Source organism: Melanaphis sacchari, unplaced genomic scaffold (genome assembly GCF_002803265.2).
Source record: "Melanaphis sacchari strain LSU unplaced genomic scaffold, SCAv2.0 Contig21_pilon_pilon, whole genome shotgun sequence".
Taxonomy (NCBI): Eukaryota; Metazoa; Arthropoda; class Insecta; order Hemiptera; family Aphididae; genus Melanaphis; species Melanaphis sacchari.
Window position 1 is genome coordinate 1,748,862 of NW_020271096.1, and position 56,098 is coordinate 1,804,959.

At 27.0% G+C, this 56,098-nt stretch overlaps 4 protein-coding genes across 4 annotated transcripts; 3 read left to right on the forward strand and 1 right to left on the reverse strand.

Moving 5' to 3' along the window:
• Positions 1–4,637: 4,637 nt before the first annotated feature.
• LOC112594001 (MORN repeat-containing protein 5) lies at positions 4,638–16,507 on the forward strand. The gene is made up of 5 exons (XM_025338589.1): positions 4,638–4,800; positions 5,999–6,185; positions 10,573–10,737; positions 11,420–11,659; positions 16,390–16,507. The coding sequence occupies exons 1-5, from the start codon at positions 4,638–4,640 to the stop codon at positions 16,505–16,507; spliced, it is 873 nt and encodes a 290-aa protein (XP_025194374.1).
• Positions 16,508–18,628: 2,121 nt separating this feature from the next.
• Positions 18,629–23,753, forward strand: LOC112594041 (bifunctional endo-1,4-beta-xylanase XylA). Its single transcript, XM_025338643.1, has 3 exons — positions 18,629–18,735; positions 22,271–22,993; positions 23,575–23,753. The coding sequence occupies exons 1-3, from the start codon at positions 18,702–18,704 to the stop codon at positions 23,637–23,639; spliced, it is 822 nt and encodes a 273-aa protein (XP_025194428.1). The 5' UTR covers positions 18,629–18,701; the 3' UTR covers positions 23,640–23,753.
• A 1,443-nt stretch (positions 23,754–25,196) lies between these two features.
• On the forward strand, positions 25,197–37,419 carry LOC112594019. The gene is made up of 3 exons (XM_025338609.1): positions 25,197–25,334; positions 28,190–28,420; positions 37,068–37,419. The coding sequence occupies exons 1-3, from the start codon at positions 25,304–25,306 to the stop codon at positions 37,124–37,126; spliced, it is 321 nt and encodes a 106-aa protein (XP_025194394.1). The 5' UTR covers positions 25,197–25,303; the 3' UTR covers positions 37,127–37,419.
• A 12,905-nt stretch (positions 37,420–50,324) lies between these two features.
• Positions 50,325–51,110, reverse strand: LOC112594036 (translocon-associated protein subunit delta). The gene is made up of 2 exons (XM_025338632.1): positions 50,720–51,110; positions 50,325–50,629 (listed from the first exon to the last, which is right to left on the reverse strand). The coding sequence occupies exons 1-2, from the start codon at positions 50,951–50,953 to the stop codon at positions 50,369–50,371; spliced, it is 495 nt and encodes a 164-aa protein (XP_025194417.1). The 5' UTR covers positions 50,954–51,110; the 3' UTR covers positions 50,325–50,368.
• Between the last annotated feature and the right edge of the window lie 4,988 nt (positions 51,111–56,098).

Consider the following 56,098-nt stretch of genomic DNA (forward strand, 5'->3'; position numbering starts at 1 on the left):
AATCACAATGTACCTCGATAGATATGTATTTTTAATTTTTATAAATGTCTTTATTCGTATAAACATTTTCGACTGATGTTTTTTTATTCTTAGAAATATTTTACGCATTAAATTTTAAAACATTTATTTTCATTTAAAAAACAGCAATAATGCAGAATGGAATGTTATACTTAAAACGCGATGAAAATATGTATAGTGCCAGACATTAAATATATTTTTTCCAGTGTAATACTACATAAATATATAACTATATATAGTCGTTGGTATACCAGTCAAAAGCATTTATCATCTCAACACGTGACGTTATGCGTTTACATATTACCTATCTACATTATATCCGTACACGCATCAGTTAATTATTTAGAGTTATTATAATAATACATTCCAGAAGCTCATCAAGTTCGTTTTTAATGCTATTGACTGTATCAAATCCAAAATTATGGATTACACCAATACGTGATACATACCTTCAAGTATCCTGTGAATGATCAATAAGGTGAATTTTCCCACCAGGAACAACCAAAAAATAAAAAGTATTATTAATATGATATAATGATTGTTTTCTATTTAGTCGAAAAAATTAAGTAGGACAGTTTATATTAACGCATATGTAATTCATGTCATATTTATATATCATTGAATGACTATATATTGCTGAGTAAAAAAACGGTAATTTATTTGTTTTTGATTCGATAATAAAAAACAAAATTTGATTCTTATTAATACACTTAGGCTGAAATTCAATATTTTACAAAATAATAAAAAGAAAATATCTAATATTTTGAATTACAAATGTAAAATACCCTTAAATTTTTTAGCATATGCTAATAGACTTCTCAAGCAAGTGTAAAATGAGATCCCGGTATGAATAGTAAATTCATATTTTGGTTATTTTCGGTAATTTCTGAGTCTCCCTATGGACTTTTTGAAACCGATCAATTAGCTAAAATAAAACACCTTATTGGTTTGAAATCCATAAGGAAATGTCGAACAATACTCTAAAGCTTAAATAATATCTAAAGTTGTCAGGAATCGGTTAGACTTTTGTAGGAGACATTCAAATGTTCTGTTAGGATTTTAAGAATAATTAACATTTTTTTTTTTTAAGTAAATTTTATTTTATGTTACTACTTACTACTATACATAATACAAGGGTCCATAACTCAACATTTTTATATTGTACATAATACCGAATTTTCAATAATTATAAGTTGCTAATATTAATTAAACATATATTTTATTATTATTTTAAATATTTAACCGTCAAAAATCTATTTTGAAGATTTAAAACGATTTCCAAATAAAGTTAAATTTATTCGATGATCAACTGATATTAATTCATAAGGTGGATTAGTATTACACATGAATTATATTAACCTAACCTAATGTACTTATGTACTTATCTACTTAATGCTAACCAATTAATATTACATAGTAATCGTTTCAGTTATTTGCAGTTAAATCATTTTTACGTAGATGAAATAAGAATTATTGTATATTTAGGTAATTTAAGAGAATAAGCGATCCGAGTAAAATTTCATAATCTCAGATTTCACATCAAAAATATTACGAACAATAAAGTTTACAACCGTTGTATCAAATTGTTTTTTTTTATTATTATTATTATGTTAAGAGTAATTTATTTCAGTTCAAACCTGAATCGGATTAAAAACCACTACAAAAAAGTTGTACCTATACCTACCTATTCATTATTACAATGGTTTTACTTTTAATATGTTATTTTATAACAGTATAATTTATTATTTCTAGAACTGTTTCTTCTTTTGTTTTATTTTTATTTTACACGTAATATTGTATGTGTACCTTAGGTTTTATACTTCATACATTTATTTTTTGATAAAAAACATAAAAATATAGTATAAAAATGTATAATAGAAATATATAGAATATTATCGGAAATATTTAATATTCAAAGAAAAATCCAAAATGTGTTATACTATACCGTTTTGAATAAGTTATATCAATATAACTCTTGAGACTCGGTAAGAGTTTTTAGCCATTTCTATCCATATAGTTCTCTATAGAGTAGCTTACACATGAATTTTGTTTCACCTCACAAAAATCTAATATTGTCTTCAGGGATGTACCCAAGGGAAGTTTTCCGGTATGGACCTCTCTTCCTATTAATGACAGATTCTTAAGGTCCAAACCACTGATTTTATAATGTGTTTTATATCGTTTATTTACATTATAAAATATCAAACATAGTGTGGCAGTACATCCCTCGGTCACCGCTACAATGTTTCCTCCTTATTAGTCTCCCTTTCTCGATTAGTATCATCTACCAAATTATAATTAATTAATCGCAAGTTTTCGCTTGTACGCACAGTGATATAATATATAACATATACATATGTTATAATATGTCTATGCTCATACGCTGCTTAAGAGTTATGATGATAACGATTACAACAATAGTAGCACAGATGATATTTTTTCTATACCTCCATAGTCCATGACTCTATAGAGTATAATATAGTACTATTTACGTGGTATTTTTCGAAGTATTACCTCCAAATGAGTATATAAATAAATAATAATTATATTGATGTGTAATGTCTTCTTGTGCTAATTGCTATATTTGTTTATAAGTATTTATGTAATTGTTATTGTTTAACATATTAATTTAAAATAATAAATAAATTATCAGAGTTATCTGGAAAAGCAAAATTAGAAAATTTCTTTTTTAAAAAATATACAGATATTTAAGAAAGTAAACATTAATATTTTTGTGTAACGTATTTGAAAAAAATTTTGGACCTTTAGTAATGAAATATGAACCTATCGAAAATTATGGTAGTTTTAGAGCTGTATTAATATGAAAACTTTGCATGACTTATACAAAATGTTCTGATCTTTAAATAATAATAAAACGTTGTAAACATAATGTACAGTATATTAATCTAAAAATACAAAATAACATTTTTTATGACACATAATAATTTAATACTTGATAAAATAACTAAAAAATTGAATTCCTCTAAAGGTTTTTGTGTTCTTACCGCTTAGCTGCTAACGTAGCTGGAGTGGAACATTTTTAAATTTGTATATTTATTATAATGAAATAAAAAAAGACTACCTAAATTCACAATATTTGAGAGGGCAAAATTACTATGAGGCAGCTACTATTAGTAGAACATTTAATGATATTCAAAGAAAAAAAAAATAGTACAAGACAGCAGACAGCAGTATAAAATATTTATTGCAGTGATCATGTGTTAAATTAAGTAATATATAGTTTTTGTAAAATATCTTATATCAGATATTCGATGGGTGTTATTAAAAGTGTATATAATTTTATGAATACTTCTAAAAGACAATATTTGCTACAAATTGAAGTAAGAAATAAATTAATATAAAATTCAAAGAAAGAAAAATTAATAAAATTATGTGCGACGCAGTGAGTAGAAAAACATGAATCCATTAAAATATATTTTATTGATTTACAAGAAGCTATAGTGAACTTAATAAAGATAATGGTAGGGTGGGTTGATAAAGAAGCTTCCTTAAAAGTAACACAACTACTTCTTTTATTAAGTGATACAACATTTAATATAAGTTTGATGGTTATTGATGAAATTTTCAAATATTCTTCTATATTATGTAAAGCATTACAAAGAAACAATATTGATTTAATCAAAGCAATGCATTTAACTGAATATTTAACTAAAGAAATAAAACGAATAAGACAAATTTGTGATGAAGTTTTTTAAACATTTTTATGATTTTAGAAGAAAAATCTAAACATTTAAATTTTAAAACTCATATTCCAAAAATGTGTAAGCGCCAAATCTACTGTTACAATATTTTTACAAACTCTACAGAAGGAGAATTTTAGAATATTAATTTTCACACCATTTTTAAATTATTGTATCGATCAAATAAATAAACCTTTTATTAAACACAGATCAATCTCAAAAGAATTTCAGTTTTTATTAAACAATGATTTATACAAAAATAGGAATGACGTTTTAGAGCAAATATATATTTATAAAGAATACAGAAACATTAATAAGTTACTACCAGTTGTATACACGATATGTTTTACAGTATTTGTATTCTTGTTTACCCTCCTAAAAACTATATATAATATTCAACCAAATAAATTTTAAAACCAAAATAACTAAACATTTTAATATTTAATACAAATTAAAAATAAAACTTATTAAACAATATTTACACGAATAACACTAATAATATTCATTAAACTTCATATCAATCTCAGATTTCTTAAAATACAGTGACAAACTCTTTAAATTATTTATTTTGAATTAAGCTGGATAAAAAAGTATGAAATACATTTTATTCTTTTTTTATTTAATTAATTATATATATATATATAATTTTTATTTCTTTATACAACAAAAATACATTTATTTTCAAATTATTACTAAAAAAAAAATGTATTTATACAGACTAATACAATTAGATACCCTGTACAAAAATCTATAAAATAATAAAATATATCTACATATTGCATGTGTCCATTTTGGTATACAAATGTATTATGAATACAATTTAATTAAACACTATGACTACAAATAATATCAGTAAACAATTGTCAAATCATTTCTCATATTTTCCTAGAAAATATAATTTATTCAATTTCAACTAAAATGTCCTACAAAGCAAAAGAATCAAAAAAACAAATAAAATTTAAGTGCAAACCTCAGTTACACCCTAGCGACCAATGGGTTTCAATTGGAACAGGAAATTATTATAAAGGAAAATGGAATCATAGAACGATGTCTGGAGATGGAATTTACGTCATGCAAAATGGTAATCAATTAAAATATTTTATAAAGATGAATCATCACTGTTTATTTACTTACATGTAGGTACATATAATGTATATACTCGTACATTAATATTATAATTTATAACCTAATTATTTTATTTTAAAACTTAATTTCGTAATTTTAATTTTATCATTACTATCACAATGTATAATAATTTAAACCCTTAGAAAATTAATTTATTTGTTATTGAAATTATGTTATAGCGTATTTAGTTTATACGTACGGTTACTTTTGGTAAAACAAAAAGAAATGTTTCTTAAATAATAAAATATTATTAGAATATTAAAACAAAATATTAGTCAATCACAAGTTGACTAGATTTGACACTTTATATGTCATTGTTTTAATTGTAAAGATATGAAATGTTATTATTAATGATGTAGTTTATGATAAAAATATCGAAATATATAGGTAATATAATTAATTTGTACTTTACTTACGCTTACCTACTGCATATTATGACATTAAAATCGATATTGGATTAACACAGCTCTATTGTATCTCATCAAAACAGTTATTATTCATACATAGTATGTTTAAAACCTACAGTTATAAAAAAATCATGTTTCAGTGTAATACATAACATAACATAATATTATAATTATTTTATAAATTGAATCGATTATTTCAGAAATCCGTAAAGTACAAATTTTAAAATTCCCAGTTTGTCGCAGAAAGCAGTCTCAAGTGCCATTTATTAACCGGTTTCTAAACTAAACACATTATTTGACCAAAAATTAAACAGCCATAGACTTTCGATACTTGACGGGTTTTTGCATTAAACGAAGTATTTTATTTCATAAAACAATAATCTGAACCTGACACATTTTTCATCATTTTGGCGTCTGATGGGTTTCTGAAATAATCGCTTCAATTACATAATCGTAAATAGTTTAAATACAACTAATTTTTATAATTAATTAAATATATTAAAAAGAAAAATATTTAAATGGTAAAGGGATGGCTGGCGGTCGTTTTTTTAAATTTTTTTAATTTAGTTAGCAAAAGTTGAATAAACCATGTATAAATATGTGAGTATGAATATAAAAGAACACTATTGAGTGATAAATACATTTGATTTGCTCTTAGATTTAATAAATGTTTTTACTGACTGTCTTCTTAAAATGAAATTTATTTGGTGTGTAGTTTAAAAAAAATATCACTGAATCGATTTTTAGGAACTGTTTACGAGGGCAATTTTGACGACGGATTGTTTCACGGAGATGGATCTATATACTATTCATCAGGATCCCGAATTGAAGGAGTTTGGGAAAAAGGCAAATGTGTGCAACAAAATTACATATTCAGTGACGGTCTCAGATTTCAACAAAATAATTGGCAGTACTGTAAGGTGCCCGACAGAAGGTATTACTCCTGTCAACAATATCCCTATTAAAATATTAATATATTTAAAACGTTTAAAAATATATATAATATATATTCTTCAATTTTTCAACCACGATAAATAGATAATAATAAAATATAATTTATTTAATATAAAATTTGAATGATCTTGAAAATTTATCAATATTAATACTCTAAAATATATATTATATATATTATAAATTAATATTATTACTTTTCTTTAAATAAATTTACAAACCTAAATAATGTTTGTTAATATATTTTAAATTTTCCAATTCGATTAGATAGATGAAAACCGAATTTTTATTGTATTTTATATTTATGTCATTGTGAAATTACACTGAACGTGAAATCAATAAACAAAAAATGTTTAGACATTATTATATTAATTATACACAACTTCCTGACAATTGCCACGAACGATCGATACCTACTCGAGTACTGTACATGTTGCATACATAGTCTATTTCGTTTACAATTATAATAGTAAAAATATAAATTAAACTTATAACCATTAAATATATTATTTAAGTAGTAAAAAAAAATAAGTATTATTTATGGAATAGCTATTGTTTTAAAATCATAGTATTTATACTGCAATAATATAATATTTTTTCAAAGGTACAAATATTAGTCTACATTACGATGTTTTTTTTCTATATAACTACTTTATATCTATATTTAAATATTATTATCCAGTTTCGTACCAATAAAATTAAAATGTTTGTAATTTTTACTTTGGAATTAAACTAAGCTGATTATTTTTTTTATTTCATAAAAAAATCACAGATTATTTTCATTTGTTTTATATTTATAATGAATAATAAAACATATTACTAAATATTCATATGAATAACTATTATTTATTTTAAAAATATACATATTTATAACATCTAGATATCGCCTAAAATTCAAATGCTGTTAATAGTATTTTAGAAGTAAGAAATGTTTATTCTGTATGATTTATATAAATAACAAATACATAAAAATATACTCTTATCGGACAATTCAAGAACTGAACTTTTTTTCAATGTAATGCTTAAATATATTTTTAAAATTAAAAGCTTACGAATGAATGGGAAATTAATTAAAATGTACATAATGTAAATAAAATGTCCAAGTTGTTTAAACTAAAACCTATACAAACATTTTGAGAACTTAATACGTGTAAAAACAAATTGTAGAAACTCGTAGCATTTAAAAAATTAAATTAACCAGTCATTGCTCGAACATTACAATTTCATTAACTGTGCAGAATATTTTATAGTTTTTAATTGAAATGGATTAATTAATCAGCGTCGTGAAAAAGTCACAGTTTATGTACAAATTTGTTTATACATATGTATATTAAATTGATGCTTCAAGATCAGAATAATTTGAGCATAAATCAATTAGAATAAATGAACTTAAAAAGTATGCAAAATGATGAATTTATTCATAAATACATTTTTACCATTATAACTTGATTAATCCTTTTCATTAATATTCTTAAACGGAAATTTTTCCAAAGTCTGATTTAAAATATTATTAATTTTAACACGTCGAAAAAAACGACATTAATATTAAAAGATAGCTTTTGATCGTCACGACGGATACGTAGTTATGCTTAATATTGTGAACATATAATATAATGTATCTGAAATATTTTCTGACCAAGATTTCATACCAATACATGATATTGGTACTATAATTATATTAGTTAAGTCTATAAATGCATGATGTGTGGAAGCTGCATAGGAACGTTATAAATGGATCGATTGCGTATGCCATGACAATATTGTTTCCTGTTTAACATTTCCTATACATAGGATATATTTTGCACTATTTCGTACTATATTATTCCTGAGTAAATGCAAATTCCGTAACCAAAACCATAAACTGCAACCATTGGTGTCCAAATTATCACATGATGTATATTATATAATTATACGATAGTACACTATGGAAACTCGGACAACTATGTTAAATCATAAACACGGTATTATGGAGTAAACGGCAAATCCAAATCTAAATTATTTGACCCCCATAATTGGCACAGACAGTAATTCGATGGGAAATGGTTAATCGTTCCCTGTAGAACTATATTTTTAAAATTTGACAACAAAAGATATCTCTACATACATACGGTATCTTAATATCAGTGTTTGTCTTCTAAATGTATTAGTATAGCTTAACTAACAAAATATAATGAAAATAACTAAAATCTTATTTAATTTGTTCTATGAATAATATACCTACATTTTTTTTTTATATATATAAATATAGTATATTCATACGTAATATTTTACCATTTTTACCTAATAAAATAAATTTGAATTATCACAATGGCATTAAAAAAAAAATATCTACATATTTTTAATATTTTCATTACTGTACTATGTACCGCAAAAATTCTACCATTTACATGGGTACGTTTATTTTACTAATGCCTAAATAGTAAATATTAGTGTTGGGCAACGATATAATTTTGTGTATCGATATCGTTCAGATTTTTCCGATATTTTATCGCGATATCGTTATTTGTACGATATCGATATCGTATCGAAAATATAATTTTATGTTTACCTAAACAATTAAAAAAAAAACTTTTCGTAATAATTTGATTATTAATCAGTAATCACTATACGATGTTAGAAATGTTCGAAAAATAACGGACGTTTACATCACACCGACGACACAAATTACACTGTGAATTATGGAATATCCAGTGGTAGTGTGGTACTATACCGTATTCCTCTTAAAAGCCAGCTAAATATAATATTCAATAAAAGTTATAACATTGTTGGCAATATAAAAAAAACCTGTTTCCTTTTTAGATAACATTATAATGGATTATTAATAGTGTACAATAATTGACATTTCACTGGAACACGCGTAGTGTACACCAAACGTTATCAGCTGACACCTATTATTATTTATTATAGCTTAAAACCTACAAATAGTAAATACTAAATAGTAAATACCATGTATTTTTCTTGAAAAATATTATTTTCGATATAACGATTTATCGTACAATACAAAATAATATCGATGTCGATAATTTGTCACGATATCGATATCGTATCGAATTATCGATATCGTTGCCCATCACTAGTAAATATACAATATTCCGTGCAAAATAATTAAATGCTTAAGTAGCTAGGTTACTAGACGTATTTTATTCATTAATAATTTAAACTCAGTGTGAAATTAAATTAAAAATAAGTAAATTATATAGATGACTTACTTTATAGTTTGCCAAATACCAAACAGCTTAAAATATCTAAAACAAGTAATATCTATTTTTCTTAGTATTCCACTTAAAAAAAAAAAAAAATGTATTAGAGTCGTCTTTATACTCGTACTATCGAAAAAAAATATTTTTAAAAATGTCTTATTATCCTTAAAAATATCTTTCGTAATCCTTACAATAACAAATAAGCTGTTCATACATAAGAAAAAAGTTTTTGAGATTAAGTAAAATTTATATTTATATATATATATATATATTTACTCGAAAGTACCTACCTATACTTTGTCACAGGGCGGATTAAATTCATTTTTGTCGAACAAAAAATTGACATCCGCTGTCATTTTATATTAATGATGTTATTGTGAACACATATGGTAGTTTGTTACTAACGAAAAAATACTTATAATTTATAACATAATGAAAAACTACCAAAAAATATATTAATAAAAAAGCTACTAATGCTGCTATAGACATCTACCAAAGTAATACAATCACTTTTATCTTCGATAAAACCATACCGAAAATTCCAATTAATATATTTTTCTTTATTATTCATGATACAGCTTCAACTGCTATGGTTATTAGCTTGTAACAAAAAAATGAAAATATTATTGGTTAGATCATAATATAGTAATACTATATATTATGGTTCCTTAAATAGGTTGTACATATCTGTTTTTTTTTTTTTTTTGGTTACAATAAATAGTATAATAGGTCTTTAGATTAGATTATACATATCAATTTGTTTTAGAAATGAGATTATTTTATTGGTGTTGTCAAGGGTTAGACTGAGGGCTTTGAAGAGGTTTTCGGACAATTCTAGACTTTTCTGGTATCTATAAAATTACGACAGTGGACCAGGAGGTGCTTGGCTGTGAGAGATTTTCCGCAAGTTTGGCACATCACAGGTTCTTCTCTGCACATAAGATGTCCATGGGATATCTTTGAGTGACTTATACGTAGTCTGTTGATGACTACTTTATCTTTAATTAATATTTACACTTATAATAATCATTATTTAATTTATATTTTTCAATGCTGTTAGAATTTCCAAAAGAACCATGAAAGCGATTTTAAATAGTATTGTAAACACAATATTAAATCAATACAATTTTTGATTCATCATCATCATTATACCGGCCATCGTTATTTTAGATTTGCCATTGAACATGTCAATGGTTTTGAATCAGCTGCTAGGAGTTATCTTACCAATCGACAGCCTACGATCGTAGTGCCAAATGGAGCATATGACGCGGGTGATGGATTTTACTGGCCGCTTACGAACACTGTTCACAATTACTGGACAAGTGAGTTGATTAGGTAAGTATCTACAAAGTTCTAATGCTCAAACATAATATAATAATATAAATACAAGCAAATTTCTCGATGGTTAACGAGATTTTCACGAAAAACGGTCAATAAACGCTGAAATTATTATTATTTGATTTGCAACCATATAAGCTATATTATATTCATTTAACCTAATTCAAGAAGAATATTTATCTAAAAAAAAAATAAAGTTTTGTATTTTTCTTCCAACTGATTTTTATTTTATAAAAAAAAAAATTTATAATTCCGTAGTAAACTACAGTGAGTATTACCAAATGTTATTTTTAACAATAGTTTAAACAGTAGATAAATTATTTAATCGTGCCACGGCTATTTTTCACCAAAAGTCATTAAATTCTTTATTTTTTTTTTAAATTTTAATATTAATTGAATAATTAATTTTGCATAACTAAATTAATCACTAGGTAAGTTGGTAGTAGTTGCATATTATTTAATATACATATTCAAAAGTTTATGCCGTGCAAATTTACTTTTATTTGAAACAAATGAACAATGTATCTGTCATTATTATGGACACTATTAATGATCGTTAATTTATTTATTTTTTATCGACATTGTCAAAAATTGTCAAATTACATATTGTTATGTAAAAACAAATTATTGATGTGCATACTTCATAATAGCTTTACACGAGTATGTTCCTCTCATATAGGGTCCCAACGGTAGAATGCAGTAATTGGATTATTGAAAACTGTCATCGAGGTGGCAGAAGAGTGGTAGGTTTTCAACCAGAGTTTTACAAAAATTGGTATAGTACAACAGAAGAAAATGAAGGAGAATCTACAACTGCAGATAACAAATCTTCCAAACAATTCATTCACGACGACCAATCTATTATGGCTGAAATCAAATCAGTTCCTTGGTTCGATTTATCTCTACCAAGCATTATACAGTAAGCAAAAATAATTACAAAACAAGACTATTTTAATTGTGTTTTATTCTAATTTCTATTAATCTAATAGTTAGACCGATATATTCATCATCAATAATAATTAATTTTTAAAAACCACAAAACGAAATAATATATTTCATGTAACTGTTTAAATACGTTCTATTTTATTAGGCTTTTGTTGTCTTTACTTCTAAAGTCTTATTCATTATTATATTTTATTTCCATATATACTTATTTAATAACAATATGTTAAAAAAATGCATTATAATATACTCGTAATTGACTGTGTGAGTAATTAAATAGTTATCTATTATGTCAAAATCATAAGTTATTTAATGTAAGTATAGTACCTATTGGTAATGCGATAATATTTAAATATAATTTTTGTTATACAATATTATATAAATATATGATTATAAATTTAATTATGAATTTACACTTAATCAAATATAATAAGTTATTATTATCATCAATTCGAAAACATCTATGATAAACCCGCTTATTTTTTTTTTTAACTATAACTTGTGTAATTAATTTAAAAAAGACTTTTTACACGGACGTAATCATTTTCCGCCAAAGTGACCTCTACCGTTTTCACAATGACCGCTTTTCTCTAGAGGCTATATTCCAATTTACACTAAAAAAATATATTTATATATATATATATATTATTTTTAATATTTTTATAGAACTCCTGAACTATATCCATCAAGCTATAATGATTATGATTTACACCCCTCGCCTCACCTAAATCACGTAATCACATCAATATTAAAAGTTTAACATTAATATATATTGGATTAAAATATAAAACATAAAAAGTACAAAAATATAAATAGATTGTTAATTCAATGTTTTATTGTACAAAAAGTAGACTTTTTTCGTAGCGCCTACACTTTGAAATACCGTACACCTATAAACGTATTAGACACATTAAAAATATTTATAAATCAGCAAAATATACCCATGGTTACTCGTTATCATTTCAATGTTCTCATTATAAAAAAAAAAAAAAAACAAAAAAAAAAAACAATTAACATGCAGTTCAATAATTATTTTAAAAATCAATAATTAATTTTCACTAATGTTGTCGCGGTATAAATTCACTGAAGCTTTTATTAGCATTCACAATAACACGTCCAAAATATCAAAATCGTATAATATTATTTTAGTGAAAATCAAAACATAAATTTTAATGGAAAACAGAAATAGTGACAACAATTGAAGGTCATTTTGGCGAAAAACAGAAATCTTTCTTTACACCTTACTTATCATTCTCAATTTCCATCCAGTGACGTTCAAATAATTGTTATGTTAAACCATTGCAAGTTCAAGTGATGATATTTAAGTCGATGGATATTTTTTTTTATTTTTTTTTTTTTAATTTAAACGCAAACAATGATCTGTAATTTGTCTATTCCGTTTGACTATAAAAAATGTAAAATGGTGATGTAATTTTATATTATATTATAGTCTGTGACTTTTTGATAATAAATGTAATAAGAAATACCGCAAATTCCTCAGACTACACAATTATTAATATCGTGTGCCAACTAATACCAGAATTAACGGAATTATTTTTCAATATTTATTGTAAAAGGTTAGCTGTCTAAGAAATTAATGAAAAGCTTCGAGAGGAAATAACTCTGAAAATAAATATATTTTATACAACAATATATTGTTGTAATATCAGAATATAAGAATGAATATGATATGTTGTCATATTTTATATTTATGAAGTATTTTGCATGTAGGTATCTATTAATAATATCGATCATATTAATATATAATACATTTTTCACTAAAAAAAAATATAGCTAAGATTAACACTTAAACATTATCAAAATATAAATTTTTTATAATATCTAATAATTAATATCTTAGTCTACTTTTGTGGTATTAAAAATTTGCTCTATATTGATTTCTTAAATATAGTTATAAAAACTTATGTTAAATTGTATAAAAATATGTTTGTCAAAAAAATAACAAAAATCTTATTTGAAAATCATGGTACTTGTAGTACCATGATTTTCATCATGTAGCTATTGTACATAAAATACTATGAAATTATACATGTTTAGCCCATTGAAAAGATTGGTATATAATACCAAATTCATCATATATAGAACGAAATTATAAATCATAAAAAAATTAATTTGTGTCACTATTTACATTAATTTGATTAATAACAAATTAGAGTATATACATAATTATTATTTATTTACCTGATAACATTAAAAATAAATGATAAGCTTGAGATTTTTTTTCGATACCTATTCCAATAGTTAATTAGTTGTTGAATTAACGGTTAAGACCACAGTTGTTTATTTTTAGCAAATATTTTATTTAAACGACTTAAAAATTTAAACAATATCTACATAATATAGATTAAAAAAAATATATATGTATGACAGTTTTTATTTAAATTTAAAAAACAAAGCTCTAGCGCGTTGATGAGCTAACTGATATTAACCAAATGTGTTGTTTGAAAAATGACCAAAAATAGTGAACTCACTCAGTAAATCTGTCAACATTATACATAAACACTTGATATAAAAATACATTTTATTTAGAAATTAATTAAAAATAGTTTATTGAAATTTAAATTAAATATATACATGATAAAAATTGCACTTATAAAACAATTAAAAAGTATTATGTATGAGGTTATTTCAATAAAACTAATAAATAAATAATCGTTGTCCTACTCATATCTATAAACGAGAAACATTGTTGGACTTTAATATACTTTTATTATTACATTCGGTTATGATAAAAAACAATTGACATTATTATTAATATAATCAACAACAATAAAATGTTTTATTGATATTATTAAGTATTCATACTTCATTTTTTATTATGTACATTACAATGAATGATCCAGCTTAATTACTGTAGCATCAAACGATGTTAAACATCGAAAAATATGTAATTAATTTAATAATACCTTTACCAATTATACACACTGTATATTAAAATATAATTATTATAACACACCTACTCGTTTATAATGGCGTAGGTCAAAAACATTGTAAAACCTTGTAACATACAACAGACACAAACTTTTGTTGTTAATAAATAATAAATTGTTTATAAGAAAAAAAATCATTAACCGTCATATTTGCATAGTTTATTCGTTTTCAATACGTACATAAATCGTCACGTAAATCATTTTTAAATATTAATTACCTACTTGAATTAAATCTGTATATAATCTACATCCGAAAAAATTCGGTGAATGCGTTACCAAATATTTCTCGACAAAAGTACTTATGTTTGCAACTGTAAACTTCAAATAGTTCAAACTAATTACAATGTCATGTTTTATACAGTAATATTATTAAAACAAAAGAAAACTCTTAAAGTTTAATTACTCGTTTTCAGCACACTTTAAGGGGGGATATGGATAGTCAAATGCTGTAATAATACCGGTATATATGATACGGCGATCTCTTCCCCAATTATACATTTCTGACAAATAGTGGAATACGGAGTGGTCCATTTAACGGTACCTAAATTTATTTCATCACTAAGTTTTGAAAATGTGAACAAATAAAAAGTTTAATTAGTTTTTATTCTATTGACAGTTTAGTTTAATTAGAACAAACACACTTACTTTAATTGTATAATATTCTGACGTAGACAAATCATCAAACAACTTTTAAATTGTTGATAAACATAAAAGCAAGTTGAAAGTACCCATAAATGTTAAAAGTAAAAGATATACGTATATATAATGTTTCAACATATCATAAACTTGAAATATCTTGGTAAGCTATATTACTATGAGATAGGTACACAATACAAATTCTAGAAAAATATTCTGCATCAAAATGAATTTAAATTATAAATATATTTATAGTAAATTAGATAAAACTATAAATTTATCCAGAAACTTGACAATGGTATGATAGAAAACAACAGCTGGCTATTTTGAAAAAAAATCCAATAGTGCACAATTTTGTTGTGTCTACTGTCTACTATTGAAACTGAATTGAAAAAATACACTTTTTAAAATATGATAATATTATAAATATTACGAGTTTAAGAGTAAGATATATTATACATTATTTAGTACTAATAATGTTTTGAAATGCGTATTTAAATATGTAATATAAATCACGAAATATGTACAAAAAACATTGGCTGACAGATGATTATTAACTGTTAATTCAAAAGTAAAAAAGGTGTTAAAAAATACCGAAAGTGTTGATTATTTTAATTTCACGAATATCTTAAGTATAGAAATTCGTCATTTCGTTGTGAGTAGTGACGAACAAAATAACGGTACAAAATTCACTGAAAAACACGATTAACCCGGATGTATTTAAAAAAAAGATGAAAAATAAATTAATGACTTAATATGTGATGTTGAAAAATGAAATTTTATGTTTGTATAATAAAATAGAAAAAAATATTAAATATTATATATCAAAAAAAAAAACATCGTAAATAAAATAAAAATTATAAACAATATGACAAAGATTCGAAAAAAAATACAAAATAATATTTTAGTGAGTATACGCAATAATATTAATGATTAAATAAATTACGATTTTTTTCCTACACTCTCACTTATTGTAAATATTTATTTTATAGACTGTGTATACAAAAAATTTAAATTAAAATAATATATACGTATAATATATTTATTATAATTTACTTCTTAAAGGTAACAGCATTTGTGTTTCTATTAAACTCTTAATCTGATTATTACTCAATTTCAGGTCGATACATGAACCTTTTCTATTGGATCAATTTTCTTCATCGTCGTCGTCGTCATCGTTATCAGTCGAAAGTTTTCAACTAAGCCGTTGTCAAAGGACATTGATGTTGACTGACTGAGAGGCTGCAAATTGCAGTTAACGAATTAATAATAACATTGAAGGATCACTACCAACGATTATATTTAAAAATATAAATAATAAATAAAATATTGAGAATAATTAAAATTGATTTAATGTGTTATCAATGATTCTACAACTCAATACATAAAAATTACAAAATATGGAGAAGCGATTAGTGTGATTTATAAAAATCGTATTTCGAATTTTTCTTTTTTTTTTTTCAATGGTTATTCGCTATACAGATGAAATTATTGTGTTGTAATTCGTGCTATAAGAAAGTGCACAACTATGTATTGGAATAAACATGACAGCATTTGTCACTACATAAATAATATTATGTACTAGACAGTAGACAGTAGACACTACGAAAAGTGAATTGCTTGGTTAGCTTTCAAGTACATAAATACACGATAGTAAAAATATTGTAATGCAATATTAATAAGATTTAGGCTTCTGTTTTATAATATGCCTGTTATATTATTATATAGGTACAAAAACCATTTATTATAATATGATAATATTATATAGTATGTACAATATACGTCATAAATGATTCACTTAACACGTATTAATAAATTATACTTTGGTTTTTATATTTTTATTTTAATCATCTCCTTCAATGAAGTCTTATTTGTAGTACTTGTTTTATAGCGAATTCGCCCTGCACAGTGTACTTATAGCAAGTATAGCATTACCTATGATTTTACATCACACACGCGTCGTCAACAGAAACAATAATAATAAATATAAATAATACGCGCAAAGCAATTTTCAAGTGATACGTTATAACTTATATTACGGATGGGACGCAAAAAATTAAAATTTATGAGTTGCGAAGACCTTTATATATACATACTACGAGAAACTGGGAACTTATAATATGTTTAAGGAGGAAGTATTTACGAGCCACATGCTAATATTTTTATTAAAAAAGATTAACCAGCAGTTTTAAAGTATAGACACTGACCTTGATATTGCCTGTGTAAATTGCGGTGGACACGTTATTATTATAAAAAATCTTTTGTCACCACAGATGTAGTGACGTAATTACATTCTAATCTTGTCAAAATCATTATTAGATACTTAAACGCAATGTTAAATAATAACTTAAATTTGAAATACGACAATAATTGGTCTGTGAATAATATGTGATGTTAAAAATTTTAATGTTTCTATTACCTACGATACATAACGTAATGATATTTTATTGGAACTATTCGTTTGCGAAAAATATTGTTTCATTATTTTTTCTATATATCAAAAATTTATTTACACGTATATTGTTCTAAAAAGATCGTTTTTAGTATATTTTTAATTTTTTTTTTTTTTAGTATTCAAAATAACGATGAAAAAATACCCATTTAGTTAAGTGAAATCTGCAAGAAATATTTAAAACAATCTGTATATTCATAAACACATTAAGTAATTTTGATGTAGATGTATAAAAATAAATATGACATTAAATTATTTTTCGAGGAAATCGTCCATTGATGAAACAATTGATTCTATTAAAAAAATTTTAAAAAAATAGAAAAATATTCTAGGAAAGCCGAACTAGTCATACGTAATAATTTATCATTAGTATAGATTTTAGTTTTTCGTAGTACACAGAACTATTAAATCATTGTTATGAATGTTTTGAATGTTTTTAATTATTTTAAATATGTACTATAATTTTGGTTGCTGTATATTATGTTACACTCGGCGTTTCTAAAATATACACGGTTTTCATAGTTGTTTGGTTTTTATAACGATATGTATTCGCCAGAGGTCAAACGTATTAAATGTCTGAGAAACCTGCAGATTTGTTATCCATATGAGCGCAAAGTTTATTTTCCGTCAAGTTGTAATATGCTAATACACTAATAATATGGTTTAGGAATATATACATATTATAATATTCCTCCGGTGTGTGTATACAAATAATTGATTTCATTTCTGTTTACTCGGAACGTGGATTTTCCGTTTACACAATAATATGCGTGAATATGAAAACAAGAACCTTTAATTTAATTTACAAGAAACCGGTTTTAACTACAATCGCGTAAATTATAAGCTGTATACATTACCAACCTGTCTTGTGACTTCGGTCTTAATAATAATTATAAAATAATATCTCGATAACATTATCGTTGTATTGGCGATCGGCGCGATCGATTCAGTGTGAATTCGTGATCGAACGACTATCAACGATGTCGGCGTCTCGACTATCTTTCGTCATCGTCGGTAAGTCCATAATCGATAACTAATAAATACGTTTAAACGATAATATTTAGCAATAGGTCTTTTTTTTTTTTTTGTGTTTACGCGATAAGTACCTATTTTGTTAAACAAATGATTCGATCTTCAATTTATGGGGACGGTTTCTTATGGAAAACTGGATCCAGTTTGCATTAAGAATTCAAAAATGACGATATTTTTATGATGATCGAGATAAACAATTAAAAAAATATTGGCAAGTTGACGCTTCTGTACTGTACATAGTGGGTATCGAGTGAGTCACTGTACAATGAATGTGTTAAGTTTTAAATCAATGTATTTTAATAAATTATTGTATACGAAAAACGATTCCGTGCGGAGCCGGTCTGTCAATCTATGTATATCATCGAATATTTTTCACAATATGTGCAATTCAGCTATTGAAGTAATTTATAAAATACCTCTGTCACTTATGAGGAACATCGTATTACATTTTGAAACCTTAACTATAAAATTTTAAAATTTTATACAATTTTTAACAATAAGTGTTAAAGCTTAAGTCAAGGAAAAATTATAAATAAAACAATTTAAAATAAAATAAATACATTTTTTATTACAAAATATTTGTAGTTTGTACATTTTTGTGATTTAATAATTTTTAAGTACATTTTTCATAATGCATACTAATTTTATTCAAAACGTAATTATTTTAACATAAAACAAAAGTACCTATATAACCAAGATAACATATTAAACAAAATAATGAACAGAATTTTACTCTTATAATATTATTTTTTAAATTCCTTTATTTGAAATGTAAACTAAATAAAATAAAATTTGCGCTATAACAATAATAATTATTATTATTCATAATGTGCTCACATATTAAATTATATTTTAATGTTATACATATTATGATTTATACTTCAAACAAATTATACACTTACGTACATTAAAATATCCAATCACCAAGCATACTAATCTATACAACGTAGTTTCCAAACAAGCTATGTTTTTTTATAATTTATAATTTTGAATCATGTTTGGGACAAGATTTTATTGATTTCTCAAGATCTTTTTTTTTTTACTAAGGAAATAAGTAAATAGTTTTTGCTAGTATATGTTGGTTTAAAACAACCTATCAATTTCAATAGGAAGTTATTTGCTTAAGTAAGTAACTGGGGATTACATTATTTTTCATACTGAAAAAATGATCAACTAATATAAACAGAAATTTAGTAAGTATGGAAAAATATAAACTTTAAAAAAAAAAACTTACAAATCGTAAATTCTTCAATTTTTTTTTTAAATTAGCATATACATTATTGATAATAATATAATATACTTTTATTTTATTTATATACTATAAATTACGATATAATTCTAACAAAAATTCCGACTTAATACTTCTTAATTTCTTATCAGTCATCATTAGTATCTGGGTATTTTAACGAAAAAAAACTTCACATAGGCTGACTAATATGACTGATGTGTAACAATAAGTAACTTGATAAAAGGTAAAAACATAGTTTGTTAAATCTAAAGATTCTATTGGCATAACTTTTTAGCAAATCAATGAATTCCTTTTTTATGGTCATACCTAAAAATTGATAAATGCGCAGGTTTAGAAAATTGTTTTTAAATTTTCTCAAATTTATCCATAACGCGAAGGTATTAATAAAATACCATTTTTTTGTATAATTATTTATTAACTAATATCACAAAATCATTTCAAATTGAGTAAAAGTACACATTTTCAGGTTAATTTAAATGTTCAGAAAACTTGTGAATAAAAACAAATAATAATTTTTGAATAGAATTAAATTAATATAATTTACTTCGATCAAATATCTTATAAAGCTGTGTATAAAATGTAATTAAGTATAATAAATGAGTGCCAATTAATTAACAGTTATTTACTGCAGTCATCTACCGATACCAATATTTTAGTTTTAGATAATATTCGATGTGAAGAAACGTGTTGGCTATATAATTGTAGCTGTTTTTAAGATTTTCCTATAAATATACAATATCTGTAGTATTACAACTATTATCTATATAATTTATGATTTCTTTAAAAACTTAATTGTTCGCAAAAAACTAAATTATTTAAAAAAAATGTAAACAAAAATAAATAGTAAGCACCGTTTGAGTCCTATAAACATTAATATTATATAGGAAACAATTTTTAATGATATTTAATAATATTTATACAAACATGGAACTTAATAACAAAATAAAAACGAAAATTATGAAAACAATAGAAAATTAACATTCAAGCGGTAGGACATTATAAAAAATAATGATTAAAAAAAAAAAAAAAATACGCGTTCGTAAAAAATTATAACAAACTTCGTTAGGTACACCAATCTAGTGGATCTAATTTATAATATTTATAATGAGAAATTTTAAAGTTAAATATTATATTAATGAACGTGACAATTGTTTTTAAGATTATTATTATTACAAAATCATGACAAACATCTAACGTATTGTACGTATATCTATATACAAGGTTATTTTTCAATTCTTATTAAATATAAAAACAACTGTATTCCATAATAAAAAAATATATATCTGAGATGCTGAAGGTCATGAACACTAAACAAAGAATCATTGGTTGTTATTTTTCTGTAAAAAATCAAGATTACCTCTTTGGTTGTATAGTATAGATATATAGTTAAAATAATTTAAAGGTTTCATTTATATCAATCCATACCGTACTAAACATATTATATTTGCATGCAATTTTTATTTAACTAGGTATCAATATCATTAATGAAAACCTCTCAATACTTCTTACTAACTTGTTAACTTTATCTGTACATTAAACAAGCTTCTGCACTTAGCGATTGAGTGTCCGAAATCCCCAAAACACTATGTATAAATAAAACACTCAAATCATTTTAAATTTGAATTTTATCCTGATGTACCCATTATAGCTCATCTAACCAGGGATAAAATAAAAAAGCAAAAAAATATTTTCAATATAAATATCAATCTCATTTATGTAACTAAATTTTTTTGTTAAATAAAGCCTATACATTTTGTCATTTAAGAATATAAGTATCATCTATTTTATTCGTTATCCAACACATGTTAAAAAATAAAAATACGTAATATTCTAACTCTTGTGGATATGTTTTAAATGCAATTAACTCAGCGATAATTTATTAATAAAAAATAACCAGATTTTTTCATTATCAACGAATTATTGATATTCAAATTGTTATTTTATACTTGAGCTTCATTAACAAATAGGTAATTATCACTTCATTATAACATAGTTTAAACGAATAAAATATCTATTAAATATTCATCATCTGCGGAAATTTGTTAATATTTATGTGCTGATTAATAGATGTATTTACTATATTTAAAACTATCTATATGTTTTTATGTATTATAATAAATTCATTTATTTTGTACATTATACCCTCGGTTATCTACTACTAGCAGATAACATTGATCATATCTTAAACCTTTAAATCTTTTTATTAATATAATATGTAGAGATATGTTATTATCATTTAATCGTAATTAAAAAATTATCAATTTTCAGTGTGTTTTGGACTAGCGGTTTTATCCGTTTGCGATGCAGTACCGTTGGACGATATTGCATTTCCCGAATCACTGACTTCACGGTATCAATCTTCATCATGGGTCAATTATGATACAGCACCTAAAAGGACTACAAGACAAGGAAGTCGTCGTCCCAGACCTCCGATATCTAACGTAGAAGATCCATTTGGAGGGCTCGATCCACAAACAAGCAATCAAGGCCAATGGTCTAACCAAAGACCTAACCAAAGACCTAACCAACAACAAGGCTTTAATAATAGACCATCTGGTCAAAACCAATGGGGTAACCCTGGACAAAATCAATGGGGCACAAATGGTTTTAACCCCGGTCAAAACCAATGGGGTACCAATGGTAATAATCCTGGTCAAAGCCAATGGGGCACAAACGGTAATAACCCTGGTCAAAATGGTCAAAACCAATGGGGTTCTAACAGTAACAATCCCAATCAAAACCAATGGGGTTCTAACGGTAACAATCCCAATCAAAACCAATGGGGTACCAATGGTAATAGTCCTAATCAAAATCCAGTTCAAACTACCACGACTGCAACGAACAGTGAACAGAATATCGAAGCTCAACGTAACACATGTAACACGAGATGTAGAGAAATGATTACAAACGAATACAATCCTGTCTGTGGAAGTGATTCTCAAACATACCAAAATAGAAGATTTTTGGATTGTGTGGCCAACTGTGGTATACGTAAGTATTGTTCTTTTGTTTGTAACTCGGTCAATGAACTAGCTTAGGTAACTAAATGTGTTATATAATCATAATCGCTTGAGATAAAAAGGATATTGTATTCATTTATTTATTTTACTGAAATGTGATATTTTTTTGTAAGCATTTATAATATACTATACAACACTCATTGTGTATTAATATTATATTATACTTTTGGTATAATTTGATTTTTCTTGAGATTCAATAAGTATCAATAATATTTAAATTATTCTCGATTTCCTCAAACTTAAAGTTCCTATTGTTTTCGATTATTCATCCATAATACATTCCATTTGCAACTTACTCTGGATCATATTATTTTTTCAAAAAAATGTTCCTAACTATGTCGCATTACAACAATATTTTATTTCTTATAAAGTATATATAAAAATAATTAAATGAAAATATGTTTTTGTTTATGTGATTACCAACTATACATTTGTACACGATTTCTAGAAATATTTGTTTAACGTAAAATAATTTACAAAATATCATGTCTGATAATATGTGCAGTTAATGTCATTAAGCCATAAATAATATTGTGTTTGTTTTTTTTACAGCCACCGAATTCAGTTACATCGGTACTTGTGTGACGACGACCGAACGCACCAATCGCGCAACATAAAATTCAAAATTTCACTACTGTTTCAGCTATAAATAGATAAATGGTTGATTATTTTATAAATATATAATTAATTTTTAGATACATTTTGTACAATAGACGTGATATACAATGTAATGTGTTATATATTTTTTGATAATATTGTAACGACTGTTTACACACAATATAATATTTTCTAAATTACCAAATGTTTTTAAATAGACCTAGTTTTGAGGAGAAAAAATTAAACGTAAATAATATAATTGTGTTAAACGAATAATATTGGACGGATCACGATGATGAGCGTCTGGAAACTCGTATTATAATATGGTGCAGTGGCGGTGTGAAGAGCAGTTTAATAGCGGTCGTGCAACGTAAATTCGACAACAATGGTCGAGTAATAGGTTAAATTATATTCCCAATTCAATACATGGTTGGCCGACGGCGACAACAATGATGCCAGTATAATTCGTTTAACTCGGTTTCCTCCGTACCAATCTTTGAACTTCAGATTTTTTTTCTTATCAAGGTCCCCTTAGGTTCCACCTTCTTGCTCTGAAAGTTCAACGGTTACTACGACGATCGCCCGCTACACGCCTATTCTTTGATGTAGTATCGATAAGAATTTGAAGTCGACCATTTGGAATAAAAGCATATTCAGAGGAAATAATTAGATAATATTTAAATGAAAAGTGAAAACGTATTTGAAACCGTACTGGAACACCGTATGACCTGAACAAAATTTAAACTGTTTTTATAAGTGTTCAGAAATGTGTTTTTATAATAACTGTTTTAATATGATGTACCTAAATATATTTAATGTTTAGCCGCAATATTGAACCTATCGACTATAAACTATAATATGACGTGCGATGATTAAAAAAAAATATGAAGTGTAGTACAATAATGAAAATATGACTGCTTACTGTTTAGCTATACGGTTTATATAATATCCAATAATAATTACTTTACTCTATTATGTTTGCAATATTCTTACTTCCTTAGTTTCTAGTCCCTTAATATTACTTTAGATGTACGGTAAAAAGAAAAAAAAATTGCTTTCAGTTAAACAAACATTTCTTGTTCCCTATTCTCGCGCCACTGCGTTTTATTTGAGACGAATATAATATTAATATTGTCAAACAAGGGCCCCTCGATGACGAACATCGCGGTACGTCGTGATGAACAAGTACGAAACACGTCTCGGACGAGAAATTTATTGGCATAACCTTGCGATGGGTCAAAGTCATTTTGAACGAAGCGCACCACAATATTCACATCGTGATGAATATAAATCATTTACAAAACGCATTTACCTACTAGACAGACGAATGAAAGAAAACAAACATAATAACACAAAGCACATCCTTTGTATATAAACATAATAATGTTCATACATTGCAGTTTTGTTACATAATTGGTGGACAAGCAGCCACGACGGCAGTAGGAGGGACGACCAATTATATTATAGCAGCAAGTATGATATAGGTATGACCTTTCTCACGTCAGTCGCTCAAAAGGAAAAAAATAAAATAATACTCTTATGGGTAGGAGAACCGTCTATATAAGAGAGCTGCACTGCGTCGTCCTGCGAACAAAACGTTTAGTTCCGAGTTCACGAAACACGCAAAAATTATTGTTATTATTATCACCATAAAGAAGTTTACAAAACACAGAACGAATACATCATGAAATCTTTGACGTTAATCCTGTTAGTAGGTAAGTCGATATTTTTAGTATTATTAATTATTATCATCAATAACAGTTATAGTTTTAACTGAGCGAAGAATAAACGCATAATATTGCATGTACGTAGGTGTAAGACGTTTTCGTGTTTCGATTTAAATAATTACTATAAGTTAAAATAAAATATGATATGATAAATACACAGGCTCAACTTTCAAGGGAGCTATAAACTCGTGGAAAACAAAAAAATTTATACCCGACGCAATGTGTGTGTGAATAATGTTAAAAGTTTTCGGCATGTTCAAGGAGCTTCATCGTGTTAGATTACATTTTTTTGACAGCATGATGTTGTGTATTTTAATTTCAACACACTGATAGCTGCGTTAAATTCTGAAACATAGAAAACAATAGTCGAATTAATCGAGATCATTAACTTTCGGAATAAAAGTATTAAAGCGTTTTGATTTATGAAAGTGTTTCGTCCATTATTAATCTAGTGTAAATTAGATATATCTATTATATATGTTTTGGTCCATTCCGCGAGATGTACTAAATTAATATTTTGTCAACTTAGCACTGATATATTAATTCTGATATGGTACATCCATTTTTTGACTTTGAACCATATTCTATTTTAAAAAATTTCAGTGGTTATTTTAAAATTATTTATTTATTTTTTTTTTTTTTTTGAGATAATAAGTATCTGTATTTAAAATTACTTACGTACCTACGTCATCACGTAATTTAAAATTTAATTTACTTTTGGTTTTAAACCCAAGAACGGTCGAATTCTATGTAATTATGGTATTCAACTAATGATGATAATTCAATTCCACAATTAAACAAAAGAAATAAAATTAATTTACTAAAACAATTTACATTTTTATAATACTAAATCATTGTATATAATTATAACTAATATTATGTTAAGCATTATTTATCACGTAAAAATAGAATTTTTACTAATCAATATAAATTCATTGTTAGATACTCGTGTATAATAACTCATTACCTAGCATATAATATAAATTTATATGTTAAATTTATTGTTTTTAACTATAACTTTTACTATTTTTTTTTATTTTGACCTAAAATATTTTTTTGTACGATAAACCATTGGTTGTGTATACTTATTGTTATAACTTCAGCTTAACAGAAGAGGTGTAGAGTAATCAATATACATTTAAACACTATCTTTTTATCTTTGTACATTTATTTTTAACCATTCGCGATCGACTACAATCCCGTTTTATTATTTTAACTATTATTAGACCATGATAATAATTAAATAAAATAAAAAATTGTTGACCTAGTTAATTTAATTTTTAAATTGAAGATGAAGGACACTTTCTTATTTTTAAGGAAGCATGAATCAAAACAATTTAAGGATCCTGTAGTGACAACATTCTTTTTCTGATATTGGCTTACTTTATCATTATTATACTCCATATACCATACCTACTGTTAAAAGGAATTATTAACTATCGGCTTTGTTGTATAAAAAAGTTATTTTTCCCATTATAATTCAGTATTCATTGTTGGGTGTGTTCAAAATGAATTTGACATCGATTTTTATTTTTGATTAATAGCAATAATTATCGTCCAGTACATCACTATCGCGTTTTCGCGTTTTATTGTTTTACATTCACATGCTTAAATAGCATCGATTTAATAAAAAATAAAAGGAACAACTCAAATTAAGTTTCGTTTCATGAGAAAATATTCTGAAATTAAACAATTTTTTTTCCACGTGAACCAAATTTTTGAAATTGTAATAATTTACTTCTCTGTGAAAGATAAGGAGTTCACATTTTGATATTAACTATTAACTTAAAAATGACAAAAATTTAGTAATAACCTTTCTCACTGGATGTTTTGTAATATCTATATAATATTAAAATCATATGCGAAAGTAAAGCAATAATGGTAAAAACACAAAATTTTTTAACGACTAGTATCGCTATACATGACATCTATTGTACAACTTTTAACATTTGTCCTAAGCAAACTATGACATGACTATACAGTACACGAGTCGATAACGAACAAATGCAATAAACTCAGATATATCATGATATATACTTTTTATGATTTATCCAATAAAAAATTCTTTGTATTTATAGCAAAATAATATTATTATCTTATTATTATTTTTTTATTCATTATATCATGTCTTTTCATAACTTGTGTCTATCTAAATAGAACATTTAGTTTTGAAATCCAGTTTTAGTTAAAGCATAGTTCATAATATATTAATCTTACTCTAAATACAATCTCTTTCTGTTGATAATAAAACAATATCATGTAATTCATGTCCATTCATTGTTTCAAATTTATCATCTATTATAATTTACTGATTTTTGGAAAATATTTTTCAGCTGTTCTCTCTCTGAACTGAAATACAACTATAATTATCTTGTACCTATGGTTAAAAACACAATAATTCCCTTAAGTCAAAAAGTTCCGTATAAAAATATGTTGTTTTTTATTTTTATGAGACACGTCGACATCTTAGACAATTTCAAAATCTTAGAGAAAACATAGTTATTTAAAGTCAATAACATTTTAGATGACCTACCTACCGTCTTACGTTTTTTTTTTTTTTTTTTTTTTTTTTATGACAAGAAAATCTTGTTATATTTTTTTCCCTAACAATCTCTGTGTAAAGTTCATAAATATATATATGGCACTAGTTCCAATATTGACAGTTAGTTTTTTGATATAGCTATACTAACGCTTATACCTACTTTCAAAAGTCTCAAGAAACGTTTGAACGCACTCCGTCCCAGGGTAAAAATAAGACGCACACGCACGGGAATTAATTTTAATGATATTTAAAAAAAATAACAACGGTTATCTGCGTAACTTATAATGTCGTAATGTCGTAGGTCTGGCCGTCGCGTTGGTGTCGGTGAATGGAAGTCCGGCCGGCGACAAGAAGATAGGCACCAGCCATAAGTTGAAGACGACCAGCACAACGACAACGATTTCGCCAGCCCGCAAATGCAAACCGTGCCCGGACAATTACAACCCAGTTTGCGGATCTGATGGGGCCAAAGTGAACTTGAGCTTCGGCAACAAGTGCGTGATGGAGAAATACAACTGCGAGCACAATGCAAGTGAGTAGAGTACAATCAGTCGACGATATTAATGGTCTATATATATTATGTACTACAACAGCCCCATTTGGGTTTAATGGTCGGAAATCGCGTAGTGCACGAACACATCATGCAAACAGTTATACGGCGCGGCCTAAACACTCTATAAACACCTCGTTAACGCGCGGAGAGCGAACAAAAACCCGGTTTTCAGTTATAGGCTCTTATTATAATCGGTGTAACAGTCATTTAACGCTGAAAAACCCATTTGTTACCCATCATTTATTTATTACTTTTTCGTTATTAGTATTATTTCTCTTCCCGTCATAGAAATTGTTTAACGATCGATTTCAATTCGTCGTCGCGACACCCTTCGACGGTAACCGCCGCGCGGCGTCGGAAAAGCCGAAACACTCGAATTCCAAACGTATTTTGTAATTGGTACGTTGGACGGTAAAACTAATTGCACGGGACGTCACTCATGTGAGTATAATATCATTATGATAGAGGCAAAAAAACTATGTTGCGTGTTCGTCATTCGTCACGCGTTTTAATATAGAAAAAAAAAAAAGAAGAATGAATTGCGCGTATCCGTTTATTGCATTTATTATTATTGTACGCAATAGTACAATGTTATATCATGCGATTGACTTGTGAATAAAAATCTAAAACCAAAGAAACGGGCTGCTCATACTATACCTGCTACAATGCGTGGTTACCGCATTGACCAAACATCGAATATGTCTTAGAATGACTTTCGATTTTATTTGTCGTTTCATTTTTGAATTTTTCAATTCAATTTGAACGGCGTTATCGACTGTAAATAATTTTCTAGAAGTTCACGGCGTGCGTTAAGTCATACACGTTTAAAGATATATTAAAAAAATATATTCGCATTGTAGTTAAGATTACATCAATAAAAAATACGCACTTAATACTTATTATACTCGTATAGTATAATACCTGGTACGTTATCGAATCTTGCGTGCAACGTTAAGATCGACTACCTATATAATTTTCGAACCTCGGCCGTTTTCCGTCCGTTGTCCACATACCGTGTGTAGCAACTCGAAAACATTTTACGTACGTGGTTAATAATATTGTCTTGTACCACAAAAACGCGTGTGTGTGTTATTCGACGGAGAAAATATTGTACTAATAATCGTAATCTGGAACGGAGCACGAATCGTAATCGCACCGATTATTTAAAGTATTACGTTCGTTTAATATCTGTATATACTAATTATACTACCTAATATAGTGAAACCAATTAAAACGAACGTATGTGGCGGAAAGACAAATCGTCTCGGTTAATCCGCCTCGATGAACCATTCCGGTGAAGATGGTATACGTTTTTATGCGTTCTCAAACATATGCGAAAAATATACGACGCGTCGATGTGATATTATATCGTTATATTAATATATTATGATAGATATCGTGTACATTACACTTACTGCAGTAAAATTTATCTAATTACCTTTATTGTATGCTTGCAAACTAATGCCATGGATATAACAATATTATGTATTGAGATATTGATGAACGGGGAAAAAAATGTTACTCACTTTTTATATTTTATCCGATAAGAATCGCACGAGCTCGTAAAAACGTACATCCGTGCACATAAATTATACGATTAAACAAGTATACTCAAGGGCGTCATCATACTATATAATAAACCTCTACTTGGTTGAAATGTTTAGTCAGTCCCTCTAGACACGCATTCGCTTCAGTCGCGCATTTCAACTGTACACGACTATATGGGCCTATATAATACATTTTACCTCTGATACTTCATTTGTTTGCATCCGGCTTATCGAAACAGATCCCTTATAAGTTAAAAGTTTAAACTGCGCTATAGCGTAAAAGTGAGATTTTGATTTTTATAGCAACTGATATTGTACCGTGCAATAAACAGTTAAATACATGACATTCGTCGACCCGAAGTGCGGGTTGTTCATAGACAGTGCCTAAAATACTCTCTTCTGATATTTTAAAGAGTGCAATAGACGTATTTCTTGGACGTAATATCACAGCATGTATTTATATAAAATTCGAACTAAATTATATATATTAACTAACCTAACCTCTACTAAAATAATATGTTGTAATTGTATTTTTTCTTACAAAAAACCAACTTCGTCTTGAACAAGTTATGATAAAAAATTTCAAAGGAAAACATATAAATAAACTTTACTATAATAATTCATTTACGTGGACTATAGTGATTTACTAAAAAAAATATACTAATAAAAATTTAGTGTTTTAATGATTTTTTAAATATTTAGTCACTAAGACACTAAACCATTTTTTGTAAGTATAATTACAATTTTTGCAGTTTATCTACAAAAAAAAAAGAGTGAATAATTGAGTGCATTTATATAGTGCTCACCAAATTCCTCTGCACACCATTTTACACATTCATCATTTAGACAGTATAAACTATAATACACATTTTAAATTTCATAAATTTTAATTATTTATTATTTATTATTTCGAAATATTTAATTTGTATTTGTAAACAAGTAATTATACAAATAAACACACATTTTTTTTCGTAAGAAATTGATAACTCCGAAAACTTTGGTCGTTGGTGTGCAGCGTCAACTGATAAATGATTATTAATTTAAGTTTTACACAGGCAATAATTCAGTTGTTTACAGAGATATGCTCACTGGAAACTGTTCGGAGTTATTGAAAGTCTTCTTAGAAATTACTGATTAATTCAGGTGCAAATTCTGCATAGTCTGCAATAATTTTAAACAACAAAATGTAACTAAATATATTGTACACGGCGTATACGAATATAATATATGGTATCTAGTTGATGGTTTACGTCAGAAAATTATTTTTAGTTCATCAGCTATTGTTAATACAAATACGTGGCTAAGAAATATAATAAACTTTCTGATTCTTAAAAATCGTTTCGTAACAACAATAATAAAATAATAATGACAACCTTAAAATAGTAAAAACATATTTTTATTTTATTATCTGACCTTCAGTTTGACAAAGCTCTTTTCAAATAATCTATTTATACGTTTAAATTTACATATAATATTATTAGACCACGAGTCACTGAACCGTAAAAATTAACGTTCAACACATATCTCATCTTTATCAAGGATAAAATTTAGTATGTTTTTAACTTAGTAAAAACTTATGACTCTATAAGACAAATTATTATCAGTTAATTCACAATTGGAATACAAACAAAACTTTATTTAATACGTGTGTTATGTTTTTATGATTAATTTCTTAAACAATTTAATTATGGACTTGATTATAACAATACATCAGCTAAAATTTGACTATCTCTTTACATTTTTTTTTTTTTTTTTTTTTTATATACAAAAATTTCGATATCCACAGCTAGTGTTTAACTGCAACTGTAAAACTTTTTGTTCAATTATTTTGCATTTATATTTATTACCAATAAATAATAAATGTGTATGACATAATTACGTATAAAATAAATATATTAACTTTACATTTGTACAAATATTTTTGTTTTATTTTTTATTGCGAAAACGCTTCAAGAAAAACCCTAAAATATTAGATAATGTGAAAAAGTGAACTAGTTAGCTAAAACCTAAAAATATGCAAAATCATGCTAATTCAAATTTTAGATTTAAATTCCCCATATTTAAAATAATATTTTTATTTAAATATCTAAAATCAACATGCAAATGCTAGTAGTCCCTAAGCTTAAGTAATGGTGCTTAAACATAAAATATTTAATTTGTGTTTTATGATATTCGATCAAATGAGTTTTTTGGTGAATGTTGTAGGCATATTCCAGGTAAAATGTGTGAACTTCACTAATTAAACGAACAAACAAATTTTTCAAATGAGTAAACATGAAATTTCTACTGTCAGTGTGTTTAAATAAAATATAAAAGTAATATATTACAATATATTATTTTTATTTACCAATAAAACATTAAAACGCGGCACCCTGCATATTGGTATTATTTATTATGCGAAATCGAATTTTTGAATAAAGAATACTAAAAACCATTTTGAGTAGGTAACGTTCGTAAAATTAATTGGCTGAGAAAAAGCTATATTATAATTAGTGAAAACACTTCTACATAATGCCTGTTCAATTTCTTTTGTCACTCGGTCAAAAATATACAAAACGAAAAAGTTTTTAAAAGTTTGAGCCCGTATTAAACGGGGGATCTAAAACTAGTGACAGGATATGCTATATTTAGTATTTTCTTATAACTTTTATGATTAAACTTCTTGGTTCATCAGAACTTTTGATAAATTATATCTATTACAAATCAATGTGTTTTTATTCGAAATAGCCCATGAAAAAAAAAATTATTGTTTCCAAGCCATTCAAGGTGTTTCATTTGAGCCAATTATACATTATATTATGACATACGTAATTATATAGACGTAGGTAGTTGATATATTATCACAGTAAACAAAAGAAAAAATAACAGTTGTCTTTACTTTACAATATTGACAAAATAATAATACTTAAAGTTTAAATGACGATAATATTTTATTGCGAAATCAATAACGTCATTTTAAACTTTCAAGTAAAAACCATATGATATAAACCTCTTAATTCATGTCACCAAACATATTATTTTAAAGTCATATCAATTAAATTAAAGTACACGTTTTTGAAATGACGTCCTACCTCAAACATTTTCACACCTAATGTATTATATTTTGTTTTATTTCATACACGTTTGCACTCAAGACCATTATCCCATTGCAGCGTAAAAGATTAAGCTAGAATTTTTTAAATCTTATTAAAATATTTAATAGTAAATTTTATTAGAGTTAGTTAAATAAAATATTATCTAATCACGTGTGTATAATAAACCGTATAATATAAGTAAAATTTGTTCTGATAATCAGGAAATAATACAAACTAAAAGTAAATGATTACAGTCGATTATAAATTATAAAAAAATTAGTAAGTACTTAATAACTGATAAAATTAATAATTATTATTAAAAATACTTTTCTGATTTATTCAAAATTATTTCAAGCCCACAGGAAACACAAATGTGTATAAAACAATAAGTATCTATTGTAACAAATTTATGACGTAAAAAAAAAAAATAAATAATAAAAATATTTACTACAACTTGAATACAAATGGTTCAAGTTTTTTTTGGATTAATAAATTGTTTTATACAATAATTATTTTTTTTTAATTTTAATTTTTCTACCTTTATTATAAAGTTTGAATTTTAAATAATGCCATTGGCGTAAACAAATAAAAAAAATAATATTGATTATAATTGATATAATATTACGAAAGTTACACGAATTTAATCCGCATAAAAGCCACTATAACACCATAAGATATTTTTTTTTTTTTTTACTAAAACAAGATAAAAGTAATTTGATCTACCCCACAAAATCTTTACAAATAATATGCATTTTTCCCAAATTAAAAATTATGACTCGTTATCGCCAATACTTTGGATTACATAACGAAAATTTTGGAATATTAATAAGAATGATATCGATTATAACTAATATTCATACATATTATAATAAAATGAACACAAAATATTTTATATAACAGTTTTTTAACTACTTTAAAAAAAAAAGTATACTTCGTTTTCTTTATAAAAATATAATTTTTTTTCTTTATGAATACTATTAAGCATTCGATTGTAACAAAATATATTTTTATATCGTTTACTTTATTTTTTTTCTAATATTATTATTTTTATGGTTTATATATATACTATGAAATTAAATTGAAAAACAAGAATGCAGTCTAAAATATGTTTTTACAAATATTCACTCATCATTCTAAACCAATTACTTTTTCTCTCTACGTAAAATTCTGAAAATTTAAAAAACTAAAACTACAGGAAAAACAAACAAATATTTTAATACTATTTATACAAACTAAATGAGTACATTATGTATAGATCGATTTTTGAACAAAACCAATATAGATGAGGGGAGTGCTCATTGTTTTAAAACACTAGAATACAATGTTGATATTATGTTCTCGAATAATAAAATTAAATTTTTATATGGTATGCACCACTAAATGATTAATAATTGTTCATAAAGTGCATATTAACACAAAAAAAAACATTTTATAAAAATGTGAATAATTGATAGGTATAAAATCAAAAAACAATAGGTATTAGATTAAAAAGTATTTTTAACAGCTAAAAATAGGAATATTTCGACTTCGTGTCATACTTATAAATATTTTTGTTAAGATTAAACGAACAGTCAATATATTATGTTATTATTAAATAAACAACTATAAAAACTAAAAGTATAAACAATATTAAATACTCATAAATATTTTGTGTACCTACCTAAATTTAAATCACATTTAAACACAATAATAAATCGAATTCGAGCACTAAGTTTCTATCCTCGACTAAACACTCAGTAAACTAATAATTTCGATCTATTTCAAATTCAGGATAAATGTTACATTACATTATAATAGTTAGCTACAATTTCATCAAAATATTATAATTTATAAAGTGGAAACTGCAGTGCGGCATGCATTTGTTTCAATAGCGTGACAGATTAACTGAAATTCATTTTGTTCTATAAAATACAAAGCATGATTTTGTTGGAAATTCTACTGGTTATGTTGCGAATTTCTCGAAAACTATACTGAGAAATTTCACAAATGACTTATATGTAGCACATGTGTCAAATTTCTAATGGAGTGGTTATGTGAAACTTTTAAATCATTAATTTTATTCAAAAACAAATTCATAAACAAAACAAACAAAATACATATCGCTACAATAGCTTTATTAGACCAATACAACATATATCATATTATATTGTAATTTTAATTTAAAAACACAAGTGTGTCTTGTTTATCAACATTTACCATTTAAAACTTAAAGTCACGTGTTTTGCTTATTCAACGTCAATAATAAATATATATTAGACTTATTCAATCATGACAGAAATTCAATAAAATATTTTAATTATTTAACCGTAAAATTTAGTTAAAGTACGACACTACGACGTATAAACGCATATTATAATTATATGTAAATGTTTTTATATGAAATTATTCTGTGCAGATCGATCGATCATTAAAATGAATCAACTGTATGCTTTTAGTAAAAAATAAAAATATAAAACTCTTATATTTACAACATTTTTTGATTCCCGTGATTTCAAATAAAATCGTAACAATAAACCTTCACGGATTCGGTGTGTGTGGGTGTATTCATTCGAAAATTCGTTTGAATTAATGAACTAATAATATACTAAGCTAATATTTTTTAATACGAATCGATAAGCAACCTAAAAAATTAATCAGGAAGAAAAAAAACACGATATTAAAATACAACAAAATGTTTTGAGTTAAAATATTTAGTGTAATGTGCAAAATAGTTTAACTGTATATTATGTTATCCATTCAATATAAAACCAAAAATTGAGAGATTGAAATCCAAAGCTTACAAAATCGAGTTAAACCCGTCATCATTCGTAAAGGGAAAAAAAACGTTGAGAAATTGACCTCAGAATAGGTCAAAGCGTATTACTTTTTATTCAAATCAAATTTTAGTCAAAGGTTTAAAAATGACTGGATTATTCAAAAAAACTATCTCCATTCATAAAAATGATATTTAAGTAATTCAAAACGTACTTACTTCAGTTGTATGCCAAAATGTACTATTATCTATGTTAAATGAATGGACATCAGTCATCAACATTACCAAAACGAATTATTTTCATTAATTACTCTAATCATATACACCATAACCTGTGTTTTAGGTAGGCATAGAAAAAATAAAATAGTTTATCTAAAACGTACCAAAATTTTAATCAAGTTATTATTACAATTATGAATTTTGAAATTAAATAAATCTTTTTTAAAAATGTGACTCTAGTTTTTTGAATAAGTTTGAATTTTTTAAAATGAAAATGACAAAATATTATTACTTAATAGTTTATTAAAAAAAGTCACCTCCAATAATTATTTGTCGATTTCAAAAGTGATTTGCTTATGTTGACGATGTTTTTTCCATTTTTATCTTTTTTTTTTAATTTCTTTTGAGTTTATAAATTTAAACTTTTTATATATTTTCTCAGTATCGATCATTTTCAATAAAACATGAATACAAAGAAAATATCCAATAAGCTGTTGTAAACACAAAAATCTAAATTATTATAAATCTTAAAATACCAATAATGTAGAATTTAAACATAGAAAATAATTAATATTTATTTATTTATTTTTTAATCACTATAACTCATAAATTCATTACATTTGTGGGACTTCAGTTAACTTAAATTGGTTTCAGAAAAAATGTAGAAAATTGCTTTTCTGAAAAATCAGTATTTTTGTAATAGTAAGTTTTGGATTCCACCACTCAATTATAAAATACACCACGCGCGTATAAACGTTTAGGTGCACTTTAGGATTTTAGTATATAAATACTTATAAACTGCACATTTAGTATACATCAAGCGTACCTACCTACTATACGTATAATATATAGCGGCAATCGATATATCCTTCGTAACATCCGTAACTGCAACGGTCGAAGACAATAATATAATGTATAATGTATATGATGTGCGTAATTTAACCGGAACTTACTTTATTACAATATAATATCAAATACGAACACGTAAAGCTGTGGATTATTCGTGCGCTGATGTATTAATATTTGTGTTACAGAACTCACGGTGAAATTGGAGTCCGAATGCCCGAACAGCAAAGGCATCCGTCTTGCTTAACTGAACACACACGTCCTAATCAACAGCACTATTAAATATATAAAATAAATAAAAAAAAAAAATGTTTATATATTTATCGGCAAACAGCACAAGAAGACATCGGTGAAGATAATATACAGATCGAAAGAAAATTCGTCAATATATTTTTTACTTTTTTCACGACCACCGTCCACACACGTACACCACAAGCGGATATTAGGTTTAAACCACTACGCACGCACACGTAAACACAACACAATAATATGTCTACGTTATTTTAATATTATATTATTCGGCTACTTTAAAATCGCTTACCTATTGTATTATCATTATTATTTCGTCAGCCTCGTAGTATTTATATAATAATATAATACCTCGTGTACACGTGAATCTTACGTAAATAATAATATATAAAAATATATTATTGATTGTAACGACGCATTTTATCACAAAATGTCATGTACATGTTCGATTATTATATTAATACGTGTAATTATTACCATTCAGCGAATATTGTAGCCATCAAAATTGTTATTCATTTATAATAAATTGCTTTTAGATACAATTTCATCGAAAACATTTATGCCTGAATAAACGAGTATAGTATTATACAATGTCAATAGTGTACTCGAGGTTGGCTTAATTTGTGCCCAGCGTATTATAAATCGAGTTGCGTCCGTATAGCATTTAATGTCATGTATGTGAAAAAAAATATTAAGGTCTACACATGATAATACATAACTGTCTTAAACACTCTCGTGTCGAGTCCTCGGCATTTACATTTACCATAGTTTACCAATAACATTATTGCGGTACCGTATAGTACATTAAGTATAATGTAAGATCTGTTAATGTTGTGAAAAACAATCAAATAGAACCTTTAAATCACAGGACTCTGTCTTTTGTGCCGTGAAGAAAATCGTCACTAAAAATCTTATAATTTATCGTGATAAAATGTATACCATTTGTATAGGTACTATCAATATACGTATTATAGTAGTAACTCCATTCTCGATTTTTACAAGGCCTTAAAACATTCAATGGTTTTCATAATATAGGTAACACAACTTTTGAATTAATATAACTTTCTCGTTCCGCCACGGTACTCTTTGACATGATTTAACACACGGTTACACGTTAGTGTACAAATGTAGGCCTTTATGTACGTTCGACTTCACTTGCAAAAGTCGATATTAGTTTTTATCTAACAAAAAAACTACTCTCAAGTCTACAACATAAAGTGAATACCAAAGAATACACCAGCCATAATTTCTCTACGCTCAAATAGATTTTATTTGAATCTTGAGTTCAGTCTCCGCGAGTTGTAAGCGTCCCACGATCATTTTTTTCAGTAAAACCATCAATGACAAATTCTCGGCATAATACGCACAACACTTAATTTTGTGCATTCCGGTTTATAAAATAATATTTGGCCACTTATTCGTAAATTATTGCTACAACACGGCGTTGATAGCAATGCGTATTGTATGCCATGTATTTCTATCGTTTTAAAACATCTCCGGTATTGTTTAAAGTGTATAAACCAAAATACTGTCAATATCTATACTTAAATTCCTATCCAGTTAAAAAGTTTTTGGTTATCTATTCTCACTATACAACCCGGTCTCGAGAACCGATGTGTTGGACCACTATAAATAAAAATTTTCCGAGTTGTATCTTACTGCAGGTCATAAAAAATTATTGCCTCCGTTCATAAACTAACATAATCGAACACGATATAGCAATGTACACAAATAAAGCTTATTTATTTCAATGTTAGAAATTTTAATAATACAATTTAATAGCGTATAGACTATCCGCCTGAGTAACTCTATACTTGTGAATACTATATTAAAGAATAGCGAAGTACCTACGAATCAAATAACTTGGTTATTATGATTTTTTTATAAGGTAGGTCATTTAACATTTAATAACACAAATTAAGATTGGCATTTTTAATATAAAAATATTCAAAATACATTATTATAATGTATATAAGAATAATTAACACGAAAAAAATGTAAAAACTTACTTAAATAAGCCATTCAGTTTCTAAAATATTTCTAAATTTTCATTCGTATCCAATATCTCAAGAAAAGAAAAAGATAAGAAAGTAAGTACCGCTTATATTCACACCTCATATTCAGGTGTTGAACAAAACTCCATATCGAGTAAATTGCTTCAGTAAATTTTCTTAGATTTGAATTCAATTATAACCCGTTGAATACGATGAAAAACAATTCTGAGCGAAGACTTTATTTTAATAATCACAGCTACAAAACAATTATTTTTATAGCAATATTGGTTTTGCGTTAAACTCCTGTTTTTCCGTATTTTGTTTGTTTTTCCGATATTACCAATTAAAAAGAGTATTGGAAATTTTCACTTTTGATTTCTCCAATACACAAACTAGATCCAATTTTCTATACAAAACCACCCTCGACATTTAAATTGAAGCGTGTAATTTATCTAGTACCTACTTATTGTGTACACAAACATAAAAAAACCACACATCGTTTAAAATCAACGCATTCGTCGATCCGTTCGGAATCTAAAATCAAAAATAAATAAATAAACCCAAAACACGCCGATGAAAAATTATCTAGATACAAATAACAACGGACGTATCTAACCTACGCATATTAAACGCCGACCATCCCTGCGGGCTGTTAAACAGAATTAAGCTGTCATCGGAAAACGGGAAAACTCTTCCATCCTGTATAGATAATAAATATTCGCGTTTCGTTAGCCAATTTCGGTTAAGACGTCAAACGGCTGGCGCACTCGGCTCGTACGTGATAATTATAAGTCATAGGCGATTATTTATATCATCGTTGTCATCGTCGTCGCGATAATTGTGTGGACGCTTAACGTTAAGGCACAATATCACTGCAATTCGCTGTCGTCTATTTGTCACGGTTGAATGAGTATACGCTGTTAAAATATATACTTATCATTACACTGTTTACTTGCCACTTGTTTATTGTGTGACATCGGGTCGTACAGCCATTTTCAAGTGACGAATATTGTAGTCGGCGACGGTTTTTGGTGGATGACAAAATTTCTAAAAAATATTCGTTTTCGAGGACGCATTTTTTAATTGTATCTACATTACGATAATATTTCAAAATAAAATAAAACTATTAAGCATAGTCTTTCTAATCATTAATTCTATTTTTTATTTTTTTTAACGATTTTTATTTGATGTAGTATACACACACACACACACACACACACACATATATATATATATATATATATTAAGTAGATTTTCAAGTTTAAAGCTACAATCGTCCAAACTAGGACATTGTCGTGTCTCAATAAACATCTACACAATATACTAATGGTAGTAATATTTACTTCTCACACAAACCCACTGCAGAATGCGTATAAGCATCGTATTGCCTATACAAAACCCCTTAATAAATCACTAACTCCAATCCCCTTAAAATAACATTTTCGGCACGCCCCTGTACGGTTTACATATAAAACCAGGAATGAGATAAATTTATTTTTTCCTTCCTCCATTAATTGTGTTAAAACAGAGAAAACGTATATTATTGTACTTGGTATCGATACGTAAAAATAAATATTCGTATTACGGTTATAAAGATAAACACATGGTGATAAATTATTGTATAATAATAAATTAGTCACATTATTAAACGACGGTTAAAAGTTATATGTATAATACATTACACAAATATTTACTGACAAAATATTATATTTTATTATAATATAGTAATTTATGCGCGTACAATTTGGTTAATAAGAGAAATGGGAAAGTTACTCACATTATCAATGGATGATGAAGAATCATAGGATATAATAATATTTCTCAGTTCAACTATACTCGTGCAACAATTTATATGTTATGTTACAATGTGTAATAAAATATATATATTTATATATATATATCAATGAACGTTTTGAAAATAGTGTTAGATCAATTTAGTAGAAATATTCTTCTGGTGAACCTAATTTTCAATAATTATGATGTCATAATATTATTATTATAACTAGAGCATAGCAATTTATAAAAATACCATAGAATTATCTTTATTGCCTTTTTCTAATCCGGAAATTTTAAAATTTTTACACTTCTATAGTTTTGTTATTTTTTTTTTTTTTTTTTTTGTCTTTTTTTAAAGTTTATTGGTATATATTTCTATGCACGAGATAAGAGCCTGTCCAAAGAATTAATACAAAAATAACCATAAATTCTGTGTCGCCTGTTACAAATAGATAAATATACACCTTCATCATAATTATAAGAATATTTCCAAAAATCCCGTATACGTATACCAATACCTATTTGTTTTTATTATAATACGCTATGAGGTCAAAAATCAGTCCGTATTGAGTATTATATGCCTGCGTAAGACGTTCCGCGTTAGCATAACTTGGGCAATTTTTATGAATAGAGAGCTTTATTTTATAAAGGCTTAGCCATAGATTAGATCTACTTAATGTATGGACCATACAATGGTGTAACATATAATACCTGAGTCCTGAGCTAAATAGGGTTAGTTGCCACATGAAGCATTTTAGGTAAACGGTAAACGTTTACATGTTATTGTGTAAACATCTACACAAAAATAATAGACACCCGTATCTGCGTAAGTTCTTACACGAACAATTAATAAAAATCAATATGCATTATAGTCTTTACGCGAATCTAAAATTAAATGTATTAATTTTTGTACAGTAAAATTTAACTCTGTAAAATAATACCTCAACTATCTAGACTTGTTTTATCATTTCATATAAATGCATACAGGTAATCTGTGTATTTTTCTTCAGTTTAAAAATATACTCGATTCAATTAAAAATCGGATTAAAGACTTTTTTATGCAACACAAAAATTTAAACAACACCAACTACGTTTAAGTTATCAGTCCTTTAAGTCTGATTAAAGTGGATAGGAAATTTGTATTTGCTATAGCTCTTATTCTCGAAAGGACTTACTTACGCACGGGTGTATTTTTTTTCGTTCAGGAAATTACGTATGCAAACCCGTTCAGAGTTATTTTTACCAATTATGTCTTATGTGAAAACATAAATTCGCCCAATGTTTATAATATCTAAAACGCAATTTGATGGTGTGGAGCTATAGGTCACTCTTGTAAACATATTTTACTCACTACCTTATATATAATATAATATAAGTACGGTGTGTAGAATTTATATTTACTGAGCCCATCACAAACTAAATAAATCAATAAATAATTAAACATGATTAAATTATTAATAACAGTTATTTGCTCGATTGAATAATAAATACCTTTAACCTTATAACTTTCAGTTATTCAAATAAAAATTGAATATTTATGTTTATTGGAATTTTCTTCCTATTTATATGCGGTATACCAAGCGCATTAAACCGAACAATAATTTTAATAATATTTTCTGAAATTCATAAAAAAAACCTTTTATTAAGTGTTGTTAATGATGTTTTTTGAAAAGTGTTTTGACTTTTTAAGTTAATTATAGTTGTGTGGTATTTTATCTCGCCGTTACCGCCGAATTGTAAATCAGATAATTACCTATTTTATCAATTTCACTCAAGAAACTAACGACATAATTACTTTGTTTTTTATATACGAGTATACCTGTATTTATAGTTACTTTATTGTTTAAATAGTAATATATTATTCTGAATAATATATCAAACAACTCCTACGAGTTCAAAATGTCTCTTTGATAATAATTTTCTACCGAATTTATAAAATACATTGACCTATTTAGATATTTGAGGAAGCAGTTACCCACTCCTCAAGTTTACATCCAAATTCATGCGCATCTCTAATATTGTAATACTGAATATGTATATAACATATTATGCACGGATAAATTGGGTACAATATAATATGTACTTAACAATAAAGAATCGTAATAATTATACGTGGGTATACGAGAAAGGAAAGAATAATTATATCAACAAATTAAATTATGGTAGATTTCAAGAGGAACTGGTAAATATACTCCAAACATTTAATATTAATAAATACGAACGCGGAGTGATCCATTTATAATAAAACACTCATTGTTTGATAAGACACTAACGTTTTTGAAAATATTTATTTTATATAATTTTAAGTTGTTAAAAAACAATATTTTTCTTTCAATAAAAAAAATTGATGGGAATTTTTTACTTTTGGCCGCTCGAAATACTAGTTAGATCCAATTTTCAACCAGAAACCACCTCAAAGTTGAAAATCGGAGTATTTTAACTGCCCCAAAAAGCGATGAAAAACAGAAAAAAAATATACTGTAAATACGTCCGCTAAGAATCTAAAAAGTAAAATGCTGATACTAATAAAAAAAATTGTAAGAAATATTGTCTCAGAACAATGTTGTTTTTTAAATACTTGAAATTTTTAAATTGAATATTTAAAAAAACATTTAATAGTTTTTGAAACGAAATGTATTTTACGTTAAATGGATCACTCTATATGATATTATACAATTATATTGATGCGCAAAATATTGTCTACTGTTTTGCAGGTTGCTAGGTGTGTGCTCGTACATACGTCGTGATGTTTTAACTTTCAAAACTGGTACAAGTCTTCAATCGATTTCTAACCAAGGTACTTACCGAATATTTTTCCTGCTGGTGACGCATTAAAAGTAATAGGTAGCATAATTCTACGAAAAAACAGTACGTCGAAACGATTTCCCCCGTCGCTTTTGTTTGAACTACAACAATAGTCTGGTCTCCTTTTCCGTTTTTAATTAGATTCAAAGACAGGTAATTTAATTACAATTAGTTTATAATATATTTCGTAAAATATACGTATATACAAGTATAATAATTATAACATAGTATGTACCTACCTAAACACGTAAAATGATTAAAAGTTGGCGATTACGGTGTCTATAACAAACAGATTAATATAATAATATTAGGCATGTTATGAATTTAGACATACATTCCCTAAGCTTATCGTATAACAATTATTGTTTTCCTGGAAAACTGATTTTCCGAACAAATCGAATAAACCGATATAAAAAAAAAAAAAAATTGAGTAAAGGTAAAAGTTCAAATTAATCGCGTGCTAAATATTTGCAGAAAAATGTTTAACAAAAGTCGACCGTGGAAAGCTGACGAAGTTCACAGTCGAAGACCATCATTAATAGTAGCCTCGCTCACTTTTTTTTTTTGCTAACGACTGTAAAACCAAGATTGTACAAATTATTTAAATAGTCGAACAAATTCAAACAACTTGCATTACTATAATGTATAGAAAAATGTATGTATGTGTCATAGAAAAAATAAAAAACCGAAAACACTGAAATATCACACGGAGCTCGAGGTGAGGTGCGATGTCGTTTTTCAAGTAAACGTAGGTAATTGCCACTCCGCCGAATAACGATCATACACATTATAAAAATTGTCGTATAAAAATGCATTCAAATTACGTATATCTACTTAAACAAATAGGGTATATGATTAAAAACGGAAAAAAAAACAATTTTGCATAAGGGTGGGGCTGGCGTGTGACGATATTTTTAAAATTTTCAATTTAAAACGGGTGGGACCTGACGGGTTGATGCACGTTTTAATGCTAACCTATCTATATTAATATACCTACCTATACTATAAACGTCACATCATATTATATTCAACGCGTTGTCAAATTCATCACCATCAGACATCAAATTTTCGCTGGTGATCCATCGTGACTACTTTGACGTGGGAGTCGGGTTTAACGCGGACAGCAGCTATCGTTCTCCCCCCCCCACCATAACCCCTCACAACGTAGTCGCTATCCGCGTCACGTTTATACGTTATTATATACCTAATAATATTATAGTTCGCGTTTTTGAGCGATTTGGCGTGCTCGTTAAGTGTTACAACGCAGCGCCGTCCAGCAGAAACGATTAGGCGTGTGCCGGCTATACGGCGTGTACATCGCACATTATTGCCATTCTTGTGTCGGGTCGAATAAAAAAATCGATCGATTCGAACGGTTCACTAAAACGTAATCAATGACCAATCGCGGAAAACTATACTGTAACGAACCGAGCAGCTCGAGTTGATGATAACTGCGGAGACTCCCAAAACCTCGATTTGAACCAACGCATACCTCCTAATGCATGAAAACGGGTTAAAAAAAAAATGGTTCCGTATAATGTATAATAATAATAATTGTGCGGTTAAACGATAGGTGCAGTGGCGTAGCCAGGGGGGTGTTGTAACCCCCTTTCCCCATTGATTACTCGTTTAAAAATTCTGGCTACGCCACTGGATAAGTGATAACACACATAAGTGTTGTCACGATAACTATAAATTATGGACGAAGATCGATACACGACTGACATTGTTCGTATGGGTGAACGACGCGAACGAATTTTTTTTTTTTTACATTTATATTTTTATACGTAATACCTATATTTACACTTTTATTTTGTAGCAGATATCGTAACGATGTCGGAAAAAATTGTTTCGAATCTCATTATATGGTATACACCGATCGTGCAACGACGAACTAATGAATGTATATTAGATCCTATTCAGTGTTGGCAATAGCTAATTAATAATTTATCTAAATGAAGACAATTACACTAAATTTTATATAGCTGAAGATAAATATAAACGAGTTGAGAGTTATCTAGATAAGATAAAAGATAAATCAATTCCATCTAGATATTTCCCAACGCTGATCCTATTAGGGTTGTAATCGACAATCGTGTTTCCTCACGTAAAATGTATCCGTTTTTTTTTTTTTTTTTTTTCACAAATTTATTATTCCTATTAATTATACAACGTGTCGGTGGCAGTTCTATTGCGTACAGACAAGATGGCCAGTCGCCGTACCAAATTGCTTAGTGTTCACCTGTTAACATGCGCTGTCGTGCCGTTTTAATAAGTAAAGAATTATTAGTAAAATGAATGAAAATACTTTACTTAGTTTTTTTTTTTTTTTTAACGATTATTTTATACATTATTAAAATAACCCTTAAATTTATTTTAAAAGCGTGGCTTGTAAAATATTTTTAAATTATGTAAGCAATATAAAACAAATTATACTTTGTTAAAAGGATGAATACAACCTATGTACATATTTTTTTAGTATCAATATATTTTATAATTATTTTAAGTAAAACAAAAAAAAAAAAAATTGAAATTATGGATTTTAGTCTGCAACCACTGCTTTTAGGTTACTTATATTAATTATATTCTAACCCTAAAGGCCTAGAAATACCCCCGCAACGTGTATAAAATAAATTTTATCATATCAACAAACACAATTAATGTAAATAAGTAATAACTTAATATTGGTAGGATGGATGGCAGTGAAGAAATTAGCGACAAGCATGAAATTTAGGGGTTCGTCTTTGTTTCTACATTTATACTACGATAACGTCGATAACTAGGTTAAATTATATAGATAGTTGTTTTTTCGCTCATAAATTGAATGTATCTCTTGTCGATAGTCATTATTGTAGTGCACAGACGAGCAATCATCTTGTATTTTGTGATAAATAAAAAAAACCACATTCAAACTTATAACCTTTCGTTTGTTTTTTCCCTGCAGCAGTTCTAAACGATATCGTCAATAAGTAGGTATTATATATGTCGTCGGTTTCAATTCTAAATGTTCGTGTTCTCCAATTAAGTATCGGTAAAGAAACCATTTGCACTCCCTCGCAGTCATCAAATAACTTTTTCTTGTTCCATCGACTTTTTTCAATCATTGCGGCGTAACATAATTGATTTCCAGGATATTTTATACTATGTTTAATGATTTTTTTTCTTAACATACACAATAAAGGTAATGTGTATCAACAGTAAATTGTATCTAGTTATTAGAAACAAAAAATTTATGATTGATTGTAGAGACAAATATTTATTTAGGTATAAATAGATAGACGCTTTTATACTACCTATGCTATTTTGTTTAATAAAATTATAAGAAATTACCCATACAGAATGATTTTCTAATCGTCTATCACCTGGTAACATTTTATAAAATACAAAGGGTATTTTAAATTTTTTTTTATTTTTAACAAACACTGAGCAATAATAACGTTTTAAAAAATAAATGAAAATGACTAAATAATTTCATGAAAATATTGTTATCTAATATATAGTGCCTGGGTTACGATAAAATATAACTGCAAATTATATATACGAGTATGAATACAAAATGTAGTAGTAAATTTATTAAATTTCAAGTATCGTAAAGAAATGGTAAAAAGACAATGAAATATATTTGATTTTGAATAAAAACTAGAATACATTAACATAAACAAAAGTAAAATAAAATTGCATAACTCTAATATTTATTTTAATTTATGTTTGGATGACAATTTTTTTTTTTTTTTTTATTCAAAATAGTTTATAAAAAATGACTCATTTTCTTGTTTTTATTCATAGGGATAACAATGAATTTAAAATAATTTTATTCAAGTCGTATAGTAAAAATTAATTTAAACTAAATTCTAGAATTTAGAATTAGTTCATATTTTTAAAAAATAAATAGTAACAGAAACTTGATTTTAATTAAATCAAATAACAATAAAGTAGGTTATTAATATAAAGCTAAAATATATAAAGCTTCCTTAATGATTTACTACTTAGTATTTAGGTACCTACTAATTGTAAATTAATTTTTACCCAACTAAGCCTAGGTACTTAAATGTTTACCTAAATAATAAAAATACTTTTCCTATCAAAATTATAAGAAAAAAGTATCAGCATACTAATCTGTATAAGCATTATATTATATTATATTAACATATAAATAATAATAATTTCATCATTATTTGAAATCTATATTATATTTTATAGTAATATTTATTTCAATTACCTATTTGAAAAAAAAAATTATAAAGTTTGTTTCCAAAATATATTTCAATGTTGTTAAAAATTCTGTGTGATGCGAAAGAAAAATACAAAAGTAAATAATTGTAAAAATATATTATTATTATAATTTTAAATTTTATATTTTTAAAATCAAATGTCGATTACAATTTATTTATGTTTACTTTTTTGCATCGACATTAAAATGGTAAAATAAGTACCTCTGCCTTAAAGTTTGTTATTATTTGTTATACTTATCATTGGTTTTAATTTAATAATATTATTAATTAAGCTTGATGCAATAAATTTGAGTAAATATAACATACATTTATCAATCGTAAGATTTTGAGTTATCCCATCATACCATTCAGTCATATTGATAATACCTGGTTGTAAATAATTTATTGTAAACGTCATAGAAAAAAATAAAATCGGAATATTAAATAAAAATACGAACATATAGTGCTATCTAGTGATTAAATTTCAAATCGACATTGTATTTCAAATAATTTTCAACTAAAGAAACGGGTCTCGCAACTCATCAAAAATAATTATCCAACACTAAAATTTTCGTTTTCTACTTTTTAAACGATTGCTTAATATTTAGACATTTAGTAGTAAAAAGTGTATTACATGTACAATTTCTTTCTTTCTTTTTAGATTCTAAAAAAAGCAATCGAGCAATGAATGCATTGGTTTTACAATGATATTTGCAATGTGCATGAACAATAGAGTAGTAGGGTTGTAGCCTGTAGGTACTTACTCTAATGTCCGTGGATGTGGGTCTGTGTTTTACTTGTCTTGTTTAATCCTTTCAAGCAGTAAAAATGCTTCTATATTCAATTTTGGTAATGGCATCTGATAATAAATTGGATGTAGGTAGTTTTACAAAATTAAATGTTAACAAATATCCTCAAAATCTAGATAATGTATAAAATATTTTGTAGTTTACAATTTATAAAATACTGAATTCGTAAAGCTAAGACATGAAGATTTAATTCAAGGTTGCTTATATATATGAAATAATTCTTATTTAAATTAAAATCTAAAAATGTATCTAACCATAATTATTGCTTTATAAATGTTTGAATTTAAAATAAATTAAATATTTATAAAATAAATAATGACATTATTTTGTTTTAATTCAAAAAAATTATTTATGGAGACTTAAAACTCTTGTATATCATATGGATATTACTATATGTATGCAATGATATTTTAAAAATGTGTATATTGATTTTAAGATATTACCTATTTATTCCATGAATTTGCTCACACGATTCACTGTAATATAGTATTAATTTAAAAGTTTAATAATAACAAAAACATTGAATAGTTCCAGAAAAAAAAAATTTAACTGACGACTGATCATACTAGTTGCAAAATAAATTACTTTAATTACAATATCAAATACCATAATATAATGAAATATGTTTGATAATTCAAATTTAACATATTAATTACAATAATTGATCAAGTTGTACAGTAGATGGGTACCAACTTGCACACTTTTTAAAGATTTAATCCATTTTCTATAATAGTGATTGTCAATTATTTAAATATTGGTGAAAATGTCACAATAACTGTTATAAAAGTTTTAACAGTAAAAGCAGTACCTGACACAGTGGTGTATATACGGGGAGACATAAAAGAGATATACCTCCCCCTTGATTTTTTTTTAAAGTTGTAAATGACAAATAAATAAATGATTCATTATTTAATATTTTCTATCATAATTATAGGGTTTAGGTACCTACTATGTACAGATATAATATATGTTAGGTGTGTAGTTATATTAAATTGATAGTATCTTCAAGTATTTCATGTGGAAGGAGAAAAACTATTTCAGTCATATCTCCAATTAAATCCTAAATACACCACTAACCTGACAAGAAATACACGTATATCTATAACTTATAGTACACCAATATTTAGATACTATTTTAAAGGAATAATTAAAGCAAAAACTAAATTAATAAACTTGATGATAAAATAAATATATAATATTTAGATATGTTTTTAAATGCAAAAAAACTTAAATAATACTATGGAAATAAAATGTATAAACATAATTGGATTGATTTTAAGTGGAAATTACAATTTCAGGACATTACAAGCTTCTAACAAATTAATAGACTTCTAATCGGAACACTAAAACACAATCTTATAAGAAAAAATTATATTAAAAAAAATGTTTAAAGTACCAATCTTACAAGCAATATAGTTATCTTACAGTTTAATAACATATTTAATCAATATGGATGTTAAATAGGTACTGAGCTTGGACAACTTACGGTATTGAATTATATTAATACATTAATTCAAATACTTGATTTAAAATATTTAAACTATGAATTAAAAAAAAAAAAAAAAAAAATTAAAAAATAACAGTCATATAAAAACCGAGCAGACTTTGTAACAAAATATTTTATATTTCTTAAATAATATTAAGATTAGGAGACAATTTTTGACTTGAACGTATATGCAAAATATAAAACCACCATGCTGACAATAGCAGCCAAGAATTCAGAATTGACCCAAGCACCTTTGTAAGCACCAGGGTAACGAACATATGCAGAGTGTACAGGCGTTACACTGCTGGTAGATTCTCCATCACGCAACAGTTTCCTGAGCTGTCCATAACCGGCCTCGTCGTAAAATTTCACGTGATAATCGCCACGACGAGCCTTCTTGAAGTCGTCTAACCAACTGACCTGTGGAAACACCGAACATAATAATATAAAATGATATTTCTAAAAACCATGGGCAGCCGATCAGAGCTGTGCCGTGTACGGGTTACATACTTGGTATTTGTTCGGACCAGCGTTGGCCGCCACCAGAAGTCGGCCTTCCACCTCGGCGTACAGGTTGGACGGCGAGTCTTCGCACTCGGCGCTCACTTGTGCGACGAAAGCGGCCTCGGTGACGATCATGGCATCGGTGGTGGTGTACGACTCGACGGAATACTTACAACCGGCAGTGGATGAAGCCGCCGCGCACAGCGACAGAGCGATGAGAATGCAGTGGGTGGGTGTCATCGTGAAATTCGGATGAGAAAATACGGCAAATCTAGGAGAAACAAGAGAAACCGCGAGCAAAAGTCGGATTAATAACGAGTCGACAAGCGGACGCGGCTTCAGAAATCTGGTTCGAATAATGTAAAAGTGCCAACTGTTACGACCGAGTTTCGCGGCGTTTGTGATAACCGGTCTTGCCGATAACGCGTGTAGCGAGATGTCATCGTTTTGGGGTGTTGCCAACGTGACGAGTGTGAGACGGAGGACACTGCACTGCTACCTCAGGTGAAAAAAAAAAAAATATGAATACCTACCTAAGAACTTTCGAGTAACATCTGAAAATGTAAACGAGCCAGATGAGATGACCGAATCATCTGGTTTCGTGTTTATAATTTTTCAAATAAATTGGACGAATGAGATTCATTAATAACATGTTGTACTATTCGTTTGTCGCGATCGTAAAAGAATTTGAAAAAATATTTGTCGCGGGGTCAACACGGGATCGATCGTCTCATTTTTTTGATAGGTATTTACTTTTAATTTTGTGCAATCGCCTCTTAAAGTACTTGGACGTTTACATTTCAAAATTAAACTTAAGAGGATTCTGTGAGTCGAGATAAAGTCTATCCGATACCCAATCAATAGTAGCTTTATTCAAACAATATTGCACATTTTAATGATTTACGTATTAGTTTAAACAAATTTCAAATGTAGGTATTTCATTTCCCCAAATATATTGAAGTAAGGTTAGGTTAATAAAAGAGATTTTCATATATTAAATCCGATGACAATTATGGCCGCGACATTTCAAGGTAAAAAAAAGTCAATATTTTAAAACGTGATGGATGAATAATGACTGATCTCAAGTTAACTTCATTAAATAATAACACATTTATACATATTTTCAGATACTTTTCCGCATTAATATTTTTAATTGGTATCATAGATATGAAATAATTTTTTTTGTAGAAAATAAAAACGCAAACATTCAGTATCCAACCCTCAAAATCAAAATATACATCATGTTCACTTCCTTAATTTGTTTTTAAAAATATTTTAGATTTCATTTACAATACATAATAAAATTATGATTTATCAAAAGTATATCAGTATATGATGATATAAGTTATTTTATAAAACATAAATGTATATGGAATTATGGAAGTATAATATAATCATTAGTAAAAATTTAAAATCATGTAGGTACCTACGTCTGACTATCTGAGTGTATCACAAATCACTGATCAGTGGACATTTTAAGGAGTGATGGTGACATAACATAAAGGTTAAGAAACACTATGGTCTACACATCTACGTGTGAAATCCCCGTCCTGGGTTGTTTATTTATTATTTTAATATTTTGAAGTACAATATATTTACACTTACATACCTATTTAAATATTTATATCACGACGGACACGACGTAACTACATAGGTATTGTACACTGTGTCACTGTAGTCAGATTCTGCTGACCGTCAACAAAAAATTGCCGGTATTCATGTTACAACAATACCTATGTAAATACGTAATACGTTATAAGTATTATAATTTATAATATCATGTAAGTATATATTTCAAACAGTATTATTGTAATCTATAATGTATTAAATTATTGAAAAAACTGTATTAAGTACAAGGATTAAATATAAGATTTTAAGTTATTTTATACTTACCGAAAGGCGAAAGTTGTCGTATATGTTAAATCTTGAAGTTTAAAGGGTCAAAGTGAAATAAATATTTAGTTAACAGCTTATAAGTATAGGGACTAAAATAAAATAGAAAACAATTAAGTAATTTGTAAATATTTTATGGGACGATTGACGACCAGATGAAACACGTCGCATTGTCGCACAGAATAAATTACTTTCTTGAATAGTACTGTATTATTGTATAAGTACCTACGGAGATACGGTGAATGGTCACACGGGTTTTCCATTGTAGGAAATCTCAATAACTATTTGTACTTTTGAACGAAATAATATAAATATTAATATTAATAAATAACAAAATCAAACATAGAAATAATTATATAATAATAATTTCAAAAATCGTTTTCATCCATAAATCAGTAGATATATTAGTTAAAATATTCACGGTTTCAAACAAGTTAATATTTTTTCTCTTGATACATTGATATTATTAAATAATTTTAAAATAAAATATTATAATAATTATATATACGTAGAAACAACTGAAATCGAACAGTGAATGCATTGCTTGAATAGATATTAACTGAAATATGTAATAAAATTTTCAAATGGTACACAAAACCAATCAATTTACCGCTAATAAGGGTTTATAAATATACTGAAAATAGATTGTTATATAAAGAAAGTCTCAGTTAAGTAGCTAATAAAATATATTTATTGATTTAAGATAAAAAAAAAAACCCGATAAAAATAGAATCGATGGAACAAAATAGCAATGAATTTTTATATTTTTATGTGAACTAAAAAAAATGCCATCTATCTATTTATTTACATCCAATTATTTTAAATTTAATACTATTGGATCTCGCCATAATTCTATACCCTATGGGTGCATCAAAAAAAAAGTATCCACAAAATCGGTACATTTATAATCATTTATAATATATCATATTGTATTTCTGAAGAATTTTAACTATATCTAAGTATACCTACGAGTCACTCGCGTTCCCCTTATTGCTCAAATATATAAATCTTAAAAATTAAGGTAATATTATTAACACTTTTTACTTTAGAAATTTTTTAAATGTTTTTAAAAATTTGTTTATCTAGAATTATAGGTAACTAATACTTTCTTAAAATAATATGATAATAATTAGGGAATAAAAAAGAAAAACTTCCAAAAAAATAGTATAAAAATAATAATTGTTATTCTATTTCTGCTTAAAAATAGTTATATTTACATGAAAAAATATATTATATTCACAACAAAATATAATTTAACAGTTAAACATAGTACATTTTTATTTATGTATTATAATAAAATTTGGACAACAACGTACAATAAAAAAAATGTAAATTATTTACAAATTATAAAATTTAGGTACTCAACATGAGTTATTCATACTTATATTTATATAATATATATATATATAATAATATATTATGTGTTTAACACGTTTTGTTCACATACTTTTTATACTTATGGATTATAACATTAATAAAAAAAAAAAAAAATTATTCAGTCATCAATATTTCATGGTTAATCAAAATAATAGATTAATCATGAATATAATTGGCACAATGCGTACTTGTTCAGTATAAAAGTACAAAAATAATAATAACCTATTTATCCATTTATTTACAGTGCTTTATAAATTATTTTTATTACCGGGTTTTATCTTAAATATTAATGGTGGTTTTTAATATTGTTAGCGTCAAAAACATATAATTTATCAGTGTTTTGAAAGTCATTAATTAAAAAATTACAATGTATTTATATGAAGTTAAAAAATAAACCTTTTATTTGACACATCTTTAGGTAAACTCATATCTATTTTAAGTAGGTATAGATACAACACTATAAAATAAATTTCATATGGCGTTATATAATAACATAAATGATTAGAAAAACCATTCTAATCCAAAATTATGCGCATTTACGTACCTGACTTAAACTTACAATTCTAATTATTACTAAAAGTATGTAAATATACAACACTGGTTAAGATATTTCTTGTATTATTTTTTTTTTTTTTATCAAATCAGATTTTATTTACGAGTATAATAAACAGAATGTAGCAATAATTTATGTAGTTCGACAACAGATACCATAATATGCATCATGTTTTTAAGCAGTCTTCGGTTGAGTAAAAAAAAATAAGGAAATGGCCCAACTGATATAATTACCGACGTATAGCATTTGTACACGATAATCGGTTAAAAAGATTATTTAAATTGAAAAAATATATCACATCGAAACCAAACGCTAACCGTATAGTGTCATGCGCATCGATTGTTAGTCAATACAAAATATGGAAATAGATTTTTACGAGTTGTGTGTCGTAGAAACGTAATATTATGCGAATTATTGTATCAGTTACCATTATCACGCGTTAAATATTAGATACGTCTGCCAGGAAATCGAGGCAAAGAATACGTAATGACTAGCAATAACGAGCAGCAGCAGCAGCAGCAGCAGCAGTAAAAGTAGTAGTTGAAGTATATAGTCAGCGTATCCGGACATCCGAAAATCCCAACAGTCGCGTTACGACGACAGGAACCGAACGATACCGGAAACACTGGCGGCGACGGTCCGGCTAACGTTGTCACACGACGACGACAGCTTACCATAAACCGTACCGCAAACGGTGACGCGCACTCGGGTGTATGGCGGTCCGCGATAACGACGGCGAAGAAAGTAACGGCGATCGTCGTCACCGCAGTTGCAGTAGTAACGCGGCGACGGTCGCGTACGACGAACAATTATTGTTAGGTATTATAATATTATTTCACGCGGTGATTGTATGGCGGCGGCCGATCGGTCAGAAAAACTTTTCCTGTTCCAGGTCGGCGCGGTTGCGCATCGTGTGCCCGTTGACCAGGCTGTGGCTGTTCCGCTTGATGGTGGCCGTCTCGTAGTCGGCCGGTTTGCTGAACAGCCTGGGCAGCGTGCCCGCGGCCGCGGTGCCGTTGCCGTGATGCTGCGCGCCGACCGTGGTCGACTTGGTGAACGACGGCGTGCGCTTGGCGGGCGTGCGGTACTCCTTCATCGGCACGGTCACGTACGGATTCATTTCTTTGAATAAGCAAGCGTCATCTCGGGTTCTGGCTGCAACTATTTATTATTTATATTCAACACAAAATGCCACTACATCTCGACCAATGACCCATATCGTGCATATTTTCGCGTCCATCACAGTTCCATATAAACCAAACCGATCTCCCAACCCTTATCCATGTCATGAGCATCTGTATTCTTAACTTTCAACTCCCTTCTTGTGCTATCATCATGCAAGTTCACGTACTACCTTCCTCCTGAAGATCTAAGTATTCGCAAAATATCCAACTATTCATTCTCAAAGCTCAATAAGGGTAATGAAATGAGACTATGGATATCTATTTGAGCATAATAACTATTAGCATGCCACATAAGCAATAAACCTCATATGTAATGTGTATTAACATAAATATGCCGATGCATATTCAATTACGATGATAACCTGGTATTTTCTCCAC

Excerpts from the sequence above, each read along its gene's own strand:
- LOC112594036 (XM_025338632.1), bottom strand. The coding sequence starts at position 50,953 with ATGACACCCACCCACTGCATTCTCATCGCTCTGTCGCTGTGCGCGGCG. Across the intron at positions 50,630-50,719 it reads CTGGTCCGAACAAATACCAA|GTCAGTTGGTTAGACGACTT; the intron begins GTATGTAACCCG and ends GTGTTTCCACAG.
- LOC112594001 (XM_025338589.1), top strand. The coding sequence starts at position 4,638 with ATGTCCTACAAAGCAAAAGAATCAAAAAAACAAATAAAATTTAAGTGC. Across the intron at positions 4,801-5,998 it reads AATTTACGTCATGCAAAATG|GAACTGTTTACGAGGGCAAT; the intron begins GTAATCAATTAA and ends ATCGATTTTTAG. Across the intron at positions 6,186-10,572 it reads TGTAAGGTGCCCGACAGAAG|ATTTGCCATTGAACATGTCA; the intron begins GTATTACTCCTG and ends TCGTTATTTTAG.
- LOC112594041 (XM_025338643.1), top strand. The coding sequence starts at position 18,702 with ATGTCGGCGTCTCGACTATCTTTCGTCATCGTCG. Across the intron at positions 18,736-22,270 it reads ACTATCTTTCGTCATCGTCG|TGTGTTTTGGACTAGCGGTT; the intron begins GTAAGTCCATAA and ends ATCAATTTTCAG. Across the intron at positions 22,994-23,574 it reads TGTGGCCAACTGTGGTATAC|CCACCGAATTCAGTTACATC; the intron begins GTAAGTATTGTT and ends TTTTTTTTACAG.
- LOC112594019 (XM_025338609.1), top strand. The coding sequence starts at position 25,304 with ATGAAATCTTTGACGTTAATCCTGTTAGTAG. Across the intron at positions 25,335-28,189 it reads GACGTTAATCCTGTTAGTAG|GTCTGGCCGTCGCGTTGGTG; the intron begins GTAAGTCGATAT and ends GTAATGTCGTAG. Across the intron at positions 28,421-37,067 it reads CAACTGCGAGCACAATGCAA|AACTCACGGTGAAATTGGAG; the intron begins GTGAGTAGAGTA and ends TTTGTGTTACAG.